This window comes from Chelonoidis abingdonii, chromosome 13, assembly GCF_003597395.2.
Source record: "Chelonoidis abingdonii isolate Lonesome George chromosome 13, CheloAbing_2.0, whole genome shotgun sequence".
Taxonomy (NCBI): Eukaryota; Metazoa; Chordata; order Testudines; family Testudinidae; genus Chelonoidis; species Chelonoidis abingdonii.
The window spans coordinates 16,311,283-16,372,230 of NC_133781.1; the positions used below are offsets into that span (position 1 = coordinate 16,311,283).

General features: G+C 48.4%; 1 protein-coding gene across 1 annotated transcript; it reads left to right on the forward strand.

The window, feature by feature from the left end:
- The first annotated feature begins 29,404 nt into the window (after positions 1 to 29,404).
- CYGB (cytoglobin) lies at positions 29,405 to 55,975 on the forward strand. Its single transcript, XM_032792822.2, has 3 exons — positions 29,405 to 29,932; positions 52,395 to 52,626; positions 54,760 to 55,975. The coding sequence occupies exons 1-3, from the start codon at positions 29,790 to 29,792 to the stop codon at positions 54,922 to 54,924; spliced, it is 540 nt and encodes a 179-aa protein (XP_032648713.1). The 5' UTR covers positions 29,405 to 29,789; the 3' UTR covers positions 54,925 to 55,975.
- Positions 55,976 to 60,948: the final 4,973 nt, after the last annotated feature.

The window sequence follows — 60,948 nt, forward strand, 5'->3', positions numbered from 1 at the left end:
ACAGCAATATAGTCATTGGATCTTTCTGTTTAACAGGGTGTTACTGAATTATGGAGCGAGTGTCATTACAACACCTGTGTTGTTTCTAATTATTTTATTACATGGAGTGAAATCTCTATATATATATTTAATAGACCAGGTGTGTCTGTCAAAGGTTAATATTCAAAAAAATTGGACAGGTAGGCTGTTTTTTTAGCCAGAGAATGGGCTGTGTCTGAGTATTGAATAAAAGATAAACAAATAGTTAAGTATCTATCGAGTATCTAAATATCTATAAATATCTAAGTATCTATCCTTTGGCTGTTTCACTGGGTGCGTAATTGGTACATTAATTTTTATATAACCACAGCCTCCTCTGGGTTTTTTTTGAACCATTCCTCTATGGTTGGGCTATTTTTCTTTCTCCAGTGAGTGGCTGCCAAGCAGATGAGAGTTTCATTTATTTATTGGTTTTAAGAAAAACGAGTTTCTAGCACTCATGGTTGTAGAGGAAAAGCTTGGCCTAAGTGCTCCCCAAAAGGCCCAGAAACCAGAGGGCAAATAAAAAGACCCCAAAATGTATTATTATTTAAAAAAAAAATCTTTGTGATTTTTTAAGCCAATCTCATGATTTTGGCTTTAAATGTTTGGGGTTGGCAGTAGAGCATATTCTAGGCTGTGCAGGGGTTTATGCAGCCCCTAGTATAAGTTTTCACAGCCTCAGGGTTGCTCTGATTTACACACTGCTTCATATGGCTCAGGAAGCTGAAAAGAGCTGCGGTGCAGAGTGCTCTGGAAGTGCCTCCAACATGGCTCAAGCTGAGCACAGTCTGCAAGCAGGGCTGGTGTAGAACCCTTATGCCATCTCTGCACTGGGCAAGGAGGTGCCTGGACAGGGGTTCTTTCAGGGTGCATTTACACCTCCTTTATAGTACCAGAGTGGCATAAAGGGGCCTTAGCATAACTGAGACTCAGATGCCAAGTTTTTAAAGTAACTGCTGCTATAAGCCAGCAGAGGAAATGAAAGACTGTGAGACATCTTGAGCCAAATTCTGTCCATGGGATACACATCAGAGAGAACTGAGCTCTTTTTGAGTTGGTCCTACCCAAATTGTGAGCTAGTTATTTGCTTTGATTAAAAAAATCCTGAAGATCTTCCCCACCACCCCATTTTGGATCTAACCTACTTCATTACAGTCATGATACATGATTTTTAGACTCTCTGAGTCCTGTACAAAACTGCCCCTTCTGGCTATAGTCTATGTTATCTCAACTGCAAACAGACAGGAAGGAAATGGTCCCTCACTTATGTGCGTGAAACAAAATCCAGGCTCCAGGTTTACTGAGACAGGCAGCTGGAACATCTCCCGATCTTACTACCAGGCCCTCTTAATAAATCAGCATTAATCAGTGATGTGCAACCCCCTCTCTCCCCAAAGCAGCCTGAAAGGCCACGTTTTGTCCCATGAAATACTGGGAAACTTGCAGTCACCCCTCTCCCACCACCTGCTTTAGCTTTTCTGCCCTAAGGAAATATACAGGAGGCAGGTTACTTTCAGTATCCCCAGAACACTGGGCCTAGAACACAGGCTGCAGTCTTCTAACTGGAGCAGGGGGAGGCAGCCTATGCAGTACATCAGTCTGAATGAACGTTCTCTGATCAGGACCAGCTTTGCCACAGAGAGCAAGCCACATGCGACACTATAGTAGGAGCCATTCAGCGTGTGTGGACTGGACTGGCATTTCCCTCTTGGCTAGGGCAGGAAAAATGGTCTCTAATCAGGACTTGAAATGATGGAGCCTCCTTGCTAAGATCAACACCCTCTCCCTCCAAAGTCTGAATCAGAAGATCCAGGGAAGAAACCAGAAAGATTAAGGGCCAGATTTGACTCTCACTTGCATCTGTTTAACCTACATTGACCTGCAGGATGGAGCGGGGTGTCATGAGGTAGCAGAGCAGCATTCGGCCTTTATAGTGTTGTAATTAGCTGGCAAGCTAAGAAAGGACCTTCTAATAGTGGCTCTCAGGGCTGCTTTAGCTCAGCTCTTCCCAGGACAGCTCACAAGAGGAGTTTCTTCAGGCTCAGTTTGTGTGGGGTTTGCACCTCACCACTTTCCTTCCCTCTTTGGGGGCCGAAAGAACTCTGAGAACTCCAACCATAGAGTTTCACCTGCCTTTGTGAAGCTCACTGAGACAGAAACAGCTTTAAAGTGAAGGTCCCCCTCCACCTCGCCAGGCACACTGAACCCGGTGACCTTAGAATAGAGAGGTGGGTCCAAACTAGCCCTCCAACATGGGCGCTAGGTTTGTATAATTTTTGGTGGTGCCCAGAATGGGCCCATGCAGAGCTGTCGACACTGTCCATAGGATGCCCCATGTCCCGTGCTTTGGGGGGCTCTGCAATTCAGGGGGTCACGGGGTCTAGGGTGGCCTGGGGAATTAGCGGGGGCCCTGGCAGCAAGCCAGCAAGCAACCCCACCCCAGCCCACCTTGCTCTGCTGGCTCCCAGCATCTCTTGGGAGAGTGGTGCAGAAGCCAGAAAGCAGTGGGGCGGAGCTTGCGGGAAAGGGTGGAATGGGGGTGGGGGGAAGAGCAGGGGCAGGAAGAGGCAGGGTGGGCTGGGTCTGGGCTGCTCACTGCTGCCAGGGCCAGGCCCCCCTGCTATAACCCCAGGTTGCCCTGGACTCTGCGTCTCCCTGAAGTGTGGGGCCCAGCATAGTTGCCCTGGTCCATTCTGTGGACTGGACAGCTCTGATTAAACATTGGTGGAGCCTGGCCCATGTTCCTGAATATTGGTGGAGCATGGGCACCACAGGCCCATATAACTCGCTGCCTAGCCAACCTTAAGCATCCAGAACTCCGGGCTCCAAGCTTTGCCGCCAGCCGCTCTTGCTAATGAGCCTTATCCAAAACCCCCTGGAATCTGGATTCCCATGTCTATACTGAGCTGAACTCTGGATCCACATGCTCTGGGGATCTGAGGGAGTTCAGATCCAAAGAGGGAGGCAATTAGGCCTGAAGCCATGGGAAACTGGTTGGCGTTTCAAACCGCAGAGCAGGCAAGTTTTGTGCAGTTCCAGATCTCATTATGAACACTTCTTTCCTGCTCTGCTATTTTTGCCCTTCCTTTAATGCCCTAGGGCAGAGGCCTCCAGGTCAAAATATCACAGCTCTCTTTAATGAGATCTGCTGCATATTGGAGATGGCTCTGATACTCTTTCCCAGAGGAATACTTCTGCATAGCTCTTCTCCCCACGTGGTGAAGAGAGGGAAGGAATTATATAGGGAAAATCCCAGTTGGCTCCAAAGAGACAGGGACCTTTTAGCCTCTAAGCAGAGGTTCTGAAGGGTAAGAAGTTTCGTAGCAAAACTCCTGTCCCACACACACTTGGTCTCTGTCAACTGGTGGAGCAATGACGGGCCTGGCAAGGGGCTGAGATCAGGTGCACATTGGGGGAGAAGCCTAAGGACTGAGGAGGAAATGAGACTTGGAGGGCATTCAGGGGAGAGGTGGACCAGTCCTGCATAGAGATAGGTGCCTTCCCCACTGATTTCCTGGACTTTGTGTTGCTGTATGTCCCTTTGTCTCTTCACAGGCACACTGGGAGAGATGATAAAGCAGCAGCATATCCACCAGTTCTGAAGTAAGCCAAAAATTCCTTCCTGGGAGCAGGTGCCAAGATCTGCCTTCCCACCATCACTGCCAGCTGCACAAGCAAGTTCCTCCCAGCTTACCCCATTGCCTCCTCCCGCATCCACTCAGAACAAGACGGAGTCGTCTTTGCTGCACACCCGTTTCATTTCCCTTTGGCCCTGGGCACCTCTATTTTAAAGAGGTGGTGAGAGGAAAGAAGAAGAGAAAGTGTGTCACAACCCTTCCTTCCTCCCAGCACTCACAAGGGTCAACCAGGAGCAGCCAGCAAGGGGAGGGGCCAGGATGGAGGACAGCGCTATGGTCAGGAAATGAACTTGCTTCTTCTCTAAAGGTGATGGGGATGCCCTGACAAGGCTGCGGAACAGCTCAGGATTTCGTCCATCCATCCCCAGGCCACCTCTGAGCTGTGGGCTGGAATGCACTGTGACTGGGGCCGTGCCCAGCTGAGCCATTCCATGCAGCATCTCAGTTCCAAAGAGGCTTGGTTGTTGCTAAAGGGCAAGATGTGGTAGAATGCCAGCGAGGCTGTGTCAGGCCTGGAAGGCTCCCAGAGGATTGGCAGTTCCAGTTTTGTTTTTCTTGTTAAGCCGAGTGTGGGTTTGGCCGGTTGTGAGGATGTGGATAATGAAATTACGCAAATTTCCCTCCAAGCCATCAGGGGCCTTCTGGGAGCCACACAAATCTGAGTACAGACAGCAAATGCCTCATTGTGGGCCAGAAATCTTCATTCAGCCACTCACTGAAAGCAGCTCCACCCATTATTAGCTCAGCTTCTGGCTGCAACTAATCAAGTAACTAGAGGGCTTCTCACGGAATACACCTCCTTGGAGACCCCTAGGCGGGGAATTGGCCTTTTCCAAGACTCAGGGAAACATCATCTCCAAAATCCACTATGCCCCCGCCCCAGCCAGTGTTTGTTTATGAACCCATATCCCCATTCAATAGTTCTGAGAGCCCGATCTCTCACATGCCTGGTGCCACAGCTGCCTATGTACCTCTCTCTTCTCACCGGTCAGTGCCAGCTGCCCTCTTTAACTCCATCTTATCTCACATTACTGCTTGCTAGACTCTTTCATTACAGCCCTGAAGACTGAATGTAGAGATGGACCTGAGCTACAAAGTTTAGCTCCAGATCTGAATCCAGACTTTCCTAAAGTTCTGCACATGGGGATTAGGGATTCCAATTCCAACTCTTCTAGCTTCTACTACTAATATAGTTGTGGTTACCTGAATTGTATCTTCTCCCCGGCAACTGATCTTGTAACTCTGTAATAGCACTGGTCCGACAGCATCCTCCTCTGCAGCTCTAAATGTTTGGGGCAGCCCCCTTGTTTTTCTCTACTCTGCCTCGCTGGCTCACCAGCTGTTTTTTCAGCTCTTGAGTGAAAATATATATTTCTTGGTCCCAGCTCTTAGCTTCTTTGCCTCTCTTTTTACTGGAAGGAGAGAGTGGTTGGAGCAAGGGGCTGTGAACTCAGAGCTGTGCCTTGGGAGACCTGCCACGGTCTCAACATTTGTCCGTCTGCAAGTTGCTTAGGCCCAGATTTTTAAAGGTACTCAGTCATCGCTGCGCTCAATGCCTAACTGATTTAGGAGCCTACACTACAAAATTAAGTCCACCTAAGTTAGGTCAACGTACAGCTACCGCAGTAATTAAAGCGGTGATTCACGTCCACACTTGCTTCTTTTGTCAGCAATGTGCGTCCTTACCAGGAGTGCTTCCACTGATTGAAGTGAGGCATTGTGGGGCATTGACAGCTGGACCCCTGTGGCTGACAGCCCAGTACTCCATTGCCACCCCTTGGTGAGGGATTCGGGGGGCCGGGAGAAGGAAAGTCCGAGTCCAGCAGCCTCCTAGTGAGGAATGGTGGCAGCTGGGCTTGGGCTTTCCTCCCCCCGAAACTGTCATCGGGAGGCAGCTACAGAGCTAACAGGCAATGTAAGCAACGCAGTGTCAACTCAGACAGTGCGTTGCCCGAACAACATGGACCTACATACCATGCCTCTTGCAGAGCTGGAGTGATTAGGTTGGTGTAATGGGCGACATTCATAGGCGGGCCCAACATGCTAGTGTAGACACGCAGAGTTAGGCCGACATAAACTGCCTTATGTTGGCCTGACTCTGTAGTGTAAACCAGGCCTTTTAAGTCTCATTTTCTAAAATCCCATTGACTCCGAAGTGCTAAAATCCATTTGGAAAACGAGAGGTGCAGCAGTGCCTAAATATCTTCAAACATGTGGGCCGACGCCTCTTTGCGCCTCAGTTTCCCCGGTTGTTTAAAAAAGAAATCCTCACCTACTTTTGTAATGTACTTTCAGATGCTCAGCTGAAAGGGGCTGTGTAATTTATCTTGTAAAGTCTGTGTGAGCTACGCTCTTATTGCACTAGAGCTAAATGTGATCATCAACAAGGCAAACCCAATACTGGCCATGGGTTTAAGCCCTGAGCTTATTTAAAAAAAAGCCAATACATCAAAAAATGTGAAGGCCTCATAGGGCCATGTCCTCAGCTGCTGTAAATCAGCCTTGCTCTATTGAAATCAGTGGAGTTAAGCCAATTTACACCAACAGAGTCTCTGGGCCATATCTGGGAAGCTGCAGTGTATTCCAGCCTTCAGCAGAACAGTCCTTCACTTCATCTGCTTTGCCCTCACTGAATGCATGGTGCTGCCTCTTCCTTTTACCTGATCCTTCTTATATGTAATTATCTGCACCTTCCCTGTCCTCCTCTTCATTCCTAATCTGCTGTAAAAATGGAAACAGCACCAGCTAAGCAGTGACTTTCTTCACCCCAAGGCTGTTGTTACTTCCAGACCAAAAAACCATCATTACGATTGAGGTTATAAAGACTTAATTAAATGCTTCGGGGGAGGGGGAAATCCATTAGAAAACAGTTTGTGGACATTAACTAGGAAATTCTTGTCTACATTAGAAAGTTTAGTTAAAGCACTACAACCCCTTAGTGTGGATGCAGTTATATTAATATAGCTCTTCTGTATAGGCAGGGGAATAAACTAAACTGGGATAAGGCACCTTTACACTGGTATAATTGTGTCCAAACCAGGGGTTGTCTCGGTATAGTTATTTCAGTTAAAAAAAAAGCCACACCTCTAATTATACTGATACTTTTGAGTGTAGACTAGGCCGAAGGTTGAATTAAGAACAAGTATTTGAAAGTCTAGAAGTTCAAAGTGAAAGTTTCATAAATAATCTCAACTGTGCAGGGTCCAAAATTTTCCATCCGAACTTTTTTTCAGTGGAAAACTGGGTTTTCAATTAAACAAAAGATGTCATGGAAAGTATCTGTTATCCTCAAAAACAAATTGATTTTTCATTGGAAAACCAAGAGCCCAAGCCATTTTGTCCAAAACCCAGCTATTCTCCGGTTTTTGGCTGTTTTCAGCTCCAAAGTTTTTGATGCAAAATATTCCTCCGCTGCATTAATAAAGGTCTTGAACACTGAAGGTGACGATCACTGCTGCTAATAGACAAAATAAAACCACTAAGAGATTGGCATTTAATGGAAGCAAAAGCACCTTTAATGCTATCGGCTAGAATGAGCTGGTCTTCAAAGTGATTTTTTTTTATTAACATACTTTTATAAAAGGAAACCCTCCCCAGGGGGTGAATCCCTGATCACTGGGAGCAGGACTTTCTCCTAGGTGACTTGTGATCACTTCCTGGTTACCTCAGACCCTGAGGTTGTGTCATGGCTTCTGGATGCCATTGCTGAGGTGACCACCATGGGGCTGTTGGCCATCTTGTAGTTGCTGTATATTAAAGGCATGGTAACCTCTTCCCCTCAGCTCCAGCAGCCAGAATAAGAGCCCTTGGTTGCACGGGGTTTGTCAGAAGTGTAGCTAATTGCCTTGGCCAATATCTTCCAGCCACTGCTGCGGCTGGTGTGAAGTGAAGAGCTGCTTCAGAACAAGCTGAGGAGATGACACAATCAGCACCTGCAGTCAGAGTCGGGGGGAAGATCCAGAGATATCAAGAAACAAAACACAACAAGAAGACCTTTACTTATTAAATAGCAACACGGCCCAAGATAAGCAAGAAGCTTGGAGACCAACGTCCCCCTTATACAGGTGGGAGGTTCCTGGACACTGCCAGGGTTTAAGGAAAGTCCATCGTTGTGATCAAGCCAGCTGTGAAATTTCGCTGTGGATCTGAGTGCACATACTGAGTCCCCATCCTCCACATATAACCCTGGTGTCCCCAGGTCATCACCACCCCTCCCCACTGTGTGAGAGGGCTGAGTTTTCTGCCAGTGGGTAGTAGCATGCAGTGAGGTGCTTACTGTTCCTTTCCTGATCCCTGGATCAGAGCTGTGGGGGGACAGCCTCCTGCAGGGATGGGAGCTCATTTTCTGGTTTCCCTGCACAAAGCACAAACCGTGGGTCGTCCCCAGTGTCCAATACAAATCTCCCTTCCACATACACACCTGCTATCAGTCATGCACACAGCACCTTCCTGGCTGGGCCGGATGTGTCCTGATGCCAGGCCGAGTTGCTCTCTATAGCCTCTTGGAAGCCTGGGCACTTCCATAGTCAAACGGCAGAAGCAGACAGAGCTCCTGGAGGACCCAGATTATGACTAGGCACCCACAGAGAAAGGACTTTGGCTGGGAACTGAAAGAAACCTGCCGCTTTTCCTCAATGGTTACTTGAAGCAGCAGCAACAGGTTCAGGACAGGATTACTCGATCTCTAGCATGTCTAGCATGAAAGCCCCATGTCATGAAACTGCCCCAAAAAGCTACATTTTATGGGCACAAAATTGTTGTGAAAATTTCCATGGGAGAAAAAAGGCTGTCACCATTTTGCACAGCCCTGGTACAAACACTCAGATCTGTCTCTGAAAAGACAGCGAGGAACAGAAATATAATGATCATACTATATGCCAGGCTAGAGTTTTGCTTCCAAGATTTCCCCAACTCCGGGCTCAGAAGTCTCTCACGCCCACATGGCCTTCCCACACCCAGCCGCCATGCCCTGCTTTTATTTTGAAGCAACATTACCTTGTGAGGGAGTCTGAGCCAACCTCCTGCCTGGTCTCCTCATCTCCCTCGGGGTGTCTGAAATTGGGAAGAGAACAGGGTGAACCAACACAGACACACCTCCTGGGGCAGTGCCAGGGAACAGCCGGGCACCCAGCATTCCCTCTCTCTCCCCTCCAGCCTAGGGCTGGCCAAAAGCTTTCTGCCGCAACTTTTTGACAGAAAATGGGGTTTTGGACTGAACTCATTTTGTGTGTGAAAAGTGTCTGCTTTCCATGGGACATTTCAGCTTCTCAGTGAAAAACCCAACTTCCGAATGTTAGTCTGGAAATGCCACTGCAGTGTCTCCTGGGAGCTGTGATTGGGGGAACTCATGCCCCATCGTTCTCTGTGGGCTGAGTTCTCTGCCTGGACAATGTCTCCGCTGGTGACCTGTGGCCAGGGACTCCCACGATTCACTGCAGTGGCTTGGCAAGAGAGGAGGCCAAGATGCAGCATAGCCGGCTCAGCCAGGAATCAAAATATGAGTTTTGGGGTGAAAAAACAAATTTTTTTTGCCCCCAAAGCCAGTGTTTCATAACCTCCATCCCCACCATCATTTTCCAACCAGTTCAACTTCTCACCCTTACCTCACTCAGCCCTTCACTGGGGCTTTCAGGCTGGAATTTTTCAAGGAAGCCCAAAGGAGTTGGGCTTCCACTGAAATTCAATGGGAGTTGGGCACCTTACGCCTTTAGGTGTGTTTGAAAACATCAGCAGGCATGTTTAACAGTACAGTGGGGTTAGAGTACAGGGATCTCCTCTTTGAATAGGGCCCATTTCTCATGCCTTTACATTGCAGAGTTCATAGAGACTAATGACGGAACAGTGCCTAGGCAGTGTGTAAGCAGGTCTTAATTTAGCCCCGGGATAACCCAAGGGAAAAGCAATCCAGTGACATCCTGCAGTACATTGTGGGCATGCATGTAAAAATACATAGTATTTTTCTCTTCAGAATGCTTTACAAGCACTTGCTAATTAATCCCAGTCCATCCCTGGAGAAGCAGGTCAGTAGTGTTACCTTCATTACTGAGATAGGGAAACTGAGGCACAGAGACTAAGGTGTTTCAGGTTGGGTGCCTAAGAAGTGAGGCGCACAGACTCAGTGGCCACATTTGAAAATAGAGGCATAAGCGAGTTGCCTTCAGCTCTAGAGCGAGCCAGTGTGAGAGCCAGAATTAGAACTCAGGAGCTCCTGAGTTCAGAGCATTAGAGCAAAATTGCCTGTGAGGAAGGCAAGTTCAGGAATTAAAAGTGGTTTTTTAAAATTTCTGTTCTCATGTGGTGCAGACTCTTTCACCTGTGTCTTGATCAACAGTACTGCCTCCTGTGGGGAGGGTGAACTCGCCTGGGCAAATACAGGATCCCCCTACTTTCTGCCCCAAACTCAAATCTTTCAGAATTTTAAACAGTTCAGTTAACCTTTTGTTTCTCTCCTTATTTTTATTTTTGCTCTGCTGGGTCCTGACATAGCCAGCAGTCAACAGCTGCAAGAACCAAGTCTGCTTCAAAGTTAAGGATTTCATTTTGCAATATGTCAGATATTTGTTTACGTAACAGCAGCACATTGAGAAGGGAGACAAAAGTACTTCCCAGGGCCACACCTGCCCTTGCGTCCCCTTGCCAAAGTCCATGGTTTTACAGTCACATCTTTTAAAAAAAAAATTTGTGTATTTGGATTGTAAATTCTCTAGGGCAAGGACCACGAATCATTGTGCACTTGTACAATGCTTGGTACAATTGGGGCCCTGATCTTGGTCAGGGCTTTTAAGTGCTATTGTAACACAATCAATGAATGAATAAAGAATGGCTTTGAAAACAGAGTTCCTTTGGGTATTGGAGTTTCAGCATCATTCTCTGCCAAGTTACATCTTATAGTGGAGAGGAACAAATACTTATCTGTTATGGGCCAGATTTTCAGCTGCTGAACACCCATAATTGGGAACAAATTTTTCAGAGAGGATCAGCTGTCATTTAGGCACCTCAACAGGGCCAGATTTTCTGTAGTGCTCAGCAGCCAACCTACTCTTTGGAAAAATCTGGCTGCCTGTTAAATGGGAAACAAAGCACTTTTGAAAATCTGGGCCTTATTAGTTAAGTGTTGACAGAGGATTGAGCCCATACAAGACATACACTACACAATAGTCCTTGCCCTGGATAGCTGGCAGTCGATCAGAAACAGCAAACGAGAGGCACTGGAAACCAGAGAAGGGAATGGTTAGGGTTATTACTGCTTTTAATGGTTGAAAAAAAAAGTCGTAGATGATCAGTGCGTTATTACTAGGAAATGCTAAGGTTCTTGATTGTGAATGAGCAATTAATTACATTCTACAAACAGAAGTTTTATCTGCATTGAAAAGCAAAGAAAGCTGGTTTTTATTCCAGTCCATTGTACAATCTTATTGTCACTGTGGTTTAATCATCAGAAAACCTCTTCTTTTCTAGTACAAGGTATATTGAGAATTCTTAATATTTACGCACAAGCCAGGGCTTACTGCTTTGTTGATATATTCTGTATTCACTTGCCAGGCTATCAATAAGCATTGGCTGGTATTAACCGTAAAATAAATTCTTTTAAAAACCTATTAAACATAAAACAATCCAAAAAAGAGAGTGCTAAACGAACATCTCTCCAGTTTGAGAGATAACACTCTTCTAACCAGCAGCTCTCAGAATGGTCTTCTGCACATATTTTTCCCTATACTAATTAAAAACAGGTGCTTGACACAACGTTAGTTGCAACCAATGTATCATCACCAACTTCTGTTTGTTCACAGACATTTATATAAAAATTGTCATAATTCCTCCACAGACTGACACGGAACTGGGCCTGCTGATATTGGACTAAAACACGACAATAGTGGAAAGTGCATATCTAGCAAACTGAATGGATACAAGCAACAAGGGGGGTGGATGTCACTGTTTGACAGACATTCTAGGAGAAGGAGTCATTTTGCTTAGTTGTGCCATTTGCACGCCCAGTTGTTTTGAAATGCATTTCTGGCCTTGATAATTTGAGAATGTTTAAAGTCATGCAGCAATGAACAGTACAATTGTTGGTGCCTTTCTGCTAATGCTGATTGCACTGTTTGTAGCTACAAGCTACATAGCAGGGATGAAAGAAGCCGCTGCTCCTGTCTGCAGCTCAGCCAGCCATGCTTCAATGGTGGAAATTATCTGAGGTCGTACCTCCATTTCCATATGGGACTGAGCTGAACCACTGTTCAAGCCAAGAGATGTAAAGCTACTGGGTCCATTTTCACTGACCTGGGGCTCTGAAGACCCCTTCTTTGGCAGCAGTTTAGCTCTCACATGTGCAACTGTCCTGTCAGGTTCCCCCTCATTAGCCCACCAGCAAGACTAGGAGAACTTCTGTCCTTCTGGGATAACATGTCCAAATGAGAGTCCAAGCCTTCCCCCAGTCACTCCCATTGTCAGGATATGCGAGCTCTACACATCCTGCTGGACCTGCTCAGTCAAAGGGGAGCTCATGTCCTCCTTCCTCAAGTGCCAACCTTGGTAACTGAGATAAAGAACAGGCAGCCGCTGAGGGGATGTCTATGCTGCACAACCTCCACCAAACCTGGCAGCAGCAAGTCTCTGAGTCCAGGGCAACAGTCTCAGGCTCATGGGGCTTGCAGAACATGACTCAAAAAGCAGCATAGACATTCCCGCTTGGGCTGAAGCTCAGGGTCTGATCCAGCCCAAGTGGGAACGTCTATGCTGCTATTTTTAGCCTTGTAACACCAAATCTCACTCCTCTCCCAAGCTACATCCTTTGCTCTACTACCATCCAATGCACGCTCCCAATATGTCCAAAGCCTTTTCTCCTTCCCAAATCTCTCCTGTTCTTCTCTTGGAAGCCTCCTTCTTATGCTACTTCCCACATTCCTTGCTATTAGGCCTATGGTTCCCATGCAACCCAGGGACTACAATTCCCAGAATTCCCCTGTTCCAAACTGGGCCTAGGACCTTGACAGACAGGTAGCCAGACTTAAAGGGCTAGCATATCATCCTATATCTTTCTTTCAGCAACATATCCATCTACATAAAACAATGTATTATTAATAATTAACAGACAAACAGATATTACTGAAAAGGCAGTGCCATCTAATGAGAACCAAGGAGGAGGGTGTGAGAAAGAAAGACAAAGCAGAAGTACCCTCTGATATGCAGCCTGGAATCTCTATCATCTTCCCATCAACTAATGGCTAAAACTAAGAACAAACAAAAACTTATATAGAAAGCAAAAGCTCAGGAAGTCACATTCCTGATCCCCTTTCCTTCCAGGGAAAGACTAGTCCAGTTTAGAATTTCAATTTGCTTTTAATTTCCAATGGACAGAAATCTCATGAGTACATTTGATCCATCCTGGCAAACACACTGGGGACCATCACCCCTCTGGCAGCCGAGACCTGGAGGCAGGAGAGACTCAACAAGGAGCAGAGGCAGGGCTACGCTAAGGCAGAAGAATAGCATCCTTTCCACTCATGAGACTGTAAGCTGAAGTCACCAGAAGCTCAAGGCCTGACCCCTGCAACCATCAAGTTGCATAAACAGCAGACTGTGTACAGAGACTCTTACATAAGCTAATCTTCACTCTGCTCCTCGTTTGTGTCTGCACTCATCCTTTCTCATAACACACGCTCTGATTTTTGGTGCACGGGTGGAGAAAGAGGGAGGCGCCTATGTAGCAGGGTGGATTTTCTCCATGCAGCCTTAGGCTGTTGAGAGCTTTGCTTGATTCTGGGCTTGGTTTTCAGACGGGAACGTCTTCATCATGAGATGTATAATGACTAACCAATACAGGGGATGTGGCCCACACTTTGCCAGTGGGTTCCAGATCGAAAGCATGGTCTTGTGCCTCTGTATGGAACAGGAACCCATGAATTCTAGTCCTCCTTCTACTTCAGGTTGGCCCTGTGACTGACTCACTGGGGTTTAGTAGCTCAAACCTGGAGAAAAACTCAGGAGATGTGGGTTTCATTCCTACAGAAGTTATGGACTGGATGTAGAAATTATTGGGTGAGTTCTCTGGGCTCAGCTGTGCAGGAGGTTAGACTCGATGATCACAGTGGCCTCTTCTGGCCTTAAACGCTTCTACTCCTGCTCCTGCTTCTTTGATGACATCACACACACTTTGGAGTCCTTTCACCTCCTCACTGGCTCCTACTGCAGCCAGTTCAAACTTCACACGCTCAACCCAGACATCTTGGCTTCTACCTACATTCCAGCCCTGGTTTCTACCTATTTCCCTCCCCATGCCTGGTGTTACAATTCATGTGTTGATTTAGACCATGAGCTAAGAGCAGGGACCAGCTCTTCTTTTATTTTTTGTAACACCCAATGTACACTTACAGCCACAGGGTGTAATAGATCATAACTGCAGGCCAGACTCTCTCTCTTTGCTTTGTCCCCCTAGGCTGCAAAACGAGCTGCGTTCTGGCTACCCACAAAGAATACTTGTGCTGAGAGTGAGAGTTCTCCAAGCAGAGGATCAGGGCGGTTGACACTCAAATCTACAGGCTACTGTAGTGACATCACCATGGTGGAACACACCCTCTGACAACCATCTACAACGCAAGTGGGAGGTGTGATTGCTGCATGTGTAGACATGTCCCAGCTAGCTGTGATCTAGCTAGATCAGGGGTTCTCAAACTGCATAGCACTGCGACCCCCTTCTGACAACAAAAATGACTACATGATCCCAGGAGTCCCACCACCCTGGGTGGGGAAGGAGTCAAAACCAAAGCCCAAGGGCTTCAGACCCAGTCTGGGGGCCTGTAACTGAGCCCCACCGCCCAGGGCTGAATCCCTCAGGCTTTGGCTTGGCCCTGAGCCCCAGCAAGTCTAAGCCAGCCCTGGCAATCCTACTAAAATGGGGTCATAACGCACTTTGGGGATCCAGATCCACAGTTTGAGAACCACTGAGCTAAATGAACACTAGCTTGAGTAACACTAGCTGTGAAGCCACAGCAGCACAGCCGGCTACAGGGAGCAACCATGCCAGCCTGGACCCTGGGTACGTACTCAGCTGGCCACTGGACCACACTGCCACAGCTTTACAGCTGTTGTTACCAGGCAGTGTCCTGCTCTTTGCAACTCAGCATGTGGAGGGCCTGCAGAATGTCAGCTGGGCATGTTCCTCAGTCCTGTCTCCCTCCGTGAAAGGGCATTTCCCTTCCTGCCCGGATAGCACAGAGTCAGCACATGGGCTTTTATTTATAACATGATTTCTCGGGCAACCAATTAGTCTTTAATTCTGTGTCTGCTACAGGCAGTCCAGGAGGCAGCTTGGACCATCCAGACCCTGCTGGGAATCAGATACTTTTTCGTCTCCGCCATGACGGAAGCTGGTTCTTTAAATGCCAATTTCACCAACCCGCTTTCAGATGTCTCCAGTCTCTGCCGGTAAATAGATTTCTGTGTCTACAAAAGAAACCACTTCAAGCCGAGTCTCTCTTTGAAGAGAACAGCAGCGCTCTCTGCAGAGGCCCCCTCGTTCCATTTCGGCCCGCTGGAGTGCAACGAAGCCATTTGGGAGCTTTCATCCTGCTCCGCTGCGAGCACAGTGCCATTAGTGCTGAGTTGTTTCCATCTGAGCCAAATTGGGGCAGGTGCTGACCAAGATCTGAAAACCTCAACTATCCACTAATCCCTCCCCTGTGAGAGACAATGGAGTCCAGCAGACATGGCAGCCTGCTGTGAGTTAAGAAACCTGCTGCTGGATGACCTTGGGCACTCTCTTTTGGGTGTCCCTCTTTAGGGCAGGGACTGTCTCTCAGTGTGTGTTTGTACAGCACCTGGCACAAGGATTGCAGCTGGGGCCTCTAGATGCGACTATAATACAAATAGCAATACTACTGAAATCAATGGGCTTTACAGGTGCTCAACGCTGCATAACCAGGTCCTACTGTACAAAACAGACCCCTGCTGCACATGTCCGGAGAACTACATAGCGACCCTCACATTTACTTGAGTGGGGCTACTTATGTAATGCGCAAGTAAGTGTGGCAGCATCTCAGGCTTAGCTATTAAAGGCTCATTGCCAAATTCAGCCCTTTGGAGAGACTGCCCTAAATCATAACCCTCCCTGGGCAGAAGGGACATTTACATATTGTCAGAAAATGTCACAGAGCATCACTAAAACTGGCAGCACAATCTTGCACCTGCAGGTTTGCACATCTGCACTGCGCAGGGCTTGCTCCTGTGAGATCCCTGAGAGCCCTCAGCTCTCGTTAACTTCAGGGGGATTTGAGGGTGCACACTCAGCACTTCTGGACCACACACGGAGAACACAGATGAAGGCTTCTTTGGAAATGCAGTTCTGCCAGTATGTAATTAGGGGCAGTAAATGTCATTCCCAATGCACACGCAGAGTCAGACAGTGTAGATTGCGCCAAACCGAGACAGAATTTATATACACGCAATGCTAGTCGCAGCTTTTCCGATCACAATAAACAAGTGCAAACGTGGGTTAATGTCCACACAAAACCATCTGCATGATCAGATACACTGAATTGTGGCATTGAGCATATACATTACGGAACGGAAACAGCCTTACACTCTTGATCTGCAGACATTTTCCTAAGGTCTGATAAGGGTTCAGGAGTGATGAGAACACAGCCCTGCCCCACCAAGCCCAAAGTTGTGCTAATGAGGCCCATAAAAAGAGATTTAAGGATCCCAGAACGGGATTATAAGAGTCAGGGAAGGAAAAACCTTGTTAGATAACAGAGGTCATGCATCTGCCAGGGCATATATAGGGCCAGATCCTGATCTCACACCAGTTATACAGGGGTGTGACTCTCGGTGGAGTCGCTGGTATAAGTGAAATCAGGCCTATGTCTATATCAGGTGCCAGAGAGGTAGAGTCCCCCCTATATCTGGTGCAATAGAGGACATTAATTGGAAACTATCCATAACCTTAGATAAGGTGCTGAGCAGTAGCATTAACTACTGTCCCGTGTGGCTGCAGACCCATACATTTCAAGCATATTTGATAGTGCTGGTGCAGCTGGGCTTCTTCGAAAGGTCCAGCTCCCATGCCCCCTCCCCTCCCCGCCACAGGGCAAAGAGATGAGGAAGGACGTACGGTTCGACCCTGTTGAAGAAGTGGCGCCGAAGCAGGATGGCCAGGGTGCTGATGACCAGGAGGGTGGTGCACATGGCTCTTCCTCCATCACCACAGAAAGCAGAAGGCCGGCCACATCCCTGGCTCTGCCGAGGAGGCGGTAGCAGAGGAGCTCTGCTGCCCTCAGCCTGGTCCCGTCTGCTCCCACGGCTAGCATGTGAGCCCCAGCCAGCAGGTTGTTTTCCAGTCACTCGGTCACCTGCAGGTGCTCATGACCGCTTTTAGACGGGATTAGAGCAGGATCAGATGTAATTAATGGGCAACAAATGAGGACACACTCCTCTGATTTTTGCGTAGGAAGGGGCCAGGGAGCCGGTCCATGAACGCTTCAAATCTTAGTTGGTTTAGGCTTTTCACCTCATTCTCATGTAATGGGCCAGCCCCAGATATGACAGCCCCGAGGCAAGTGTCCCCTCTGTGTAGTGAGTCTGTCCTGCACGCACCCTTCCCCCATCACACGGACCTCCCCTCCCCGACTTCCTGTTTCTGGCCATAAGGTTTCCATATGCTGCCTTCTGTCTTCTATCTACTTATCTCCTATCCTTCCTATCTGTCTGAGTGCCCTATAGTGCTCATTACACCCGTCTGTAGATACTCCAGCCCTGCTTTTTCCCTCTCTCTGGGTACACGGCCCCAGACTCCTCCTTTTCCATCCCCTCACCCCCCATCTGTGCTTACAAGGCTCTGAATCACCCCTCTCTCCCTACCCTGCCCTCTCCCCACTGCTCCCTCCCTCGCTGCTAATCTGACAAGCTGCGGATTGCATGTAATTCCCCACAGACTTGCTCCTGCTGCCGATCTGTTAGCCCCCTTGCCCATCACTACTCCCCTCCTCTTTTCTCTGTCCCTTCACGCAGGCTCGAAAGTGATGCAAGCGCCTTCCCTTCTGCAGGTCCTGTCCTCCGGAGGAGACTTCTCCTCATCAGACCTTTGTCCCTTTTCAAATCTCATCTGAAAACCTACAGCAACATCTTCTCTCTTCCCCACCCCTCTTCGTTTTTTTCCTTTTGCTGTTGGTCTTCTGAGAGTGTGCTTAGTTTATGCACCATCACATTTCATTTTCCCAGGCAAACCATATATATCCTAGGCAAGCTGACTTTTATTTCAGGGTCAGGAGAGCAACAAAGAGAGAAGCCTCCATGAGAAAGATAAAGGCAGGGTCAAGGAGATACATATTTAGGCTTTAGTCTCACTGCTAAAAGAAAGCGCCTTTAACCATAGGCTGACTCACACGCGAGCTATCCTGCTGTAAAATCCTGGTGCAGACAAGCACTGTCATTTTCACCATGAGGAAAAGTAGTGAGGTCAGCCATGGGCAGAGGGGTAGTGCTGGCCTCAACTGGCTACCTCGCAGGAAACACTCCAGGTACCTTGTCTGCACTAGGATTTTACAGTAAGATAACTACTGCATGTTACTTATCTGGCTGAACCCGTCCCCCCCACCTCCACCACCATTTTTTGGCAGTAGCCACAGACTGACAGACAGACTACAGAGACTCCGCCTGCCCCATTCTGCATCCTGAACTGATGGCAGCTCACAGCAGCCAAGGGGATTCCTCTATATTTAAAGCCCAGCTTACACAAAGCAGAATGACTGCTTCTCCTTTCATGTGTATATCTATATGCACCGCAAATACAGTGCCTTCACCCCACTGCTTTCATGTGCATATCTACATGCATTGCACATACAGTGCCTTTACCCCACTGCTTTCATGTGCATATCTACATGCATTGCACATACAGTGCCTTTACCCCACTGCTTTCATATGCATATCGACATGCACCGCACATCCAGTGCCTTTATCCCACTGCTTTCATGTGCATATCTACATGCATCGCACATCCAGTGCCTTTATCCCACTGCTTTCATATGCATATCTACATACACCGCACACACAGTGCCTTTACCCCCCTGCCTTCTGTCATTTATACCATACACTACCGTGTGTTTAACCCTGTAAAGCACTACACAGGAAGCAGATCCTGCATTCCTCACTCACCCTGACATCCCATTGGCTTCAGTGGAACTATTGAGTGCAGCACAACTGCTGTGTGGTTTGTATTGTTCTGATTGAAAATGTCACACATCACCTGGCTGGGTTGAGCTTTGTAAACCAGAGGACAATGAAGGTACATTTACATAGTAACAGAGCCTCATGAAATACATCCTAGAGTACTCCAGGAGGTGACGGAGAAGGTATCTGAGCTATTAGCGATTATCTTTGAAAAGTCATGGAAGATGGGAGAGATTCCAGAGGACTGGAAAAGAGCAAATATAGTGCCCATCTATACAAAGGGAAATAAGCACAACGTGGGGAATTACAGACCAGACAGCTTAACTTCAATTCCTGGAAAGCTAATGGAGCAAATAATCAAGCAATCAATTTGCAAACACCTAGAAGATAATAAGGTGACAAGTAACAGTCAGCATGAATTTGTCAAGAACAAATTGTGTCAAACCCACCTACTTGCTTTCTTTGACAGGACAACAAGTCTTGTGGATAGAGGGAAGTGATAGATGTGGTATATCTTGACTTTAGTAAGGCTTTTGATACTGTCTCACATAACCTTCTCATAAACACACTAGGGAAATACAGCCTAGCTGGAACTACTATAAGGTGAGTATATAACTCATTCAAAAACTATTCCCAGAGAGTAGTTATCAGTGGTTACAGTCAAGCTGGAATGGCATATTGAGTGGGGTCCTGCACAGGGATCGGTTCTGGGTCCTGTTCTGTTCAATATGTTTATCAGTGATTTAGATAATGGCATAAAGAGTATACTTACAAACAATTTGCAAATGATACCAAGCTGGGAGGGGTTGCAAGTGCTTTGGAGAATAGGATTAAAATTCAAAATAATCTGAATAAACTGGAAAAATGGTCTGAAGAAAATAGGATGGAATTCAATAATGACAAATGCAAAGTACTCCACTTCGGAAGGAACGATCTCAGTCGCACACATACAAAATGGGAAATGACTGCCTAGGACGGAGCACTGCAGAAAGGGATCTAGGGGTCATAGTGGATCACAAGCTAAATATGAGTAAACACGGTTGCAAAAAAAGCAAACATCACTCTGGGATGTATTAGCAGGAGTGTTGGAAGCAAGACATGAGAAGTAATTTTTCTGCTCTATTCTGTACTGATAAGGCCTCAACTGGAGTATTGTGTCCAGTTCTAGAGCAACACACTTCAGGAAAGACGGGGGCAAACCGGAGAAAGTCCAGAGGAGAGCAACAAAAATGATTAAAGATCTAGAAAACATGAACTATGAGGGAAGATTGAAAAAACTGGGTTTGTTTAGTCTGGGGAGGAGAAGACTGAGAGGGGACATGATAACAGTTTTCAAGTACATAAAAGATTGTTACAAGGAAGAGGGGAAAAAAGGTATTCTCCTTAAACTCTGAGGATAGGACAAGAAGCAATGGGCTTAAATTACAGCCAGGGCAGTTTAGGTTGGACATTAGGAAAAACTTCCTAACTGTTGAGATGGTTAAGCACTGGAATAAATTGCCTAGGGAGGTTGTGGAATCTCCATCACTGGAGATTTTTAAGAGCAAGTTAGATAAACCCCTGTCAGGGATGGTCTAGATAATGCTTGGTCCTGCCACGAGTGCAGGGGACTGGACTAGATGACCTCTCGAGTTCCCTTCCAATCCTATGACTATGAGTCTATGATTCTATAAAGTTAACAATGCCATTAAGCCATACAAGCAGGGGGACCGCTTAGTGATCACACCAGCAGACAGTCTGCACCTCAGGAACGTTCCTGGCTTTCAAAACAGAGACCAAAGACTTTGAGTAATATAAGAGGGGCAGAGACATTTTAGTTATCCTTCACAGCGGGGATGACAGGGCACAGCACCATTGTCCCTATGAAAACTGGATCCTCTGGGCCTGGGAGGCAAGAGTTGCTGGAAATTTAACACAAGTGAAAAACCCGCTTAGACTCAGACTTTAACAGGCTGAAATTAAGTTTTACTCACCAGAGAGCGGGTTTTGTTGAGTTTATAACTGTATCTGTCTCTCTTATTCTTGCTTAGTATCACTTAAAGCTCTGTTATTTGTTAATAAACGTATTCTTGTTTTATTACACAACCCTGTGAGTCCTGTATATTAAACTGGAGAGTGAGTGCTCAGCCAGCCAAAGAGGCTGATGTGTGTCTGAGGCAGTGAACTCAGTAACTTCTGCAAGTGTCCAGTGAGAGGGACTGGGCATGGCAGAGAGACATCTCTGGGGAACTCAGGGATTGGGGTGCACTGATTATTACCTGGCAGGCAAGGGTTGGCCGGGCAGAGTGCTGAAGAGTTTGCTGGCAAGGCTGATGAATAGGTGTCAGGGAGCTGACATGTAGCTTAGCAGCAGCAAAGCTCTCACTTGCTGAGGATGAGAGGGGTCACGCAGGGGCTCACAGTTCTGAGTGTCATGAGCGAGAAGTCGCACCTCCCAAAGAATCCGGTGTAGGACTTGAACTGTGGCTGGAATCGCTTCTCCAGTTACCGGGTCTTGATCTTCGGCTAGTATACATGGCCGGAGCTTGTGGATTGGTGCCAGTTTCCACCAGCTGAACATCTGTGTTAATTGAACAGAAATTATTTCTGGCCATTCTTTGAAATGAAGAAATGATGCTTTTCCACAGCTGGAGTCAGCCCAGCGAGCTCAGTGAACTCACTTGAGGACACGTCTTGCCCTGGGATGCAGCCTATCCGTTCCAAACAAGCTTAACTGACATGGTGAGAGCCCCAGTTCAAAAGCAAGGTGGTGTGAGCAGCCTAGTTAATGCTCTCTGCCCTAGACCTTGAAAGCAGGGATGGAAGGGGAAGGCAGACTTAATGGGTTCTGAAGGCTTTTCCTTTTAAGATATGAATCAATGAATCTTTCTGGGGAGCCTGGGTAATGTGATCTGAATAAGAAATGGGGCTTATCTTTGAACCTGAGTTAGTTCCGTGACAGTGTTTGCTTTATGCGCTGGCGCCAAATGCAAGATGACACGAATCTGGGAGCAGGCTGGCTTTCCGGTGCTCCCCCTGCCCCGAGCAGACCAGCTTCGCAAAGGAAAGTTTCAACAAAGAGAATTCTGTTGAAAGCTTTGGCTTGGTTCCCAATAGCCCTGTCGCTGCTGCTGAGCTGCCGGCCCCTGACACAGACTGCATTTATGACTGCTCTGGACTCGGGGTGGGGTCAGGCAGTAACATTTGGATCAGGTTCTTGAATATTGGCGCTTGAATCAGCTCAGGACCTTCCCGTCATTGTTCCACTAGGACTTCAGGAGGGGGCAGATTACCTGGCCTCACAGAGTAAGGAGTGCCCTGCCAACCTAGTGCCTAGACCCGACCGAAGGCAGCAGGGCTGTAGTAACTGCGGAAGGACATTTGAGGGAAAGCCTTTGCATGGCAGCCTGGAGCCTGAGGTGAAGGAGGGGAAACTGGAGGCTGATCAGGGTCCAAAGAGGGTTAGCAGCAAAGCCTGGGGTCACAATCCTGTCCCACATGGCCTTATCTAATCTGTCTATCTATCTAATGGGGGGTGTTTTTAAAGCACTCTTTCTGTTATGCACTACTCTCACCAGCTGAGCTTCAACCACAAAGTTTCAGTTCTCCACATCTCCGTGTGGGAAGCCGGTGGTTTCACTTCAGTTCTCCGAACAGATGAGTTTTGCACCAGTCACAATAACTCACACACCCGGCTCCCCTCTTCCCTCCTCTGCCCTGTGCAAATCCAACCTGCCACAAATCCAGAAGCATCCAGGGCTCTTCCTGCCAAAGGGAGTGCAAGCAATCCTGGCTCTCCATCACCTAGGGAGCAGCCTACCATGCCTGCTTCAGCTTGGACTGCGGCAGGGGCTGAGGCCCCTAGATGTTTCCTTTTCTCCACAAGACTTTCCACAGATGCTCTAATCCTCTTTTTTTATGAGCTGGCTAAGCTGTTTGTCTCCATAATATCAGATGACAGCTCATTCCAGGGGAGATTTTTTTAATTTAAGAGCCACCAGCTCCCCAGATGCTCACACTTAAAGAGGTCAGCAGGATACTGCACTTCCCCAGTCACTCTCTTCCATCCTTCCCAGCTGTACCCTATGGTACTGGGGTAGTATTGACGCTTAGGTCTGGCGCTAGCTGTGACAGTACATTACCGGCTTCCCAGGGCCCTCGGGCTACTCTCCCCGCCTCCCTGGCACTACTGCCCCGTCTCTGCACCGTTTCTCTGTGATGCAGATGTACGGCCTTTGTCACCTCCCAGCTGTATCCTTGTAAGAACTTGCCTCCGAAGACCAGATGCTGCAGCTAACTCAGGACGTGACTGCCGCCTCGAGAGGGTATTCCCTGAAGAGGCACTGGATTTCTAGAACCATACGTGGTTGAGATCCCTGCTGTCTGTGAGATCAGCGCTCTCCCCAGAACTGCGGGAAAGGCTGGTCACTCTTACCAACGGCACTTGACTTAAACATTTGGGCCTGTGAGCCGTGTGTTCTCACTGGAGGGGTGCTGGCTCTGGAATTTCCTGCCTCAGTTGATCCAACAGCGCCACAAGCCTTGTCTACATGGGAAAGTCACATTGTTTTTTAAAGCAGTTTAGTTAAACTGGTGCAAACCCCTGGGTGACAGTTCAACAGAGGCTTTAGTTTAGACCTGTTCCCAATCGACTACAGTCAGACTTCAAAAGGCCTGGTTTAAACCACAGTAAGAGTATTCACCCAGAGATTTGTACTCCTCTAATTACATCAGTTTAAGTCCATCCCTTAAGTTAAACCAGGGCTGCAATGTCACACAGACAAGGCCTAAGGTTCTTGCCCTTCTGGCTCCTCTGTTGTGCCAGGCTCTTTTATGTGCAGGCAGTTGGAGGGAGGGACTCCCCTGTCCCTGGGAATGGGGGAGCCCATATGAAGTTGGCTTGTGTTGGCAAACTCCATATTTAGTATCTAAATTAGCTAGACGGCCAGCTGAATGAACTAGCGAGGATCCCGTCACACTCCACATCAGCCACTCCTCTTTGTGGCCCCTGCATCCCCACCACGAGGCTCTCACACTTCTGGGGCAACAGCAACATAGAGTCCTGGAGTTCATCACGTCCTCTCGTCCGGCCTCCTGCAAATCCCAGGCCACCCACCACCTGCCCACTAAACCCAGCAACCACAAGTATTACAGCCCACAGGAGGCCACAGGCAGAGAACGGGAAGGAGAGGTGCACTGACATCTGAGCAATGGCTGGGAAATGATGAAGTGACCCAGATAATACTGGCAAGTGACCTGCACCCACATGCCTCAGAGGAAGGTAAACCCCCCCAAGGTTGCTGAATGGATTCAGATACATGAAGGCTTCAAGCTTCTTTCTGACATTGGGGGGCGGGGGGGAGGGTGATTTCCCCATCCTCCTACACTAATCACACCAGAAGGGAGTTTCTTCTTCTAACTGCTAGACAGACAGCATGCTCGGCTCTGCACCGGATAGGCCCTGTCTGCCTGCTCACATGCTACCCAAGACAGGCACAGAAGAAGGAGGATGCTTTGGGAAGCCCTCAGGAAGGGGGTGAGTAGGATGTTTGTTTTCAGTTAAAATGATTAACTTTTTGTGGCCCTTGCAGAAGGAGCGAGTCTTCGGATGGAACCTCAATGAGCTGAGGAGGATGGTTTGGTGGGCTGCGATGGGGAAGTATTTCTGGGCTTCTTTCTGCATTTATACCTACCTGGCACCTACTTCTTAACCAGACTGAGGAGCCCATCCAAGCCACAGCATAACCTGTGTATGTTCCACACCCTCCTGTACGCCTCACGCTGCTCCGTGGCACAGGGCTGCCTCCTGCAGGACAACTTCTGACAAGGGTTCTGCTCCCACCTCTGCATGTATAGCACATACAGGGCTCTGCAGAGCTGGGGCAGCAGCTCGGAAGCTGCAGGAAGAGCAAACAGTGTGGACATGAGCAGGGGAGGATTAAGGAAGCCAGGACAGAAAGATACCAGAATGCTGCTGCAGAGCACGGTTATCTCTGCAAAGAGAGGGAAAGCGAAGCAGCTAATGTCAAGGCATTTGGCAGGCTCTGCAGGGCTTGCATTGGCTTTTGCATGTTGCTTTAACTTTTTCCTTGAAGCTCAAGCTTGTGCTGCAGTGTTAGAGACAACACACATACAGACAGGTGCATTCTGCCTTTGGTTATACCCTCGCGTCCCCACAGGGCTCAGTGTTAGAGAGGGCACAACTTAAGCTGCAATTTACACACAAATCTCTTGGTGCTCAGTAATGACGGCAGTAAGAAACCGAAAACAAGTCCATAGCATTTAAATGGGCTTTAGGCAAAATCTCTCCCTTGCAGGGTGCCTGGCTATGGCGAGAGCTCCTTAAAGCCTCTCTCATTTCCTAAAGTCTTGTTAATTTCTTTTCACCCCAGGCCTTCCCAATCAACAGCAGGGTTATATTCAAGAGAGAGCGAAATTGCACTGCAAAGCACCGTGGGTAATGCGTGCAATCCATTCTAGGAGCCAGAGGGCTTAGTGTCAGCAGCATTAGGGGAGATGAGCTGAAAGATTCCAGAGCAAAAAGAGCAGCGACACTGAGCAGCGTTTTTTCCATCCAGAGAACACAAGCACTGTCTAGGGTGGGACGAAGGACCGAGATGGGCCCTGGGATTGAAAAGTCTACCCCCTGCACACACAAAAGGCTGCTCCTTCCTCCTGAAACACTTTTCGGGCACACTGATTCTGACATGGGGTTGCATTCACACAGCATACCTAACACATCATGCACACAGTGGAGAGTCCTCAAACACCCCCACTCCCTTTCCTGGGGATTGCCTTGATTCTTAATTACAGTAACGCAGGCCTAAGACAGGGTTGTACATACAGACATGAGCTCCAAAACTCTTTCCAGAGAGGGCTGGTAGGGATTTATCCCTGCGCAACCATTTGTCCCCTACCCCTTGAATTCTCTGTCCCCTCAAAGAAACTCTCCATTTTTAATGGTGCTAAAGAGACTCCCCTGTTCTGGTTGTCAGGGTGAGTCAGGAGAATGGCCCTACAGCTCCATACAGGGACCTGGCACATGACAGCCAGTTGCAAGAAGTTACAAGGGAAAAGCAAGGGATGGCACTCAAAATCAGGACTGCAGCATCCACAAGAGAAGTGTTTCATCCTGAGAACTAGAATTAAATGTTAAACTAGAAGGTTAAACTGAGAACTAGAGTTAAATCAAACTGGGCAGCAATGCACAGGAATATCTAACGGGCAGACTCAAAGCGGTTGGGAGCTGGAGGAAGTCTTGGCTTGAACTTACTTCCCCCTCTTAGACCAGGAGCCGAGTAAATTTCACACCGCTCCCAGCATATCCATGGAATAGAAGAGGCAACACAGGAGAGCAAAGGCAGTGGAAGAGGCAATGAAGCTGGTACAGAGAAGGGAAGAGATAGAGATGTGATGAACTAGGAATGTTCTTATGTTTTCTCTGAATACTGTGTTGGTGCCTCAGTGTCCCCATGGCAGTTCTTAAGCATCTGGCAGAGCAAAGGGCCAGTGCACCTAAATGCCTGACCCTCTGTCTCCTAGCAACTGATGGCTTGGGCCCCTCCTCTGCAAAGTTGGCAGTTGAAGGTGTTGGAGACAAAGAGATCAGGTGACCTCCTGACCCGGGAAAGGAACTGAGCAGAGGAGGAGGTGCTGGAGGGGTTGTTAGTCTGGAGCTGGCTGGGGACGAAGAGTGAAGCGCAGACATGGGGTCTGGCTCACTGACCCCCAAAATGGACCCGGCCGAGGGGTCCAGTTCGCTGTATCTACAAGCTCTGTTTTAGACCCTGTTCCTGTCATCGAATAAACCTCTGTTTTACTGGCTGGCTGAGAGTCACATCTGACTGCAAAGTTGGGGTGCAGGACCTGGTGGCTTCCCCAGGACCCCGCTGGGGCGGACTCGCTGTGGGACGTGCACGGAGGGGCGAAGGATGCTGAATGCTCCAAGGAGAGACCCAGGAGGTGAAGAAGTGTGAGCTTCTTGCCCTGAACAAGTCTGCTCCAAGGGAGAGGAGGCTCCCTAAAGTCCTGACTGGCTTGTGGGGAGCAGTTCCAGAGCATTGCCCGAGGACTCCGTGACAAGAGGCTAGAACATCAAAGCTGGGGAATTGGAGAGGGAATATGGGCTGGGGAGGAGCAATGGCAGCATCGCTTCAGCACCTCCTGCGGCGCGGAACATGGAGGATGTCCTAGAACACGCTTGATCTTGTACGGCTGTGCTGAAACGAAGCAAAGCAGCTTGAAACTGACAAGACTCTGCTCTCTTTGCTCTCTGACTGCAGGCAGGTCAGCATCCTGTCATTTCCAGGCCACTACGGAGGCAGGCTGGCAGAATGGCTGGCAGAGCATGCTCTGGTTCAGAGGGGGGCAGGATGTGAAGATGGGAGACAGAGCAGAGAGGCAGAAAAGAGAGACTGCCGAGGAGAGGAGACTAGAGTGACTGAAATGGACAATGGCAGGAGCAGACAGAGAGAGAGAGAGACGGGGCCTCTCTAAAAAATGTAGAGGAAAGAGTGAATGAGACAAGGGAATAGGAAGATAAATGATGCAGGAGGGAAAGTGACCAAACCTAAATGGAACAAGGAAAAGCAAAGAAGAGAAATGAAATGGCTGCAAAGAAAACCAAGGGGATCCCTCCCCCACAAGTAGTTTCAAACCCTCAAACAAATACAAGCTCGCATATTTGGAACAACTCTCCCACCCAACTGGCCCCTCTCTGGCCTCACCTGTCATCATATCACCTCCACTTTCTTTGCTCTGCCAGTGGTGCCAGCCTGGAGGCCTCACCTGTTTGTTTCATTCCAGGTCATTCTCATGTCTTTCTCCAGGCTGCCCTTTTCCCAACCCAAAGAGCCCCTTCCCTAGCCCAGCCCCCCAAGTCACCACTCCCTCTCTCAATCCCCTCCAAAGGACTCACTTCTCATGCAGTGCCCACAAGAAAAGAGTCCACAAATGACTGGCCAGCCCCTTCTCTGGGCTTTCTGTCATGCACTGTCTACTCTGCCTGGTTTAGACCATAGGCCCTTCAGGTCTATCAGGGAGGGCAGTGCTCTTCTCCTCATTTTGCAGATGGGAAACAGAGGCACAGAGTGGCCAAGTGACTCTCCCAAGGTCACACAGAGAGTCAGTGGCAGAGACAGGAACTGAAGCCAGGTCTCCGGCTAGCATTCTAACCAGTGGACCACCCTTCCCTGCATTTGGTACCACTTTCACATCTATCTATCTACCTACCTATCTATCTATATGACACCACAGGAGCTGATCTAACTCCTAATGAAGTGAATGGAAAGACTCCCATTGGCTACACTGGGAGCTGGATTGTGCTCATAAGGGGATGAATCAGGCCCTGAAAGTACTGTACCGTGCTGTACATATATTTCACACACAATACTAACTTTACCTACCTTGCAAAACAATATTGCAATGACATATGACAATTAAATTAAAATGCTGATTGGCTAGTAGCATGACCAAGCTCCATGACTTTACAGAGACAGTGTCATCTTGAACTGTACAACATGTGCTCCAGCAGCCCGCTGTGCTCAGCATGGACCTGGCTTCACAAAACAAATCAGACTGCACTGTGTGGCTATCCTCATGTAGTGCTGGTGGGCCAGTCTTTCACACTGATTCGGTCTGTCTGCCTGCCTGCCTCCTGCATCTGCCTCTCCATCTATAGTACTGACCTGTCCATCAGTCTGTCTGATCGATCTCTCTCCCTGCAGGAGTACACACAGCAGGCAAACAGATGAAGGAGAAGAGAGAAAGACTCAGATATATTTACACACTTTTTCAGTCTGTCTATTTCTCTGTCTCCAATCTCCATCTGGGTATTGTCTGTTATTATACTTCCCTGTAGGATTTTCTCTCTATCTATGCAAATATCTGTGGTGCAGGTACAGTATTCCTGATTTTCAATTAGTTTGAAATGTCATTTGGGTAAAAAAAAACTCAAGCCCACAACACAAATGTTTCTTTTCTCCTCTAATTCAGTCTCATTCCCTGCCAGCCAAAGTGCGACCTGAGAGGTGAGATGGGACTATCTGAACAATGCAATCTCCATTACAAAATTATTAACACTAACTAATTAATAATCCACCAGTGTGCTTTCTCCAGGAGTGCCCTAAGCCACATTCCTTTACCACTGCGTTTGGAGAAAGGAAGACAAAGCAAATTCTTATCATTAAAAACATCCCCTCGAGACAGAAAATAATTTGGTTCATGTTGAAATTAAACAATGATTTAATAGGTATTTCTCTCCTTTGCCTTCCACCCGCCACCTCAAACACACAGACTAGAAATCAGAAGCAAGCAGGGATTTTCCCTTCAAAACACAATCTCCTGCAACATTAGGTAACGCAAGAGAGAGAAGAAATAGAAAAGGCTAAGCCAGCTGTTGGGATAAGTTTAACTGCTCACTTTGGATGCTGCATTTCCTCAGAGTTGTTTACAAGGGCTGAAAAAAGACCTGTAGTCATAAAATCCCCTAAGCAGATGATCCTGATGTTCCACAGAACCTCTTTTTCATCTCTCCCTGTTCAAGGAGAGAGAGAGAGGAGGAGAGAGAGGGAGAGAAAGTGAGCTCACGTTCACACATTGGTAAAGAGGCTGGTCTTGCAATGCCTTTGAATATTTTACTTTTAGTCAGTTTCCCATCAGAGTCAGAGTCATACATGAACACACTGAGCTGAAGCAAACTACAGCAATGGACAGCACTAGAAGATTTGAAATCTAATCACATGTATTTTACCTCTTGGATATATTTTTAATCATACACACACACACTCACTCTTTCTCTCTCTTTCTCACACACACACACACACACACACACTTATACATATATATATATAGACACAGATATAGACAGAGACGATATCATCCACACCACGACCAAACAAACACCTTTTTCTTTTCTCAGAGGATACACATACACACACATCTCTCTTTATCTCCTCCTGGCTTCCTGGAGGATTGTGCCGGCTGTTTTTCATGGAGAAAGTCCAGGGAGAAATGGAGATTGAGAGATGGGAAAGGAGCGAAGAGCTGTCAGATGCCGAGAAAAAGGTGATTCAAGAAACCTGGAGCAGAGTGTATACGAACTGCGAGGATGTTGGGGTCTCCATACTGATCAGGTATTTTAAAAAAAAAAAGAGACAAACAAAAAAAAAGAAAGAAAGAAAGAAAGAAAGAAAATGAAATGAAATGAGTGACAGATAGACAGGAACCATTCTCAGTCCCTACTGGCTCTGATCATGGACAATTTCACAGCACTTCTCTGATTTCAACATGTTGCAGGGCCGGGGGGGACCCTTATAATGTAGTTTGTGGGAATCTATATTTCAATAGGAAAGGTCACCTTATACCTGGTGTGCAGTGTTGGCGGGGGTGGGGAGGGTGTAGAAGGAGGGAATTGCTGTACATCGTTTTCTGCTCAGTGGTTTCTACTCACATCCCTGCTGAAGGAATTATATGTACTAGGTTCCCGGGTGAAATAATGCAACTTACAACCCAAGATGAAACTAAAACAGATCGGTCTCTGACGGCACCATCTGTTTGTCGGACGAGAGTGTCGGTATAAAGGATAATGCTGAAGTTGTCTGCTAAGGCTGGTACGAAGGTCATAAGCAGGAGGAAGGGGGGCATGTGGCAATAGGTAATGAGCATGGGGGGAATGAGGCATTATTGCATTGGGATTAGGATATGGAAACTACCTTACAGCAAAATATTGTGTGTTGCACAGACCTGCAGGTGAAGGGAATGACGTGTGTCTGTGCAGGGGTAAGAAAAGGGCAGGTTGCTCCTGGGGTTTCTCTTCTAAAATACAAGTATTTGTTTTCTTTCAAAGAACCTTTAACTGCCATTGAATGTTTATCTTGTTTTGTGCTTCTGAACCTCCTGAGTACGCCTGGACAGGCAGCACAGACTCCAGGACCGAGTCTCATCTCACTCACACCAGTGTAAACCAGAAATAGCGCTGCTGAAATCAGTGGAGTTACCCAAGTGCACCTCTGGTGTGAGTGGGAGGGGAATCAGGCCTTAGGTTTAAAGAAGCTTGCAGAAGAACAATAGAAGAAGCTGGGGAGGGGAAGATGGGGCTGTAGAATCATAGGGCTAGATAGGACCGCAAGGTGATCTAGACTAATGCCCTACAGATAGAAGCAATGACCAGTTGCCACTTGATTTGAGCAAAAATGTTTGATATAAGGATGGACCTGAACCTCAGCCTTCAGCTCCAACCCTCCATGACTGCTGGGTGAAAGCTGAATCTAGATGCATATTTGGCCAATGCTTTCCTGCCCTTAAAATGGTCCAGGACGAAACCCCAGATGGAGAAAGCTGGGGTGCTTGAAATCTGGCTGCAAACGTTGTTCCTTGAGATTAGCAGGTCATGGCCTTGGGACTGACCTGTGTTATGAGAAACACTTGGACTGATGCATTTCTCACTAGTAATAATTGCAAAGTTTCCTTTGAGCTTAGGGGAGCTGCAGAGGTAGCAGAAACAGCCTCAGATGTGCAGATGACCCTTCTTGGCTTTCCCCTTGTCTGACTTGTAGGAATTACTACAGGATTTCCTCACAGCATTCCTCTGAAGGGAACTGGTTTGGATAACATGCAAAGACGGCCCCATCCCACAGCCTTCCCTGAACCTATCCCTACTCTTAGAGCTTGACATGGTTTGAGACGGAAATATTTAGGTTTAGTCACTGCTCAGAAGGCCCATTCCTGGGAGATCTCCTGCCTGAGTTCATAAACTCAAGAGGTTTAGTGAGTTTAGGTAAACATCAGGGGTGAGATCTTGGCTCCATTGAAGTCAGTTGGAGTTTTGCCATTGACTTCAATGGGGCCAGAATTTCACTGCAGGACTTCCAGCTGTCAGTCTAAACCAAAGCCTCCCTGTTTTCTCTCCCTGGGGAAGATCACCTCCAGATCTAAACCATGCGGCTGCCTCTCCTTCCCCATTTCTAAAATGGGCCAAACCCCCAGCCCTGCAAAACGCTGGGTCAGAGTTTGGCTCAGGCCCCACTCGAATCTAAACAAGACCTGAGATCCGGACACTATTAGATCCATCTTTTATCAGTCTTCTGAGCCACGAGTAGGGGCAAGTGGAATTGCTGAGGATCTGGTCTGTGAAGAGGGGCCTCAAACCTGAAGCTGGGAATTTCCCTGGGGCTTTCTTGGGGCTGATCATTCTTCCGCCCAATGTGAAATGAAGCACTGAAAGAGTGCTCTGCTGGCTTTCACTAGTGCCCAACATGACTGACGGCAGTGAGCTGCTTGCTCACTAGTGCACAGCCCTTCCAGCTGTGCCAGTCACAGGGGGAACCAGACTGGATATTTAGTGCGACTTTTATGATCGTTAGAGATGGAGCTGGGATAATCTGAGCCTGGTCGCTTGAGCATATCTCTGCTGAAAGCAGGCTCTTGCCACATTCCTGACTTAGGGCTGTCTCCTTGGACATCTGCCCCCACCTCTAGGAAAACTGCTGGGTGGTGTTGTGTGTATGGGGGAGGGGCAGTGTCAGTTCTTTGGTACAGGGGGAGGGGAGCAGCTATGGACGACTGGTGGAAGTGGTACCCGACAGCCTATCCGGGGCAGATTAGCATAGCAAACACTCTGGATGCCTGTTTGACATGAACTGCATGAAGACAGAATGGATCCAGTCCATCAGTGATTGCAGGGAGAGTGTAACTGACGCATGGGATGGGGACGAGCCAGAACATAGCAGGGAATGGCTGGTATCGATGCAGGGCGGCATGTGTGCACAATGCATGTCATGTACATGTTGAGGAGGCAGAAAGGGGCTGTAGCCTACATCACAGGATGTGGAAGAGAGTGCAAGATGAAGCCAATAGCAGATAAATGCACTGGGGATCCAAACTCATCTCTCTTGGAGTAGAGGTGCTAAAACAAAATTATTTCCCAAGTAGATGCAGCAATTCCAGCAGGAAAAGCAGTGGCCAGCTGGCATGTGTGGCCTGAGGTGTTACACAACAGACCGAAAACCGGACAGAACCGGGAAAAGAAGAGGGTGTGAAGCACAGCTGGCAGAGGGGCCCTGGCTGCAAAGTTCTGACCTGGAGCTGAACTTCCCCAAAGCTCGGGATGGTTTCTGTTCCAGGCTGGTTTCTAAAGACCACTGGGGTTTCCCTGTCATTGTGCCAAGAGGAAAGCGTCACCTCATAAAACCAGCGCCAGTGCCAGGCAGGAGTGAGGACTCCTGTGGAGATGGGAGAATTTGTTAGCTAACACTTAGCACCTGGGATTTACCCAAGTACAGGCCACTGCCGGAGACAGGCTGCTGGGCTAGACGGACCATTGGTATGTTCTTAAACTCCAGTTGAAATCATTGCATTTCTCGCCAGAAGTCCTACGGGCAGAGGCGAAGGCAAGAAGCATTTAGGAGAGGATGAGGCAGTAGACAAGTGACCCATCCTTTCCCCTGGGGCAAAAGCAGCAGCTCACGTTGTCACCCTGACATGACACACTGCAGGTGACTCGCTGCTCCACTGCCACTGAGACCATGGAGGTAGGGGTGCTGAAGCACAGCTGTAAGCCACTCACCCCGAGAATGCCAAGAAGTGAGGCAGCCCAGGTCACAGGGGAACAGCAGCACAGGCTTGCCTCTGAATGGTGAGGCTGGATCAAGAACTGAGGTTTGCCCTTTGACGGTCATGATTTTCTCTGAATCCTTGACATCCTCATACCACTTCTGCTGCAATAAATGCTCAGTGGGGCCCTCACAGTTGGCATCAGGTCCTAGCTCACTGGGGGGAGGGATAGCTCTGTGGTTTGAGCATTGGCCTGCTAAACCCAGAGTTGCGAGTTCAATCCTTGAGGGGGCAATTTAGGGATTTAGAGCAAAAATCTGTTAGGGATTGGCCCTGCTTTGAGCAGGGGGTTGGACTAGATGATCTCCTGAGGTCTCTTCCAGCCCTCATATTCTATGAAGAAGCTCTGAAACTGCAAGTAAACTGTCCTTCCCTGGGAAGGGATTCACTGTGCACAGCTCCCCACCATCCTCCCTGAGGGTATGGCTACACTTGAAATTTCAAAGTGCTGCGGGAGCGCTCCCACGGCAGCACTTTGAAGTGTGAGTGTGGTCAGAGCACCAGTGCTGGGAGAGAGCTCTCCCAGCACTGCACTTAAACCACATCCTCTACGGGTGTAGCTTGCTGCACTCGTGGCACTGTTTACACTGAGGCTTTACAGCACTGTATCTTGCAGCGCTCAGGGGGGTGTTTTTTCACACCTCTGAGAGCCAAAGTTGCAGCGCTGTAAAGTGCCAGTGTAGCCATACCCTGAAGTTCACTCCAGAGCTCTCTGGGGAAGTGTGGGCAGTGCAGAGACAGGCCAGCCCTGGTCTGACTTGTCAGTACTTGTGAGAACAGCTCCTGCCCAGCCAGCTCCCGCATGCCTTTCCATTTCACAGCTGGCATCAGCAATAGCTCCCACCAGGAGAACTAGGTCATGAGCAGAGGCTGTGGGGAGGCATAGGAAGGGAAAAGGAGATGGAATCACACACTGCTTTTACTTTCTTATAAATGATGCAGCAGCTCAGCAACAGCAAAGGTCACTTTCTTGTTCGGTTTGCTGACTGCCTGCAGACACATTTATCGCTATGGGTGTGCGGGAAAACAATCACATCTGCCCAACACACACAGCCACAATCCACCGATACACTCTAGGGGGTGTGTAGAACACTCCCCCGTAGGCATCATATGCTTTGCAGTGAGATAGCCCTTTTCACCTACAGGTCTCAAAGGGAGTTGCAAAGGAGGGGTAGTGTCATCATGAAACTGAGGGGCAAAGTGACTTGCACAAGGTCATCCAGCGAGCCAGTGGCAAAAGTAAGGAAAAGAGGCTGACTCAGGTCTTTTAACCACAAGCCACATGCTCGAACCACTAGGCCAGAGCAAACCTGTAAAAATAAGCAACTTTACTTATTGACTGTCAATGTCAGGTTTGAGAAGTAACTCAGGAATTGTCTTCATGGTCTATTTAAAGTGTATCTATATGTATCTGTGCATATCTTAATATGCCTCTGTATATGTTGTACTCTTTCTATTCAATTCTCTGCCTTATTTTTTTCCATTTGGAAAGAACTTAGCACATGGCACCTTTGGAAATAAATAATACTGATAGATATAGGCCTGATCCTGTGCCCATTGAAGTCAATGGGAGTTTTGCTGCTGATTTCAACAAGAGCAGGAGTGGGTCCACAGGACAGGAAATCCAAGATCACACAGCAAGGATAAGCACCTATCATACACAAAGAGAGGCAAGATACACAAACACATGGCAACAGGGATGTGTGTGGCTGCATTGTGCAGTGAAACAGCATGCTGTATCAGCAAACAGGCTCAAACAGCTGACAGGGAAATGCACAGTACACCACCAGACAGCTGCCCCTTTGCCACGCGGTAGCAGTGGGTGGGTTAGTTTCCCATTGAACGAGGACAAGGGTCCTCGGAGCCAGGAGTACTGCATATGCGCAAAAGTCCTGCTTACTTGGAAGAGAGGGGCCAGAACCCCTGCTAAGGCACCAGTCCTGTTGCAAGGAACAGTTCCCCCCCTCTCTCCTCCTTGGTCTGTGTCCCTTTGATTCCAGCACAAGCTGTCTGCTCCTCTCTCCTGCCTGTGTCTTGTATTTTATAAAGGTCGGACTTAAACAAAAACCTCATGCTTCAGGGCATAAACCCTACTCATCTTTAAATGAAACTTTCCCTGGATCATAACTGCCTGGTGCAGGGGCTGGTACACAGGCTTGTTCAGGTACTGGGAGAGAATGGAACAGAGCACCCTGGTAAGAGACAGTGGGTCAGTGGCAACTCAAGGGATTTGGGCATCTGTTTGTGGCTCTGCACTGGCCTGCTATGTGGTCATGAGCAAGTCATCCCCTGTGCCTCAGTTTCCCTTCCACCCATTGTGTGTCTTGTCTCTTTAGATTGTAAGTTCTTCAGAGCAGGAGCTCTCTTACTGTGCACATGTGCAGTGCCTAACCGCACATCTGGTACTCAGCTAGTCTGAACCCCGGAGTAGCTGAGCGCCTCACAATCTTTAGTGAATTTATCTTCCTAACATCCGTGCAAGATAGGGCAGGGCAGTTATCCTGCTTGAACCGAGGCACAGAGAGGGTAAGTGACTTGCCCCCAATCACACAAGAGGTCTGTGGCAGAGCAAAGAATGGGACTCTCGTGTCCTAGGCTGGTGGCCTAACCACTGGACTATCCTTCCTCTCTGATCCTTCCTTCAGGACAAGAAGGTTCCAGTCTTGGCTGGGGTCCCCAGGCGCTACTGGAATATAACAATAATAACGCCATTTGGCTAAGTTATCCCTAGACTGTGGGAATAAAAGTTGTGTGGTTAAAAGTATTTAAATAATTGACAGTTTCCTTTGCTGGGGAATCTCCTGCCTGACGAAACACAAGATCTTCATCTCATGCATCATCCTCCCCTGAGAAACCAGAGGTCTCTTCATTTAACATTATTATTATCTAACTATATGCTTAACTCTTAACAGAGCACGAGCTGAATCTAACGTAGGACCCAGCTGTGCCTTGGACAACCATAGGTGCTGGAACTAGGGTTGCTGGGGTACTGCCACACACCCTGGCTTGAAGTGGTTTCCATCACAGACAAGGTTTACAGTTTGCTTCAATGGCTGTCAGCACCCCCACTATAAAAATTGTTCCAGCGCCCATAGGGACAACACTGAATACCACCTTACTGGGGCAAGCAGTTCCACGCATCCTGATACCTGAACTTCAGTGGGATTACTCACAGCTATATGGGGAAGTAAGGTGGCCCAGTGGATCAATCATTTCCCTGCTCTCTGCCTCAGTCTTCCCATCTGTAAAATAGGTCTGCTGATATCCTTTCTTTATAAAGCACTCTGAAAGCTGTAGATAAAAAGCCCTAAGTAATAGCTAGGTGCATGAGAAAGGGTGACAGAATGGTATTCAACAGCTCTCAATGTAACAACAACAGATTTTGCTCTCCGTAGTAGATGTTTCCATTGATGGTGTATTTGTAGATACAATTTATTCTTATTTCTGTAAAGCACTCGTCTATATTGTTAAGAGTTATTAATAACACAAACTGAAGTCTGGCAAAGTGAAACACATACACATTACACACATCTTCACAATACACGCACACAGGCAGTACCCACCACAGTGCAGACAGGCTGGGAATTTTAAAGATACCAACGAGAATAAGGTGCCAGCTTCAATTGCAAGTCAATGCGGCTGGAGGCCTAATTCCCTTGGAGACCTTGGAAATCCTACCCAAATGCACATCTCATAGAAACACACACCATGAATGCAAACACATGCACTCAGTGCATATAACACACACCATGAATACAAACACATGCACTCAGTGCATATAACACACACCATGAATGCAAATGCACGCACTCAGTGCATATAATACACACCATGAATACAAAGACCTGCACTCAGTGCATATAACATACACAGTGAATGCAAAGACATGCACTCAGTGCATATAACATACACAATGAATGCAAACACATGTACTCAGCTCACACAGAACACACATACACACACACAAACCTATGCCATATGCAGTGGCACAGTTCATATGCACCCTCACCATGCATGTAGAAGATACACACATAGGTGCTTCATCCTCATGGGGCTAAGACTCAAAGGCTGGAGCCTGCTGGATGCCCCTTCAAATGCTTTGGTGAAAAACTCAGAGTCTTTCATTAGCTCCATGCAGCAAAAGAGCAAATCGAAGATTGCATCCAATATGAAAGTTGCACCCAGCAACAGAGCTGTCAAAACCATTGCGAGATATACCATCTCCTACTGAACCAGGTAGTAGTTGTGTGTGTAAGGCCCTGGCATTTCTTCACTAACTTTCCATAGTTCAACACCCCGTCTCTGACCTTGCAGGGAGATTTCTTCCAAATTTTCACAGCTGTAGGTTTAACTTCTCAACCTCAGAACAGCTTCCTCCCCATGGGTTCTACACCCTTCTCTCTCCTCCGCCCGCTCTGTCACACAAACCAGAGCAGTGTAAAGAGGAGTTAGTACACATGGAGAATCAGCCCCCATTGTTTTCAATAGGCGTTGTGTCTGAGCCAGTTCATCAGGATTTGCCGCCCCCCCCTCCCAACTTGTAAAAGGCATTGAGCATGAAAAGCACTCACTGAGTGTTAGGCTTGTTAACATTATTAGGCATCTGGGGTTTAAATACCAAGCAGCTTTAGTAATGAGCGGACGTGGTCAGGAGGCTTATGAAAACATGAGAAAGGTTAAATGGTTGTTGTTTTCTCCTGGTTTAACAAGTGTGTACGGGAAGTGGATCTTCTGTGTGAGTTTGGAAAAGGCCCTTCAGAACAGGAAAGGCCAGAAAACAGCAAAACACAATCACAATACGGTTTTACCTCAAATGCCCCAGTTCACTCAGCAACGATTGCTGTGGATGTTAGCAGCAAGGAGTCTCACTAGGCCAGTGCTTTGCACACAGTGTGGCTTGTGGAACACCTGCTGGCCTCACGCTACCAGTGGCCTCCTTCTCTTCTGCAGACCAGCACTGGAAGATACTTAAGTGTGTTTTTAGCTGTCATTTTAACTTATGTTCGACTGCCTTGGGGATGTTATATGGTGGCAAACAGGAGTGGGGGGTCAATATAATGGCCAATGGGAGGGAAGTGGGTGTCAGTGATGGCCAATGAGAGGGGTTTGGGTGTCGGTAATAGCCAATGGGAGGGAAGATGATCTGCATGATGTGGAATGATAAGGGAGGAGGGTCTCAATGATGGTCAATGGGAGAAGTGGTTTGTGAGAAGGTGACTGAGGAGAGACCTCCATGAGAATCTTTCCATTAAGTTGTGACCCCACTTTTATTATCAATCTGGTTTATTTATCTGTATTACAGCAGTACCTAGACAGGGACTGCAATTGAGATCTGGTCCCCATTGTGTTAGGTGCTGGACACACACAGAATAAGAGACATTTCCTGCCTCATGAGTTTAGTAGCTAAGTAGACAAGACTTAAGGTTGGGAGGGGAATCAAAGTCAGAGAGAGATGTAGTCATGTGTCCAATATCACACAACAGGCCAGTGGCCCAGCAGGGAGCACAGCACAGGTCACCTGACTCCCAGTCCAGTGTCCTATCCGGTAGACCCCCATCCTCACAGTCACATGTAATATTTCTGTTTTAAGCTGCCACCCCGAGATTACACATCCAAATAATTCATATTAAATGTAACTGTCAACCAATCAGCTTCATTTCAAAACAAGTGCCCTCTGGGGAAGAAGAACACAGGATATTTTAAAGTCGCATGCTTCTCTTCTTCCTTCCCCATCCCCTTTGAGACCTTTGATATAATGATCTACTTTTAACTCTGATCTACTGTCTATGAAAGTTTTCCCCACTGCAAAGCTCCTTCTTTAAGAGACATTCTGATGAACCAGAACAATTGTGAGAACCCCCTAGGGACTATTTCTCAGACTCACACGTTTGCCACAAAAGGACAATTCAGCAGCAGCAGAGTTAAGACATGAAATGTTAAAGATAACTATTGATCAGCATTGTGACTCGTCCTTAGTTGAACCGATCTGTGCCAGCCCACGGGAATCCCTCATTTAGAACAGGGTACGTGGGCCACCTTCTCTGCTCCATTAAATGGGGGTGCAGGGCGGTTGCTGCGAAGAGCAGAATGTGGCTCTCGGTGTCTATAAATGCATGTAACATCTTTGCTGTGGGCTACAACATGCTCCTGTCTGTCGAGCTACAATGCTCATTAAAATCACAGAAAGGTAAGGACATCCCTTGTGGATTTGGCAGAAGCTAAGAGTTTCATACAATTGGTAGCAACGGGCAATGTTGATTATCAGCAAACATCTCTCAACTTTCAAAGTATGAGCTGCCTGAAAAAAACACGCTTCCTAGGCCAGATCATCCACCTTGGCTGACGTTTTAGGGTTAAACATGCAGCCTTGGAATGTGGGTAACTGTCCAGGGTCCTTGGGCACCAAGGTATCAGACAGGACTTCTGAGCTGTGGAGCTGTCTATGGTATGTTGCCCATCCTTGAGGGTTTGAAAAGTCCTGGAGGATCTCTAGTACTTCTGTGCTCCTGATGATCTGGGACCTGATGCCAAGTGTGAGGGACCCACTGAGCATTTATTGCAGCAGATGTGGTATGAGGATGTCAAGAATTCGGAAAAAATCGCTGCCATCAAAGGGCAAAGCTCAGTCCCTGGCAGGCAGCTGTGTGCCTCTTGAGAAATGCAAGTCCAAGCAAGGATGCATGCCACATGCATTACCATCATCTGGCAACTACAGCGTGTGCACTATTAAGAGGCACTAGCAGGAGGTAAGATCAACCTCATGAGCAATTGCCTCAGGTCTAAAAACGCCTAGCAGCGTGCGAGAGAAGAGCTATACAGGGAGCCTCGCATGCATGGCACCAACATTAACACAGAGCGAGTGACAGGCATGATGTATGTCTGCTGCACGGCAAAGGGGATGTATCAGCAACACTCCCCACGCTGCTTCAGAGAAAGGCCAGCTGCCTGCCTGCCTGCCCACTGCACCTAGCCGGCTGTGCGAAGTGATGCTAGTGAGGGGCTGTCAAAGACCCAGTCAAAGGCCCCTCTTTGGGCACTCACCAGACAAGCGCGGGAGAACCAGCTGCTGCATCCCACATGCTTTAAATCTCCTGAAGAGAGTCCAGGTACTGCCTCTGGGCTCAGCACTCACTCCCCACTCTTCCCCCCGTAGCTTAAACACACCGTCTCCCAGAAGTCCACCTGTGTGGGTGTCCTGGGTCCACGGTTAGCTCTGCAAGGGGCACGCGATAGGTGTTGCACGTAACACGCAGACAGACTCTGCGCAGGATTCTAAGGCACCAGAGCTCTTTCCGCGAAATGCACAGATCTAAACAAAAATCATAAAACCTACACACATGTGCCTGCCTCACTTTTCTCACAGCCCCAGAGCATTCTTTGGGTGGGGGTCAGAGTCTTCCAGGGGTGGCCAGCACCCTTCTCCTGCAGTGCCTGGCTTTTCAACCATGGAGCCCTCTGCCCCACCACTCAGCCTGCTTTGACTTTGCTCAGTCTTGCAGCTAAACTGGGTCCCCACTACAAAAGCCTGCCAGTTTCTTCTCCCCTCTTCTGCCCAAAAGCTTCCTGTGAGTCTTTCCTTCAAGTTTATACATCCCGCCACCAATACCTGGTTCCTTTGGGCTGCTGCTGCTAATTTTGACTTTTCAAACCCCAGCCCACTACTGACAAACAGGAGGAGTGGCTCCTCCCTGCTCTAGTAAACCTTCTTAGCATATCTGCTCACGGGTCAGAGTCCAGTGGTTACGGTTAACTTCTGTCCATTGTATCTAGTCTGGGATGTTCATACTACAGGCCCTGTCAGCCCAGAGCAGATAAACACAGACATCGAGGCAGTCCATGATACGGCAGTTTTCATAAGAACAACTTCCCAGTATCAGCCAGAATTCATGTTGTACAGACAAACGCCCTAAATTGTCACAGAGGGCAAGATTCCTTCCTGACCACTGCAACGAGCAGCTTACACTCTGAAGCATGGAGACTACATTCTGTTTAGGATAATTATTATTTAATATTATACTGCAGTACTGCCCAGGATCAGGGTCTGGCCCTGTGTTAGGAGGGGCACATGCACATGGTAGGAGACTGTCCCTATCTCCAAAATCTTACAATTTAAATAGATCAAGCCCACAAACAGTAATTAATAGATAGCAAACAAGCAAAAGACATGAAGTGATGTCAGATATTCATGCAGGGCCCTATCCTGCATGCAGCCCGAATGGATTTCAATTGTAGGATAAGAACCCTAGTTATTTCTTTATTTAATCTTTGCAGCTAATCATTAATAATAATTTTATTTGATAATTAACTCTTATTTACACTATTTCTATTTTTATTTTGTTCAAGCCAATTCTTTCTTTCATTTTATATTTTAAAACCATTGTCTATTTTTCATTTACCTTTTCTTTAGGGAAACAGGAGAGCCTTGTGGATCAGGCCCTAGACTAAGCCTGATGAGATCTGCAGTCAAAAACCTGGCTCTGCCACAGATTCCCTATGCTACCTTGGACAAGTCCCTTAATCCCTCTTACAATAGGAAGAATACTACTTCTACCTTGTCTATTTAGAGTGTAAGCTCTTGGAGCATGGGCTGTTTTGGACAGCACCTAGCACAACAGAGTCCTGAGACTGGTGGGGGTCTCGATTTTTCTGCTTTGTAACAGTATTAACTACGTTAATGTCATGGCTGCCCTTGCTGACTTTCTCGTGAAACTTTCATGCATTTCCAGTTCCTTCTGCAGCCCTCCCCCCTGATTTGTTATCCCATTATTAGCCTCTCTCAGATGTCTCCCCCCTTTCTGTCTAAACCCTAGCATCCTTGCCTTGTGCCATCTCAGCTGGGGTCCAGAGCTCACTGCCCCCACTCTCCTGCGTGATCACCCTTCACCCACAATTCCCACCTCTGGCTGTCCGAGAGTTGTGGGAAATCAGTGCCAAAGGTCTGACCTCAGGTGCGTCCTCACCCACTGCTCTTCCTCCCAGAAATCTCTCAGGGCCTGATCCAAAGGCCATTAGCATGAATGGGAGTCTTTCCATTGCTGCCAATGGGCTTTGGATCAGACTTCTGAGGGCGACACCTGCTCCTCTGGGTTGGGGAGCTTCTCACTGGAGCTGGGCTGGGGAGACAGGGCTAGAAGCTGCCTGCACAGTCTTGCTTGCCCCCTCACAGGGCAGAGAGCACCTCCGCAAGCCAGCTGTGTGGCTGGAAGCTGAAAAGAGGAATAGACAAGCCCAGGAAAGGCAGTAAGAGGGGTTTCTTAGTGTGAGGCCAGATCACTTATGCCCGGAACTGAAGTAATTGCTATAATGGCTTTTGCAAGAAGACACTGCGGGAGTCAAGTGCCTCCAAGAAAACCAAAATAGATAGTCAGAATTAAGAGCTTGCAGAGCACTGAGTGGAAAGTTAGATTTATGCATCCAGGGGATGTTTGGGTCTCTGGCAATACCCACAGCTTTAATGAAGACAGAGTGAAGCTGAGGCCCATTATGCAGTGTAGCAGGATGTGCTGCCTGTGGTGGCGAAATGACTATACATGACCAGGTTTCACATTGTTAGGCTGGTAATTACTTCAGAGCACAGCGGTGGCCTCTGCTCTTTTAGGCGAGCCTCTTAGAAAGCCTCTGATCAATCAAAGCCAGAGCTGCTGAAATCTAGACAACAACATTACTAAGGACAGGCGGCTGTCTGCAGAAGGTCAAGAGTGCGGTGTAATGCCGAGGAAGGGATGGAAGCAGCTTGTCAGTTGCTAGGTGTTCCTTATTTTGCTGCCCTGGGGGAGATGGCAGAAACCATGAAAAGTCAAAGCAGGAGGGAGGGGGACAATTCACCCCACTGGATTTTGCTTTTCACAGAATTGGAGACGTTTGAAACAGGGAAGACCTATGAGGTCATCTCAGCTACTCCCTTCCCCTCTCCAGACAGGGCAGGATATTTTATCAGGCTGTTCCTGGTCCATTTTTAAATATTCAACCTCTTCGCTTGGGAGACTAGTCCCAGGTTTTCTTCGTGTAGTATTGCTGGGAGCTCCGGCAAGCTCCACTTTGGCGTCTGAGACCATCCAATGGATCTTACTTTGAGTATTATCACGTTGGGTCACTTTTTGTGACAACGTCCTCGCCTTCCCTCTGAGGATTTGTCCTTTCTCTTGTTCAGTTATGCGTCCCTCTTCTCATACAGTGCGTTTCTGCAAAGTCTGGAATGGGCGAAGGGTTCTCAGCACCTCGTGGTAGCAGCCAGCAAGATAAGGCCCTTTGCTGAGCTCTCTGGGCACGCATGTTTAGTGGGGTGAGGTCAGTCTCCAAAGAAGCATCTTACTCTGAGAATCACAGCAGCAGATTCTGACCAGGCCATGCTAATTTGCTGCCATGTATAAAGGTGAAGCATTGAGAACGGTAAACTATTGCTTTGAACAGGAACTGTTCTGTAATTTACTCTATGTGCCGTCTCCAAAGTCACATGGTATTGTTTCTGCTCCTTGATTGGATGACCCACAAAGCACTTTCAAGATGGCCATATGAGTGCTACTGGTGCAGATACAACTTTGCACCTGCATTCAAGGGAGACTCCATATTTGTGGCTGCTCCTGGACCTTGAGAGTGGCCTTTTCTGGCCCCTGCAATCAGAATGGAGCAGGAGGGGAGAGGAGGTCTTTAAAATTGTCCTCTTGCTGTGCCTAATCCCCAGTGCTGATGAGAGTCCTCTGCAATGGGAGTAGAGGGTTCTCAGCACCCCATAAGATAAGGCCACTTTGACACCAGTGCTGCTCCTGAGTCCTGAGACTGGCAAGGCAGAGGGAGAAGTGTTGGTACCTCTCGGTGAGCTGCATACTAACAGTAAGTTAGCTGTTAGCTTCAACTTTTGCAGCCGCTTTGTCCTTAAAGCAACACTGTGAGCCCTGTAGCATGTCCCCTTCCCACAGCTGTCACCACTCGTGGTGTTACGACCCATCCAGCCTGTATTTTGTTGGGCATGACATGTAGGGAAGAGCAGCTAAAAATATTTGCACCGCTAAACAAGATAGCCCATGCATAGCTTCACAAAGAACACAGCCTGACAGAAATCTGTTGTATTTTATTATGTATTCCCACTACTCATTAATTATTGTAATACCTGGGATCCCACCCTCATTGTGCTACATATGCAACAAAAAGAAAGTCCCTGCCCCAAACAGATTACAGTCTAAGAATAAGAAAACAGGGGAGAGTACCAGATAAAGAGTGAGACAATTAGTTGTTTGCTGTGTGGCTGTAGCTGTGTTCCTCCCAGGATTTGAAAGAGACAAGGAAGCTGAGGTAATATCTTTTATTGGAGCAACTTCTCTCAGTGGAAGGTACAAGCTTTCAAACTACAGAGTTCTTCAGATGTGGGGAAAGAAATCAGTGTCCGAGCTAAATAGAAGTTGGGACAGATAGTTGAGCATAATAAGGTGACACGTTGTAGGAAGTCACTTGAAATGAGGTGAGCAACGAGGGTTTAGAATGTGATGCAAAAGAGGTCTGAAGTGGACCATTAAGGGTTAGCAGGCAGGCATGTGTTATGGATCATTGTAATGAGCCATGGAACTAGTGTCCCTGTTCACTCCATGATTTTTAGTGTCTAGCAGCATTATGAATTTAAGTCCCCAGCTCATCTTTTGAAGGTGTTGTGCAGGCTTCCTTTGAGGATGAATATTGCAAGGTCACATGGAATGATACCTTTGTGAAAAGGGTTTGCTCACAGGGGACAGAGTGATTTTGTTTTTTATCATTTTTCTGTGTGAATTTTCTGAGTGTAGGAATTGTCTGGTTTCACCCACACAGTTGTTATTGGGACATTTGATGTGCTGGATAAGGTATGTCACATGTTTTGATAGGCATATGTAGGACCCTGAATCTTGAAACGTGTATTGTGGGGGGGTTGATCATTGTAGCAGTGAGATGTCTGCAGGTTTTGCATCTGTTGTTCTGGCATGGTGTGGTATAGCTTTGAGTTGGCGGATCCTCGTCTGATGAGAGCCTGGTAAGGTTGGGGGCGTTGTCTGAAGGCCAGAAGAGGGGGTTCAGGAAAGCTTTCTTTCAAATAGGTGTTGTAATTGTTTGATGATATCCCACATGGGTTCCAGTGTGGGGTGGTAGGTGACAACTAAGTGTGTGGTCAGTGGGTTTTTTTTCTGTATTGAAGCAGGTTCTCCTGGGATATCTGGGTGGTCCTTTCCATGATGCAATCTACTTCTCTGGTGGAGAGTCCTTGTTTAGTGAAGGCAGTTTTAAGTGTTTTCCCGCATTTTCTCTTTGGAGCAAATTCTGTGGTATGAATGCCTGGTTGTAGATAACAGATTTTTTGGTGTGCCTGGTGTGGTTGCTTGGGGCAGCAAGGGAGAAAACTTTAACAAATGGCTTCTAATACTCAGTGCTTATGGGGCTCTTTTTATCTGTAGATCTCAAAGCACTTTACAGAGGAGGGGATCACTATAAGCTCCATTTTATAAATAGGAAAATTGAAGCAGGGCCCCTGGAATGGGGGGCAGGGGCCATGGTCCTCCCGCTTTTTACTGGCGATAAGGGTCAGCAATGGGGGAGGAGTGGAGAGGAATGAGCAGGGGGCAAGGTCTTGGGGGGAAGGGGTGGCATGGGAGCAGGGTCTCAGGGGAAAAAGCAGTGTAGGGGCAGGGCCTTGAGGGGGATAAGCGGGTGCGAGGGTGGGGGGCCGGGTCCTGAGTTCCCTCTATGCTGTATGGCCACACGGCAGCCTATCAAGGGCCATGCACAGGGCTGTGGCTGGGAAATGCGCCCCTCCCCCAGCCCCGAACCTGCCACAGCCGGGAGACACGAGGAGAGACACTCTCCCCCAGCCTCTCCCCGGCCCCAGCCCCAGACAGACTTGTCATGGCGAGGGGAGGTGCCCTGCCCCAGCCTGTTGCAGGGAGAGAGGGCTGGGGGAGTCCTCTCTCCCGCCAGTGGCCCCAGGGCAGACTGCACATCAAACCACTCATCCCAGGCCCCACCCTAGGGCCCACATCCCCAGCCAGAACCCTCACCCACCTGCACTCCAACCCTCTGCCCCAGCCCTGAGCCTTCTCCCACACGTATGTGCCTTGCTGCGTTGAGACCTCAGAGCAGTAAAATGACACATGCTGGGTCTTCAGGTGCTGTTGAAATGAATGTGGATCTATCAGATACTCATTCAAATTCACAGTCAGGCATTTGTAGGTCATTTTTTAAGATCAACGATAGATACGAACTAAAGACCACAACATTGTCCAGCCTTAACTAGGTAGTCCTAAGGGCCAAGCTCTGATAACTGCTTCTGTTGAGTAGCAAGGGAGGCAGGCGCCCATCACCATAGTGTCTGACCACCTCACAGTCTTTCATGTATTCATCCTTGCAGCACCCCTGGGAGGGACAGCAACATTGTGCCTAGTAAACAGTTGGGAACCTGAGGCACAGAGAGCCGGATTTACAAAGCATTTAGGCGCCTCACTAAGGAAGCCAAGTGGGGATTTACAACTAACTCCTGTTGATTTACAGAGGCACTTTTTATAAGCCCCACTAGGTTCCTAAATACCTTAGTAAATCCAGCCCCTGCCCAAGGGCTGTGACGAAGAAAGGGACTTGAACCGGGCTCGCCAAAGTCCCAGGCTACTGCCCCAATCACTGGACTTTCTCCACTACCTTCCCTGCAAGTTGCCCCACTGATCACAGCAGGGCTACTTGTTGGGTACATTCTACTCGGTGTGAGTAGGGATATCAGAACGTAGCTCAGAGCTGTCACAAATTCATGGATTCAAGAAAATATGCTTTTCCCAAGAAGAACTGAAATTTCAGAAAACAACTCTCCCACTGGTAAACTAGTGAGTATTGTAATTACTGGAAGAGGAAGCGCCTTCTAAATACTTTACTCAATCAAATATTATATAGAAAATTCACTCCTCCTCCAACATATTTCAGATTCCAAACTAATGAGAACAAAGAGCAGATTCCCAATGCCTGCAGCCATCTTGCGCTTTAATTATTTCCTTTGGTTCTGCTGCTGATAAAGGTCGTGTACCTAAAACGGTTAAAGGGGAAGAAGGAAAAAAATGACACTTAGGACATCCTGTCCATTTTGTCCAGATGTAGCTCATGCAATACAAATTAGGGGTTGTGGAATCGAATCACTTACAAGGAATTTAATGAAATCGGTATTCAGGCATCTGTTTTGTATCAATCGTCATTTTCCATATGAAACAGTAAATATTATATTTGTAATGATCTTGGATGCATCAGAAAATGATATTCCAGATACCAAGAGGTTTGAACTACAGAAAGAGATGCAACAGATAGAAAAAAATTCCTTATTCATCAGGATGTGTTATTTTTTTTTCTTCTGCCACTCTCTGCTTTTGTTTGTCCTTTATCAAAATGATAAATTAAACTTCTAAGTTAATTAACAACTACAGATGAACTGCTTTTAAAAAAGTTTCTTGAGAGTCAAGTGAACTTTTATTTAATATGCCTTTCTTGAATTTAACCCTAGTGTTTTCCTTCTGGATATAGGCCAAAAGTTTCAATTTTGAATGCCCAGCTTTATTCACCCAGAAACAAGGATGGTCCAGTGCTTCGGGTACTAACTTGCAATTCAGGATACCTGACTTCAGTTCCTTGTCTTGTCATAGACTTCCTGTATGAGTCACATAGGCCATGTCTACATAACATTAGCACAACTGTGGCAGTGTAGTGTAGATGCATCCTACATTGACGGAAGGGGCTTTCCCATTGATGTAGTTAATCCACCGTTCTGAGACACAGTAGCTAGATCAACGGAAAAATTCTTCCATCCACTTAGCTGCATCTACAGTGGGGGTTAGGCTGATCTTTTTCTATCCTTCACTTTGCCAGAGGAGATTTCCTAGTCATGATACACACAGTGGCGGTTCCTTTCTACCCCCTTTGCCTCTTTCTCAGACACCATTTTTGCATTCAGAGCAAGTAATGCTTCCCAAGTACCTAAGAGCAGAAGCCAAATGCAGGACATCTGGCATCTGCTCTGCGACAGCACCCCCGGTTGGAGCTGCCTGCCTCATCTCAAATATAAATGCCCCAAGCCTCTTATCACATGCTTATTCCCACCCCACCCAGAACATAGAGAATTCTCTAGAGCTGTGAACCAGCCCTTAGCTAAGTCTCACCAGCTTCCCCACAGTAGGCAAAAGCTCTACAAGGCAAATTGATCTCTGGATTCAATGGATTTATACCAGACAGGAATCCAGCCCTACTCATCTACTAGATTCCGTACAGGCTCTCTGTTGGATGTCATGCACTTGGTTCTCCTCTCACTTAATCAGCGTTACACTGGTGTAAATTTGCCAATTTCCAGGGCAGGTCATCTTGATTTATATTGGCGTGAATGAGAGGAGAATCAGATCTTATGTTCTTTGAGTGGGACACACATTTTAGGATAGATGGTTTTCATCCTATATGCCACTACTCTCCTGGTTGCTGCTCCCCTCTACCCCTTCTCCGAGTCTGGATTCCCCTCATTCAGCCCTGTACAGAGGTGGTCACCGCTGAGGGGACCAGAGCTCCTACTTAGCTGGGCAGCATGACAGCAGTGTTGAGAAGGGCCGATCCTCTGATATTACAGCTTGCCACAATGGGTGAGGCTCTAACCCTCGGGATCCTAGAGAGGATGGTGCCATTAGCACTCACACAGGCCAAAGTTCCTCTGGTCCCACGGCCTATGAGGAGGAGAGATCTGCTAATGTGGGCACAGAGAAGACCAGAGCTGTCAATGGGAAGGACCTCTAGATATTGATATTGGGAATGATCCTTTCCTGTTGGCTCCATTTTTTATGCTGAGTGCTATAGCCTTTCTTATTGCCTGTGACAGCGCGGTCAGGGGAAGGAAGAGTGCTGGGGGGAGAGAAAGAACTTCCGAATAATACACCCAGCAGGTATCCAGGCTTAGAGACCAGGTTTGGGGTGAAGTTAGTCTCTAAGGTGCCACAAGGACGCCTCGTTTTTGCTGATCCGGACTAATACGGCTACCACTCTGAAACCTGTCAAGGATAACAAAAGAAATCCTATTGCTATGGCGGGGGGATGTCTCTCCTTCTGCTGGGAGACATTCTAGGCTGAATTCTGGGAACTCGGGGAAAAGGGGAACATTAATAGTGATGCTTCCATGTAAATATAACAATAACCTAGCCTGCTGCTTCCCCCCAGCCAGAGCCACCCTGGCCTAATGTGACTCAGAGATCTCGCTAATGCTCGCTTAGAAGGAGGCAGCCAGAAGGCCTAGTTCCCAAGCTCTGGCACCTGCGTATTCCACTCCAAAGCCCTTTCTCAGGCCCAGTCCTTCCTGGACAGCTGTGAATGGACGGAGATTGTCTAAGAGAGGCGGGATGGTGAGACCTGGGGTTTGGAAAACTGATTTCCTCTGGCAGGGAGCAGACGTGTCAGGAGGAGCCGCTTCAAGCTTCTGCTGGGAGAGGTTAAAAAAGAATCCGAGGAGCTTGTTTGTGGCTCCCTCTCCAATTTTCAAACTGACACCTCCCCCTCCACCTTCCCTCCTCCCCCCTGCTGCTCACTCTTCACACATCGAAACCTATTTTGGGCCCGCTGATGAATCCCAGATGCCTGAGGGAAGCAACAGAAGCGATGTACGTTCCATTCGCTGCTGACTTGGCAGCCCCCCGGATCCTCCGGGAGCCAGTGGAGGAGGGTGGGAGAGGACAATGAGGTGGCAAATGAAAACCTGCTCCGTATTGCAATTGCCCACGGGCTGGCGCGCACATAAGATGACCCCACCTGGACCTGGAGGTGGTGTGTGCATTGGCCTGGGGCGGTGCAGAGTGTGTGAGGGGGGAGAGGGGTTGCACCAGCCTGGAAGAAGGGAGGAGGCAGATGGCGGGAGGGAGGTGTTTGTCTGGAACTATGGACAAAGAAGACATCAGGGGACAGCCCTGGGAGCTGAGTCTACCAGCTCCTGAGCAGCCTACGCTGGCTCCCAGCCAGTCTAATGTACACACATAAGGACACAGAGAGAGCCCAGCTGCTCAAACCTTCGGATGTTCAGAGTGGAGGGGATGGACTGAATCCTGATCTCGCTCCCCTTGGTGTAAATCTGAAGCAATTTCACTGAAATCAATGGAGTTACAGTCTAACGGAGGTGTCCCGCGGCATGTGACAGCAGAATCTCACCTCTCATGCAGATATTAAGTAACTCAGCAGAGATTTTTAGGATGTAGGTTCCTATACACACACACTCTCCCTCTCTTGCTCCTCCCGCCCTGTGCTTCTGCCTCTGTTACCAAGCAGTGAATCAGTTCACTAGCCTATCATAACAGAGCCTACACCCCTCCTCGACTTGGAGCGGGATCCCCTGTGCACACAGCAAGTGGACTCAGAACTCAGCAAAAGCTTCCCTTTTGGTTGCAGCATTTCAGATCTGTGCCCTGGGGGTTCTGCCCCAGGCAAACCAGCACCTGTTAGCAGCACAGAGCAGAGCTGCCTTTTCTATGAGGGGCTGGGGCAGCCCCCAGCAAGGGGGAGCGTGTGAGACTCTTAAACAACCACAGCAAAGACACACCAACTCCCCCTCCCCAGGTCTTTTCCTATTGGGGAATGGAGAGGGCGTTGAGGTTTCAGCTCCACACGGCCAATTCAGCCACAACTCCTTTCATTTCAGTTGTGATTAATTTGTCCCGTGGCTTTAATCCCATCAGATTTGAGGGTGTCCTGTACCCCTTTCCCGGGGTCAGGGAAAGAGGGTTGGCCCCGAGACCACTCCACTCTCCAACACAGGATGAAGAAGACATCCCTGTAGGGTGCAATAACCTAGGATCCGCAAATTGGAGACCCAACAGCCCTTGAAGCCTCAGGACTCAGCACCGCCCCCAGCAGGAACGTTCTGAGCACTGATTTGATTTCTCATTGTGAACCCAGCTGGATTCTCTGAGCCAAGTGCTGCCCTTGGTTCCCCCCGTGAGAACTCAGGGGATTCACGGGGGTGGCCAAGGGCAGAACTATTCAATTTGTGTGGACGTGCAGGGGCAACTGCTCCTTGGTCTTTTTGCTGATACAGACTAACATGGCTACCACTCTTGAAACCTGTCTGCCGGGGGCTCTGCGCAGATGGGAGAAGGGCTTTTCAAATATCAGATTGCAAGCTGTGTGAGGCAGGACAAATCTTTCACGCTGTGTGCAGCCGGTACCCAGCACAAAGGGACCATTAGCCACAGCAATAATAATGACAATCACAAATTCAGCCTCCCACCTCACCCCTGACACCTCTACTAGGCAGGTGAGTATTTACTGACAGGCCCATTATAGTTGGGAAAGCTCCCAGAATATGGTTTGCAGATGGGCCAGGCACCATTGCCCCCACTGAATTACCAGGAGATGCAGATGCTTAGGACTAACGAAACCGCACACCACTGCAAGCCATGAGGTCACACCGTGAGTATGTGGCACAACTGGGAATAGCTCCAAGCTCTCTTGCCTCACTGGCTTGGCTCTAGCCCCCTGGCCAGGGGCTCTCAGTCTTTCCAGACTACTGTACCCCTTTCAGGAGTCTGATTTGTGTTGCGTACATCCAAGTTTCACCTCACCTCACTTAAAAATGACTTGCTTATAAAATCAGACATAAAAATACAAAAGTGTCACAGCCCACTATAACTGATAAATTGCCCACTTTCTCATTTTTACCATGTAATTATAAAATAAATCAATTGGAATATAAATATTGTACTTACATTTCAGTGTATAGTCTATGGAGCAGTATAAACAAGTCATTGTCTGTATGGAATTTTAGTTTGTACTGACTTCACTAGTGTTTTTTATGTACCTGTTGTAAAACTAGGCAAATATCTAGATGAGTTGATGTACTCCCTGGAAGACCTTTGCGTACCCCCAGGGGTATGTGCACCCCTGGTTGAGAACCATTGCCTTAGGCCCCTTCACCTCTCACTGAAATTCACATGGCTTCTCTCTCTTTCCTTCTCCTTCTCTCTCAACTGCACTGTGCAGGTTTTTTGTCAAATTCCCATCTGCCAAGCAGTACTTCAGTCAGTTCAAGCACATGGAGGACCCCCTGGAGATGGAGAGGACGCCACAGCTGCGCAAGCATGCCCGGCGGGTCATGGGTGCTGTTAATACCGTAGTGGAGAACATCAATGACTCCGAAAAGGTCTCATCTGTTCTGGCTCTGGTGGGCAAAGCCCACGCCCTCAAGCACAAAGTGGAGCCCGTCTACTTCAAGGTAAAGGACCAGAACGAAAGTCTCTGTGACACTGGAGGGAAAGGGCGGGAGGGGATAAGGCCCACACTGATAAATGGGTACTCGCAAGAGACAGTGGGGATACACTGGTTTATTCTAGCCCCCAGGATCCTGGCCAGTCCTATGGATTTTTACATCAGAAGTAGTCAGTTTCCAGGGTATCCTGAAGGGGGTGCTGTACCAGATAGGGTCACTGGGAAGAGAGGCTGGAGTCAGTGCTACAAGTCAGCAAGTTCCCTCACCGCTCGCCTCCTCTCCTTACTCACTCAGCTGGGCGTTTTCTCTCGCTCTCCTTAGCAGCCAAGGGGCAGGTGGCACTGACAGGCAGCAAGAGAGGAGGGAAGGGATGAGGACTTCACAGGCTGCACCCCAAATGCATCTCCATGCCCAAGAAGCTGTGTAGTAAGGCAGGTGCTTGCCAACAGTAGGGGCCTATTTTGGTGCTTCTGCAGGGGTGGGGGAGTGCGGGAGAGGGCTCTTACAGTGCGAGGGAGTGTGTCAAATGAGTGGAAGGGGCAATGGGGCTGCAAGCCAATGAGACGAGGAAGAAGGAAAAGAGCTGGGATCCTGGTTTGAGGGTTATCTCCTGTGCTGAGTGTTGACCTGCCTTGGGATGGAAATGGCCAATGGGTTAGCAAACAGGGCAATCAGCTCTGAGCACCTCCACGTCCTCTCCTGAAATGCAGCTCGCAGTCAATGGCCACGCTCCTGCCATGATGGGGGGAATTGCTTTCCAGCTTCCTCCAGGGGCCACCAGCACCTCCATGCCACATGGTGCCAACACACAGTACTGCTCTCACAGGATGGTGGTGGTTTTAAAGATGAACCTCAGGGGGGAAAACCCCACCTCTGAGTCCGTGAGGTCGAACTGAAATGGGCTGTAGCCTACAGCCCTGGGAGACTCGCCGCCATGAGCTGCCTCCCCCCAGCCACTGGCATCAGACCCCATCAGTGGAACAGAGGTTGGGTTTTCATCGTGAAATTAGGAGAGGCAGATTATGAGACAAGGGCCTATCTCTGGACCAGGCCACCTTACAGCTGTTGTATTGGCCATGGCAATGGGATTCCAAGCTGTCCCAGCCCATGGAAACCTGTCTTTACCCCCACAAGGAAGATGCAGGGAACTCCTTCTCCCAGAGCTTCTGGTGGAGGTAAAAGGTTTCCTCCCCCTACCAATCGCTAGCCCTCCACTGGGGGAATGGGATAAAGACCCTGGAAAGTAGGGGAAAGCCCCTCTGCCCCCGCACAGCCAAGCATGTCAGAGAGCAGCACTGCAGAGCAAAGCAGAAGAGAAACTTGGGGCAGGCGACTCCTAGCACTAGGACACTATGTCCGTGGGCAGCCGGCCAGTATTCTCCTCTGCCATACCTAGAGAAGCGGAAAGGAGAGGAAGTTGCTGAGCACCTAGAGAGGGCACCTGTCCAGAGTTCAGCAGCTGTGCCATTAGAGCAGAGGCATGGGAGGCAGAACGCCAGGGTTCTGTCCCTTGCTCAGGCAAGACACTTAGGCCAAACTTTTCAAAAGTGGCCCCTCCTTCTGGGTACCTGTGAGTGGCCAGCACGAGATACCTGGGGCCTCAGTACTGATTTTCAGTAGTGCTGGCTCAGGAAGGCAGTGGGAGCTGTGGGCGGTTAACACCTCTGAAAAGCAGACACTACAGGACAGATTTCAAAGTGCCCAGTACCCAGCAACCCCCACTGTGACGCTTGTGACCTGATTTTCCAACCAGCTCAATACCTGCTAGGCAGAACTCTGGAAAAAATCAGCCCTTATGTGTCTCTAGTTGGGAACCCAAAAAGTGGGGCCCCTAAAATGAGCTGGCTCAAGACAACGTAGCTCTCAACCTGCCTGGGGTTCAGTTTCCCCCTCTGCACGGCTTTACATCTCCTGGAGCCTAATGAGTGTCTGTCAATCTCTCAGAGCAATGGCTGGGGGTGGTGCAAAGCAGGGTAAAGTATCCCTATGGACCGGCTCAGCAAGATGGCAGAAGCCCCCCGAACTCAGCAGCAGGGTTACTTTGGAAAAGGGGCTGCCCCGGTGACCCCTGGCCACCTCCCATCTCCCCTTGTTTCCTGGAGAATATAGCAACCCTTTCTTGTCTCCCTCTCCCCCCAGTTCTTCACCGGCGTCATGCTGGAGGTCATTGCCGAAGAATATGCCAATGAATTCACCCCAGAAGTGCAGAGAGCCTGGACCAAGGTGAAGAGCCTCATCTACACTCACGTGACTGCCGCGTACAAGGAGGTGGGCTGGGTGCAGTATCCAAACTCCACCATGTGAGCAGACACAGGGGCAGGGGAGGGGCAGGGAGGGACGGGCATCAAGACTTCACTATGGTCTCCCCTCCAGAGCCTCACTGAGCTCAGCAGCCTGGTAGGGTTAGCTCTGTACCAGCAGAGTACAAATTTTATCTCCGTGTGGCAAAAAAAGAGGGTGGGGAGTTGCAGGGGGTGGGGATGGGGAATCATTTTGCTTGGTGGCCCCGTCTTGTTCCAGAGGCCAGTAAATTAATCGACCTCCCCAAACCGAGAGCCTGGCTTTGATTTGATCCTTGAGAACTGCATTGGCTCAAATTCTGCAGTGAGCCAGAGACAGACAGCCCAAATTTACTGAAGAATTAAAAGCCCATCCTAACCCCCTACAGTCTGCAGTGCCCCCAGCCATCATGGGCTCCATACGTGTGGAGTTTGTGATTTATCAGGTTCATGTCCTGCTCTCCTGTCTGGTTTGCAAAGGAAACACGTAACTGTTGCATTTTTAAAAGAAAAAGAACCCAGCTGGTAAGAATCCAGCCCGGAATTAGCGTGGGATGCAGAGAACCTCCCACTAAACTATAAATCCCTGGTATAGGAGCAGCCCAACCAGTCGCCCATCCTCACCCCATCCTGAGGCAGGAGTATTTCACTGGCACAGAAATCCTTCTCCATGGCCGTCTGTTGCCTGTAGTCCTGGAGGCTCGGCCCACCTGCAAGGTGTGCTGCTGCATTTTCAGAAGCAGTTCCGGCACCACAGAGCATGTCATGCGATGCCATTTATAGGGCTTGTAGCACGCCCTTGTGGGTAGAGAGTACAACCCCTGCAGCAAGGGGGAGGGGAGGAGATTAGCCCAGGATCTGGGCCCTGCACTCAGAGAATTGGCAGCTGCAAGACAATGGGCAGTAGGCCGTGGATTGCTACTGGCCAGGGAAATGCAGGCTCCAGAGAAAAGGAGAGGCACTGAGGAACCAGGCTGTCTCCCTTTAACTCCCTCAGTCATGTCACAAGACAAGTGGGAAGCCGGGACAGGCATCTGAATTAACTCAGCCAGCAGGTGCTCCTCACAGTGGGCATGGCCCAGGGAGCTCGCAATTAGCGTGTGCGTGTCTGCAGGAAGAATGGGAGGATTAGTGCACCCAAGCCCCAGCTACTCTTAGCACCCTCTGGCTGGAGGAGGAGGAATTATGCAATGAGCAGGAAAGGGCTGGAAAGATGAACTGAACATATTAAGGGTCAATTCCTGAGTGTGAGGAAAAGTCTCTACTCACTGGAAAAAAAGCTTTGTTTCTCAGAGCATACATTTGCCCTCAGAGTGAAACTGGGTTCCTCCATATAAAGTGCCTGATAAAAATCACTGCATGTAAGACACTGATTCCATCCCCGTCAGTATCATGAGCACCTGATAAATCCCCATGTTTTATAACAAATGACTCTCTCCAGCATCCCCCTCTGGGAGAGATGCATAGTTTAGCACAGCAGTTCTCAAACTTTACCAACCTGAGGACCCTCATTTTGATTTTAAAATTTTCATGGACCCTCAAGCTCCCCACTCAGCCCTAAGCCCTGCCCCTACTTCACCCCTTCCCCCAAGACCTCCCCACCCCACCTTTTCCTGCCCCAACCCTGCCCCTCCTCTTCCCCACATCTTTCTGCCCCCCCCCACATGCGCCCCATCCCCACTCCTCCTCCTCCCTCCCAGAGCCTCCTGCACACCGCTGAACAGCTGTTCTACAGCGTGCAGGAGGCACTGGGAGGGAGGAGGAGGAGTTGATCTGGCCATGAATCACGGAACCCCTGGAGTACCCTCACGGACCCCCAGGGCTCCAGCGACCCCAGCTTGAGAAACTCTGGTCTAGCAGCAGGAGCTCCTTCTGCAGCCTTGGGCAAGTCCCTTACCTTCTCTGCCTCAGTTTCCCCATTTGTCAAAAGGGATAGTAATATCCCCCACCCCAATGCACAGGGGGTGTTGCAGGGATTAATCAGTGCATGTCTGGAAATGAAAAGCCAAGCTGCTCAAATAAGAGCCACAGAAGCTTGGCATGTTTTTCATCCAATAATTATTTATAAGTAGACTTCTCCATGATACATCCAGCTCGAGTGGTAAGTGCTACTGCTCAAAGCAAGGAGCATGGCTCTTTTTCTCAGAGGCTCCCACCTGCAGCACGCTACCCACAAACCTCAGATGTAGTCTCCACCTGGGAAGAGACATGCTCTTATTCTGCTTGGCATACGTGTCTCCAGTTATATTCCTCCCAGACGTTTTCCGAGGAGCCGTCAATGGTCAGTTCCTTGGGGGTGGGGCTGGGACTCTCCCCTGCTCATGCACACAAGAGGACCAAAAGCATGGGGTTGAGCTAAGTGTGCTGTTTGTAGCTTGAGTGTCCCTCCTACCACCCCCATAGTAGCTGCCTCTTTCCAGCCGGTCCTAAGACAGTGGCTGTTCTCACCAGGGCAACTCTATCATATGGTCTGTGCTGGCAGCAAGCCCAGGAGCTTTCACCATGGGCTAAATCAATAGTTACAGCAGGGATGGATTTGGCCCCATGCAGCCTCTATACCAGGGGACTGCACTGAGCCAGTTTGGAGCCAAATTACAGTTTTCAGTAGTAACCAAAGTGATGTCACTTCCCCAAAACTGCACCAGCTTGTGGATTAACTTTCCTCTCTCCTCCTTCCACCTCCTCTCATTTTGTCACTCCTCCAGCTCCTCCATTTGCCCTCTCCCTCTGCCTCTTTCTCCCTCTCCTCTCCTTGTATGACTTACAGGATAAGAAACACAGTTGGGCCAATAAGAGATATTACCTCACCCACCTTGTCTCTCTAATATCCTGGGCCTGACATGGCTACAACAACAATACCGCATATAAAGTACCACAGAATCTGCTACCACCTGGGACTTTCCTTGAAAATGCCCTACCAGTTACGCGGTGCTCACCAAGCACAGTACCTTGTACTGCCTTTGTAAATAGCCTGCTGCTACCTAGTACTTCTATTGTAACTACCCTGCCCTTGGATGGTGCTTACTCCATAAATATTCTGCCTTGTTTGTCCCGTGCAGACCAGCTAGTAGACAAGCGAGTCAGATAGCAAGAGTCCTATTTAGACTGGAAGTGCTTTGGGGCAGGGACTGCGTCTTCTCCTGTGTCCTGTAGAGGACTGAGTACTGTTGAGGCTTACTTCACAACGTGGAATAATAAAGAGCTGCTAGTGCATGGTATAGGCCGTGAAACTAAATGAAGAAGTTTGACCAAACAGGCATTTATCTTCCTCTCACCGTTTTCCACCGACAAAGAACAGAATAATTCTGCTGTGAGTTAAATCCTTCCCCGTGCGCATCGGCGGTGGCCGGGTCCCTCTCTGCGAGAGTGGGTGGTTGAGCACAAGTCTCTTCGCCTCTCACAGGGAGGAGCGGGGTGGAAAGGAGCAAGATGTTTTGTACGTGGGTCCTTGTTCATTGCATTTCTCTGTAACTTTTGGAATTCCTTGGGAGACAGAGGGCTGGGGGGGCGGGGAAGGGTGTCACATATGGAGGAAGCAGGTGGCCACACTTTCCTATCACACACAGTTCTCTGAACTGCTCGGCTGGACTTGGGTCCTTCAAAGTTCTGAGCCCTCTAGCCCCAATCCAGCAAAGCACTTGAGCACCTGATTCACTTTAAGCACGAGTGGGTCTGATCCAGACGTCAGCAGGCCTGGAGCGCTCAGCATCTTGCAGGATCGAGCCCTCGGTGCCGCTCTTCTTTCTCAGCATCCCACAGCTATGAAATGGCAACGTTCCAATAAGATTGACACCTGAGCTGATCAGCCACTAAATCCTTCTTAGGCTATGGGGCAGGGCCTGGCCCTCTGTTCCTGTCTTCTCGTCCTCTAACAAACACCAATATGTTGTTTATCTGTGTTACTCCCAATCACCACCATCCCCTAACAGTCCTGTCCAGCAGCTCTGCTAGCAGTGACATTCAAACCCCATCCCCTTCTGCCAGAAGCAAGCGATCTCTCCGCACAGAGCACTCCCTTTACCCTGGGCCTACCAGCCTTTCCCACTCTTTCTCATCCCCCCTTTGCCCTTCCTCCCCACATACCTTTCTACTCTTCCGGCTAATGGGTTAATTAGCTCTTTAGCGCCCTGTGGCTCAGACTGATCTAGTAACTAGCTCCAGCTTCCCTGAACCAGGCCCTTCTCTGGGGAAACTAACTGGGCGTACAATGACCAGAGTGCTGGTTCAGCTGCTGGCTATCAGCACTGTCAGACCTGCGTGATCCCGGTGCTGTAAAGTTCTAGGTACTATGGCTTGGATTTAGTCACAGGTTATGCTGAGAGTTGGTAGCAGCCTATAGAGATGTCCTGGGACTGACACATCAAACCCATGGCTCCACTTGCTAAATGTTTCCCCCTGGCATTTCGAGCCAGTGTTTTCATCACGTTCAGTTTCTGAAGAGTGCAAATGAAAATTGTGGGGAATAGAAAGAGGGTCTCTGCAGATTTTTAGAGTTATCCCAAACCCAAGTTCATTTCCTTTCCTTGTCTAAGGGAGAGGGGGAATTTCTTATACATGGGGAAAATGGTAGCAAAAAATTCTAATTCCAGATTTTGAGAATTGCCAGTAAAAAACCATTCTCTTATTGCCCACAGATAGGCCTCTTTCAGCCTTCTCTCTCACTCACGAAGAACCTGCACTGTCTTCTTGTGCCAACCTGAGACTAACCCAGAGTCCTTTAAAATGTATATAAATGTAGTGCTGGTGGAAGGTACTGGACGGACAGTCCTGGAGACTGAAGTCCTCTGCTGTATTTATCTATTGCAAAAGAACAGCATAGGCAGTGACAATGCAAACTTCCCTGCACTGTGCTACCAGTGCACTGCCTCAACCTTGACTTGGAGGGACCTTCTTGAGCGGAGAGGCCAGTTCAGTCTCCATGCAATTTCAGGACCTAGTCTCTCTGCTGAGAACATCAGTTTAAGAGTTTAAGGCAAGAAGAGAGCATTAGATCATCTAGTCCAACCTCCTGTATATCACAGGCCATTACATTTCCCACAGTTATGCCTGGACTGAACCCAATAACTTGGGTTTGGCTAAAGCATCTCTCTCAGAAAGGCAGCCAGTGTTAATCTGAAAACATCAGGAGCTGGCAAATCCCCCACTCCTCTTGGGAGCCAAGATGGCTCAGGGTATTCTAGGGCATGGAGCCCTTTACCTCGACGTCAATAGTTGAAATCCTCACCAGCTTGGTGGAGGCAGAGAGAATTTTTTAAAGGCACAAAGGGCATTTTAGTGCCCAATCCTCATTAAAAGTCAGTGGGAACCAGGCACCTATTTCCTATTGTCAACTTTGAAAATCTCCCCCAGAATTATTATCCTCTGATTGTTAGACAATGGCCTCTGTGGAATAGCTCAGTCTCAGCCCAGACTCTAGCAGACAGGTGTCCACGATGTCACAATAACCACCACTGGTCTATCTTACCCCCAACTGGCAGAAGAGAAACTTGGGAGCAGGGATCTGAGCCTGCTTAGGATCTGCGCTGCTCGCCATGCCATGCACAGGGGAGAGAGAACAGCTTTCTAGCTTCAGACATGACATGACTTAAGGGCAGCGAGAGGCCAATATTTTATATATATATAAAAAAATCTAAGCAGTTTGAAGAGAATTAAGCAGAATGAGAGAGTTTGTTCCAAGACTGAATGAGAGGCAAGCCTGTGATAAATACATTAACTCTCCCTGGGAATGATTTCTCCCCTGGTGGCAAGCAGCCAGACATTCCTGAATTCACTCACTAGCAGCCAGATTGATTTATTCTTTAAAATAGCTCGAAGGATTTTTTTTCAGTGCATGAAATGCTCTGGCCTCTCTTTATTGGCTGCCCTGGGGCCAGGTTAGATCATATCTGTAGATACAGTGCCGCAACTGGACCGATACGGCTGCACTGCTGCAGCATATCTGGTGAAGACACTCTGGGCTGATGGGAGAGTGCTTTCTTGTCAGCATAAAAAACCCCACCTCCGCGAATGGGTAAGCTACGTTGGCGGGAGAAGCTCTCCCACCAACATA

Bases quoted from the DNA above. Each gene is read 5' to 3' on its own strand.
- CYGB (XM_032792822.2), top strand. From the start codon at position 29,790: ATGGAGAAAGTCCAGGGAGAAATGGAGATTGAGAGATGGGAAAGGAGC. The intron at 29,933-52,394 runs GTATTTTAAAAA...TGCACTGTGCAG, and splicing joins GGGGTCTCCATACTGATCAG to GTTTTTTGTCAAATTCCCAT. The intron at 52,627-54,759 runs GTAAAGGACCAG...CTCTCCCCCCAG, and splicing joins TGGAGCCCGTCTACTTCAAG to TTCTTCACCGGCGTCATGCT.